Raw genomic sequence first — 69,195 nt, 5'->3', positions numbered from 1 at the left:
ACGACTTTCTTCGCTCTTGCCAAATATCAACTCTCATTTACTCTTCCACTAATTTATTTATATAGGTCACAATATCCTATCTCTATTCTCATTGCCTGGGTTTTTATTGCAAGAGAGACACTAGGAAAAAAAAAAAAATGGCTTACGCATACCTCATATGGTTCCTTTTATGTCAGTTTCTTGTGTTTGTTTCCGAAATTCAAGCAAAACTTCCAGCAGTGATCGTGTTTGGAGACTCATCAGTTGATGCGGGAAACAATAATTTTATTCCTACGGTTGCAAGGAGCAATTTTCAGCCGTATGGTCGTGATTTTAACGGTGGCCGTGCCACCGGAAGGTTCTCTAATGGAAAAATTGCTACTGATTTTATTTCTGAGGCCTTAGGTGTCAAGCCAACGATTCCTGCTTACTTGGATCCTGCATATAATATCTCAGATTTTGCCACTGGTGTTACGTTTGCTTCTGCTGCAACCGGCTATGATAATGCCACTTCTAATGTACTTGTAAGTGTAGAGCCAATATTAATTACACTGTTGCTTCATACAAATATTTAGGTACTGGCCAACTATCATAGCCAATTTGTACACATTGATCTTCATAGTCTTCTATCTTCGTTAGGTTTCTATTTTTCTCTTTTGGGCTTGTTCCATATGTGAAGCTTTTTAATATTCGTTTAAATTTGTTCGCGCAAGGGCTAATTGCTTTTAGATCAAACGTCCAATATTATCAATAACTTTTAAATTTGTTATTAATGATTTGCATTGTGTCTGGTTAATTCACAGCTTTAATACAGAATAGGTGCAATTATTGATCGGCGATATTGCTCACTGAACAATTTTTTATTTTCGGATAATAGCTGTAAATTAAAGTGATTTTCCTGTCTTATTTTTTGGCTTGTAGGCTGTGATACCTTTGTGGAAGGAGCTGGAGTACTACAAGGATTACCAGAAGTTACTGAGAGCTTATCTTGGAGAGACAAAAGCAAACGAAATAATCAGTGAGGCTCTACACGTAATAAGCGCAGGAACAAACGACTTCCTTGAGAACTACTATGCTATGCCGGCGGGTCCCGGCAGCCGTCGAACTCAGTTCACCATTACAGGATACCAAGATTTTCTTTCAGACATTGCCCAGAATTTCGTTAAAAGTCTGTACAATCTCGGAGCTCGAAAGATCTCTCTCGGAGGGCTGCCTCCAATGGGCTGCATGCCATTGGAAAGAACCACAAATCTAATGGGGCAACATGAATGTGTTGAGAGATACAACAATGTGGCTTCGCAGTTTAATGGCAAATTGAGTGGATTAGTTTTGAAGTTAAACAAAGAGCTTCCTGGAATCAAACTTGTGTTTTCGAATCCTTATTTTGCTTTCATGCAGATCATACGAAGACCTGCTCTTTATGGTACGTTAGTTACTTTCATTTATTTCATTTCTTGCTTTTATGACGTGTCACTTTCTTACAAGTTCACGTAATTGTCTTCACTCCTAAATGCTTTATAATTATAAAGACCTTTTTTTCTTTTCCTCCAACCACCTTTTGAAGAATATAAATATTTTTTTGGTTTCGACAATTAAGAACATTCACACTGATCATTAAGTTAGTTGACGCGGTTTTTAATGAGTTCACGGCTTGTAGTAACTAGATTCTTAAAGTCACTTATTATAAATCCTTAATAATCAGCAATGTTATTAGGATTAAAAAAAAAAGATAAAATGTTGAAAAAAACTATAAATTTACCCTCTTTCTCCATTTTTTTAAAGGAATTTTGTAGAAATTTTATTAATGAGAGAAAGAGAGGATACGAATGAATTACAAGTCAATTACATGGTGAACCGATATCTGAAAAACCCCGAGGGTACTCGAGCAAACCCTTTCTAATAGAGGGAGACAGATCATCCCAACAAACACAATATGTGCTAGATAAGCCCAAATTGTTTTGGTTTGAAAATATTATTCGAAATACATGCAAATGAACTCATATATACATATATCAAACTTATTTTATGGTTTTTTTGGGTGACAGGATTCGACGTTACAGAAGTGGCATGCTGCGCAACGGGAATGTTCGAAATGGGCTACGCATGCGCCCGTGACAGTATGTTTTCATGCACAAATGCTGATAAATATGTCTTTTGGGATGCCTTTCATCCGACGCAGAAAACCAATCGCATCATCGCTGATCATGTGGTCAAGTCTGCTCTTGCGAAGTTTCTTTGATAAAACGGCACTGCATGTATGCCTCGCACAGGCCTGTGTTCTCTCTACTGTATGCATAGTGACTTTGGTTACCCAAATATATGAAATTATATTAATTATATATGTAGTATTTATTTAATTTGAGTTTGATATTCAAATAATTTCGGCATTTAATTATCTATGAATATAATAAGTATAGTAAATATTACAAATATATAATCATTCTGAAATGCAGGTGCCCACACCGTAAAATGTTTGTGACAATACAACATTGCACATATATGAATAGATTGTGCTGTCCAAGCATAAAATTTATCATAAATAATGTCGTCCTATTTTGTGTAATCTTTTGGCCATGTTCACAAACCTAAATGATGAGGATATATCAATCATGCGTAACTACGAACTAGGGGTGTTCAGAATCTAATCCGATCTGCTCAATCCAATCCGTATAAATCTAATCCGTGGATTGGTGGATTGGATATGGATTGAAAATTTAAAAATCCGCAGTCGATGGATTGGATATGGATTTACTTCTGTAAATCCGCAGAAATCTGTGAATCCGCAAAAAAAAAAAAAAATATATATATATATATATATAATTAATTAAAAAATTATTATAAATTTAATTAAAAAATTATTATAAATTTAATTAAAAAATTATTATAAATTTAATTAAAAAATTTATAAATGTGATATTACATAGTTACATAAGCACTATGACATATCTTAGCCATTACTCAATAATAATATAAAATGAAAAATAATTAAATAATCAAATATACAAATATAACTTGTAAAAATTATAAAACAAAATAAAAGTAAAGTCACACACACTAGCAAAAGCAAAGTAACATAACGTCAAGTCACCAACAATTTGCAAAGTCACCCAAAAGCAAATTAACATGACGCCAAGTCACCAACAATTTGCAAACAAAAAACCCTAAGCTTCCCCGCCGTCACACACACTAGCAATACTCAATACTGGTTGGATACACTCTCGACACGGATTTGAAGGACATCAGCTGCGCGATTCCGGCGAGAGCAAGCCATCTTCTTTTCCAAGTTCATCGAGCCACTTCACATTCACTAGTTCTAGCTGAATAATTTCACTATCACAACCTTCAAGATCGCCACCCGTACGGCTTCTCCTGGTTCCTATCGTGGACGGCTCCGTAATCACCACTTTTCGACAGGCGCAACAGCCCTGGTGAAGGATCAGACTGTGTTTGGTTTCCGAAACTTCGCAATTTAAATTAATTGTGGCTTTATTTGAACAATTAATTTCGGTGTTATATTAACGTATTATTGTAACTTTATTTGAATAATTAAGCTTGGTGTGTTATATTTTGAAACTTTGAACGTATTATTGTACCTTTATTTGAATAATTAGTCTCGATGTGTTATATTTTGAAACTTTAAATGTATTATTTTAGCTTTATTTAAATAATTTATTTATTTAAATTTTATTCAATTTTAAATTTAATTGGTAGCAAAATTATTTTTATATTAGATTTTTTTTATTTCATTAGTTGGAGAGAACTAAAAATTTTTAATTCGAAAACTAATATGTAAAATTGTGGATTGGATATGGATTGAGTCAAATCCGCATCCGATCCGCAGACGTATAGATTGGATTTGGATTGAATTTTATCAATTCGTGGATTGGATTGAATTGAAAAATTATAATCCGTAAAATCATGGATCAAATATAGATTGATGTCTAATCCATAAAATTCGATCCGCGAACACGCCTACTACGAACCACATGGTCATACAATATTAATTCATTTGTCGCCAATTGAAACGCATTTTTTTTAATTTTTTCAGACTGCATGTAGGCAATTTTCAAACACACACACAGTATGTACTAATAATGTGTAAGAAAGGAAGCAAACAAAACGGTGTCGGCTACCGTCAGGATATTGTCCAAGGAGAACTGGTCAAGACATAATATGCATAATTAATTAATGGCCTCACATTAATTGCTGAATTACAGTGAAAAAGGAACAAGAAGAGACTAGAGAGTGATCTTTGTATGCACCGCGCTGTCCTGGAATTTTCCCGACCTCGACGATCCCACCATCCAACATGGACTATTCATCGCCAGTCATGCCCCACTCTCGTTTGCATCCACCAAAATTCCACGTTCACTACCGGTCATGTATTTTCATTCGAGATTAACATTCGACTCCCTTACCTCTTACATTTTCATAAAATGAGGACATAATTTATACATTAGTATCAAATATGTCCTCAATCTGGAAGTCTCTATTCTTTATTCAAAAGACATAAAAATACCTTTGAATGTCAAGATTATATTGCCATACTCATATTTGAGCTTGTCAAAACTTAATATATGAAGGTTAATTATTTAGGCTTCGTTTGGTACAGTTTTTCAAGTAAAGTTTATTTAAATAGAACTTTTGGTAATAGAGCTTTTAAAATACAATTTTTACCTTAAAAAAATTTTGTTGTTTGATTGGCAACAAGAGATTTTATTAAAAATCTATTAAATTACTTTAATAGACATGTTTTTTTAAAGTTATATTATGAAAATAATAAAATAAAATTGTCAAATAAGTAGAGGATATTTTAACATTTAAAAAAAATTTCAACCTCTACTTCCAAAAGTCCAAAATTTGAGACTTTACTAGTAGAGGCAAAATAGTTTATTTAAGCTCTAGTAAAAAAAGACCAAACAACAATAAAGATTATAATAAGAGCATATGAGATTAAATAAGTACTTATAGCCATTAAATAAGCCATACCAAATAGGCACTTAGTGATCAAAAAGAGGGATCATAGAAGTGGTAGTTTGAGTTGGCATGTTGTGTTAAATTTGAACTGAATATGATTAATAGTGTCAAGGCTGAACCAACCAATTTATTATTCCATCATAATCATGTTATTTGTCAAACATAATTTTACCAATTTTTTTAGAAAAAACCTATTTTAACATATTTTCATACTTTTATTTTAAGAAATTGCCTATTCAGCTCTAACAAATTTTACTTTAAATATAGCTAAATGATTTTAAAGCATGACAAATATATTCAATATAATGTAATTAATTAAATAATAATCATATCATAAACAGGTTTTCGTATTAAAAATTTAAAATCTAAACCCAATAGAATATTAAATATCTGTCTCAAATCCAACTCAATTAATAATTATTACAATTTTAATTAAACTAAATTTATATATTTGTGTCATATTAATGGGTCATGTAAAAAAATTGTCACCTCTACTTCGTCACAGTCCTTTAATAGTATGCGCACTATCTATATATGTTCTTATATAAGAAATAGGACAAAAATAGGAAGCTATATGTTATTATATTCCTTATTCATTAATTATATATTAACATAAGCCATCTGAATTTAGTCAACGTATGGTGTGTTTGGAATTGAGGTTGGACAGCTGTAGCTTAAAAGTTACAGCACTAAAGTGTTTGATAAATATTAATTACTGTAATTTAGAAATTATTTTAATATATTTTTTCGCTTGTATAATAAAAAATCTATTAAATTTTTAATAATTTTATCAAAATTTTATTTATTATATATTATTAATTTTTATTTTAAAATTATAATTTTTTTTATACAATAACTATAATTTAAAAACTATAGCATCTCAATTCCAAATGCATATGTAGTTAGAGACGCTGAAGAGATAAGCGCGTTAGTCAATCACGAACATTGTTCAGAAAATATACACAATTTAAAAAGACGCTGCTGGAATTAATAACTGTGAAAATTTCAAAGACAGAGTTCAAACAGACCAAATTATACTCAAAAAACAAAAGCCAAAACCAGTTTCCAGTTATAATTAACCAAAGACTTTGGAGAATCACTCTGATCCCACAAATAATAGAAGCTCAAGATTATGAAGAAGCTGAGTAATATGAAAGGAAAAGTTCACCCATCACCGGTGCCAGCTTTATCATTTCTTCCACCAACGATCCTAATCCTAGCTGCAGCCCTCTCGCCCGAAGACAAAGAAGTCTTGGCCTATCTCATCTTGTTCTGTGGCAGCACCAGCACCAATAATAATAATAATAATAATAATAATACAACGGCTAATAGTTACAAAACTACCCACAAGAGTACTCGGGGTGGTGGTGGCGGCGGCGATGGTGAGCACGCGCCTTTGTTTAATTGCAACTGTTTTAGGTGTTACAAGAGCTTTTGGGCACGTTGGGACATGTCACCAAAGCGTCAACTGATACATGAGATTATAGAGGCCTATGAAGAAGGGTTGTTTCGAGAGACTAATAAGAGGAGTCTCAAGAAGAAGAAGAAGAGAGGCAATAAGAGAGTTTGCGATGATGATCAGTTTAAAGACGGAGAGTCGGGCTTGCCGGAACTGACCAGTTCAGATGCTGGTGCGGCTGCTGCTAAGGATCTTGGTGAAGGTGATCATGGTGGTGAAGATGACGATGAAGTGGAAGAGGAGAAAGGGTCTGTTGCGAAGGTTGTGAATTTTCTTGGAGAAAGGATTTGGAATTTTTGGGGTAAAAATTAGTTAGATTAATTTTCCCTGTTAGAGGAAGTTTTAATTTTGTTTTTGCCTTATTTAATTCTTTTTCTTGAATTTTTTTTAAAATTTTTTTTTACCAGGTATCAATTGATTAATTTCTGTACTGTAATCACAGAAATTTATCTGGTTTTCCCGCATATGTGATAAATATAAACCCAGTTTCATGTGCAACCAGTTGTACGAAATAGTAAGAGACATGTTAATGTTACTCATATAACAATAAAAGCTATTCCCTTGTACAATTTTGAGCCCTTTTTTTGCGAGTATCGGGCAAGGGCCTAAAGTCTCGAAAAGGAAAGGCAAGGCTCGACGAAGTTGAGAAGCCATCCGTGAGCAAGAGAAGAGAAGAAGCAACAAGGGCAGGTGTGGCATTTTCTTTTTGTTGAAATTCCTAGTAATCAATTTCATTTGTTTTTGAGACTGTATTGAAGAGTCTTGGTTTGAAAGTGTCAATGGTCAATGTAATTCAGCTTTAATTTGATGGACGATAAGTAAGCATAGACTAAAGCTGTCGTATCAGACTTGAGACTCGTCTTTTCTTGATTATTTAACGCTCACTCACCGTCGGTTTCATGAATTCTGCAATCAGTTATGAGGAAGGTTGTAGTTGATATTGAAGAAGTTATGTAACTTAAAGTTATGAAAAAAAAAGTATAATTATTAAATATAAATTAATAATATGTAATAAATATAAATTTTAAATAATAATTTTGATAAAATTATTAAAAATATAATAAATTTTTATCATACAAGTAAAAAATTATATCAATATAATTTATTAGCTACAAGATCTATGTTTACCAATTACTTTAGTACTGTAATTTTTAAGTTACGGTTACTCAATTTCAATCTCAAACCCACCGTGAATCATACTCAACATAAACACACAAATCATATAGGATCATCAGCTTCTGCATGTATTCTCTTATTATTTTAGAAATATTATGTACTACAAAATTGACAAATAATGGGGAAATGCTCTTTACAACCGTTAGTATGTTACAACATTTTTTGTCATTATACTCTCTTTATGTTGTTAGTAGAGATAGTCAATGGACCAGATGGCACATGGCGCAACACATGCACGTACAACACAACACGACACAAGTATGTTTTGGTTGGACACACGGCACGACACAGCACACATGTAGGTTGGCCCAGATTTAAAATTTTAGGCATGTGGCCCTTAAAAGCACAATACGATTAGAGATAGGTTAAGCACAACACGATGAAAAAGTTCGCAATAAGCACGTTTTATTTTTTAATGAAAGCAAACTTAAAATTTTATGATTTTATAAATAATTTGAAATTGAATTTTTTAAATTCATTTAATTCTCTGTCTAAAAAGAATACTATAATTGATTTATATTAATAATTTATTAAATAAATAATTGATATCATGATTTTAATGAAAAATTATAAATATCATGATTTTATAAATATGTATTAATATTATTGTAAACTGTGATTTATGACTCTATATAAGTTCAAGTTAATAATTAAGTTAACTCTTAAAAAAATTTATTGTTATTATTGTTGTTAAGTATTAAAAAAAATCTAATACTATCAGGTCAAATTAAGTAATTAATATTACATTCTTTTACTATTATTAGTTTATTATTATTGAATATGGATTTACGTTTTGAATTTTCGATTCTATTAAATTTGAATAAAGAAATAAACCTAAAAAAAGTATATATACTTGAAAAAAGTAGACCAACGGCTTGACATTATCTCTTAAAAAATTTAAAAAGAAAAAAATTATTGGGGTTTTTTTCTTAGCCACGGCCCATGGCACAACACATGTGGGCACGACATGTGTGCTAGGCTGGGACTAAGCAAAAAAAAATTAGGCATGGCACGGTGGCGACATGAAATATATAGTGGGTACGACACGACACAAGCACAAGCACGCATGAATCTTGCTTTGATGGCGGCACGCCCCATTGGTTATCTCTAGTTGTTAGTAGTAATGCTCAATTGCACATGTACCCATTTGAAAAGTATAATCAACGAATTGAGAAGCGTAATAAAAAAATGGTGAAGGATACTATCGTATCATAGATATACCATAATTGAAGGGGACAAAAAAAAAAGAAAAAGTAAGAGCCAGTTATTTCACAGTTCGTAATAGATAAGGCCTTTTGGTGCTCTTTAACATTTTCTAAAAATTATTTTTTAATTAAATTTTTTTAGATAACCTACCATAAATTAATTTATTTCTTCTCTTCAAGGGAAATTCAATTAAAATTTAAATAATTTTTTTTTCAAAAACATATATACACCTGCCCGTTTCATAATTTATATTTTATATTTGAATTGAAAAATAATTTTTATGATAAAATCGTAAGGTTTTAGAGTTATGAAGATAGAAATTATATAAGAAGAAAAAAAGATATGAGATGAATTTAATTTTTTGGAATTTTTATACAATTTTTAAAAAAAATTTATGTAAAATCTTATGGAAAGATAGTTATTTTTAATATATGAATTTATATTTGATCAATTAAATTGAGGGTATTTTAAAAAATAAATTTAAAAGGGGTGGTGTTAATTTTAATATATGAATTTATATTTTATCAATTAAACTACGGGTAATTTTTAAAAACCTCCCCTGAGGTTTGGGCTTGTTGCAAGTAGATGGCGAGAATTGATTTATTTGTAAAAAACCCCCTACCGTCAGTTAAGTTTAACATTGACCGTTAGTTGACCGTGCAAAGACAATATTACCCTCAACAATAGTTTGTAAACGAAAATAACTAAAAAAAAACCAAAATTATTGGTGCAAAAAGCACAAACCCTATTTTTTGACAATTTTATCCTTGTCAATTCTAAAAATTTACAATATCATAGGTAAAGATTATAACTATTTCATTTTTAAATTTTTAATTTTATCTTTCTTGTAGGAATTTTAAGGAAATATCAATAATTTAAAGAGGATTTTTTAATTTTTTAATTTTAATTTTTTATAAGAACTTTAAGAAAATATCAATAATTTAAAAAGTGTAAAATAGCTAATAATTTTGGTTTTTTTTTTTAGTTATTTTCGTTTATAAACTATTGTTAAGGGTAATATTGTCTTTGCACGGTCAACTAACGGTCAATGTTAAACTTAACTGACGGTAGGGGGTTTTTTACAAATAAATCAATTCTCGCCATCTACTTGCAACAAGCCCAAACCTCAGGGGAGGTTTTTAAAAATTACCCATTAAACTACAGGTATTTTAAAAAGGGTAATTTTTAAAAACCTCCCCTGAGGTTTGTGCTTGTTGCAAGTAGATGGCGAGAATTGATTTATTTGTAAAAAACCCCCTACCGTCAGTTAAGTTTAACATTGACCGTTAGTTGACCGTGCAAAGACAATATTACCCTCAACAATAGTTTGTAAACGAAAATAACTAAAAAAAAACCAAAATTATTGGTGCAAAAAGCACAAACCCTATTTTTTGACAATTTTATCCTTGTCAATTCTAAAAATTTACAATATCATAGGTAAAGATTATAACTATTTCATTTTTAAATTTTTAATTTTATCTTTCTTGTAGGAATTTTAAGGAAATATCAATAATTTAAAGAGGATTTTTTAATTTTTTAATTTTAATTTTTTATAAGAACTTTAAGAAAATATCAATAATTTAAAAAGTGTAAAATAGCTAATAATTTTGATTTTTTTTATAGTTATTTTCGTTTATAAACTATTGTTAAGGGTAATATTGTCTTTGCACGGTCAACTAACGGTCAATGTTAAACTTAACTGACGGTAGGGGGTTTTTTACAAATAAATCAATTCTCGCTATCTACTTACAACAAGCCCAAACGTCAGGGGAGGTTTTTAAAAATTATCCATTTTAAAAAATAAATTAAAAGGGATGTTAAAATTTAAAAGCGCTACTTAAATGAAACCCAAGCCCAGAATGCTTGAAACCCAAGTTAAGCCCAATTAAAACTAAAACGTCACACAAAAGGTGCACAATAGCACTCACCACCGCAAAAACCCACTTGCTGTCCTGTTGCCTCTTCTTCACTAGCAAGCAAAACCTACAAACTCATTCATTTTTGCCATTTCATCATAACTATCTGATCGGATCGATCAGCCAATCACATGGAAGAGCTCTTTGACACGATCAACGTCCGAGACCTCCTCTCAACGCACGACCTCACGGACCAAACGGCACCACTCACCGCACCGGATCTCCGCCTTCTAATCTCGCGCCTCGAGTTTCATTCCCTCCAAATTAAATCCAAAGTGCAATCCTACATTGCATCCCACCACCAAGACTTCGCCTCGCTCTTCTCCCTCTGTAATGACACGGTTTCGAGAACGGATGAAATCTCAACCGACTTGTCGGATATTTTGGGACTGATTTCTTACCGTCCGATTGATAAGGAAGTCAAGGAGATAATTGATGAGGTGAGTGCGAAGATGAAAGAGGCAAGGGTGAAAAAGGAGTTGTTGGAGCTGGTGAGGGCAATTGTGGAAATTGGTGAGAGGTTGAAAGGAGTGAAGGAGGCATTGAGAGATGGACGGCTGAGATTTGCTGCGGAGGAACTGAGGGAGTTGAAGAAAGATTTGAGAGTTGGCGATGAGAATGCTAGTGAGCCGTTAGTGTATGGTTTGTTGAGGAAGGAGTGGCTTGTTTGCTTCGAGGAGGTAATGCGCTTTTTTGGTTTTTTTTTTTTTAATTCTGTCTCTTATTATGGTATTTCTTTGGTTTCTGAGGAAATTGAATGCTTCTTGTTTTTACAACTGTGGTGGATCCATTTTCTTTCTTTCTTTTTTTGAAATAAAAATATGTTTTTAAGTTTTTCGTGTGATAGATAGTTGTTTGTAAGTTCTTAAACGAAAAAATGAAAGTAGGTTTCTGAAGGACTAAGTTTGGTTGCCAAGAAAATTGAGGAAAATGAGAGAAATTTTGAATTGGAATGTACTAGTGAAAATTTAGATTAATTAATTTGCGCATATATGGAGTTTGACAACGGAGAAAGTTTACTTGTATTGGAGAAATGATTTCGTAAGTCTTATTGTTACTGTGATATTTATTTTAGTGTGATGACTATTTTACTTTGTGATTTTTATATTGAGTTTGTCATTGGATTTTAGAGGAACTAGATTTGGGTTTGTAGATTCAAGAGTTGCTTGTGAAGTTCGTGGAAAGTGCTGTGTGCTTCGAGAAGGAATCTAATAGAGTTTTGGTTAAGTATCAGCTGACTGTTGATGGACTTGACGGGATTGAGCTTCGTACGGTTCTGGAAGCAATGGAGGTGAGTTTTGTACCGAATGTTCCATCTACTTCCATTTATGCCAATTGAATTTTTTTTTTTTAATTTTTTGGTTTGCTGGAACTTAATCATTATGTATGTTGCAAAGACATTACAAGTAAAACTCCAGCTCTTTTAGATAACTGTTACAAAAAGTGAAGGCATTTGTCTGCAAATTTTCCAAGGTTTTTTCATTATTAATTGTTACGGGATTTCTGTAGGTGGTTGGAATTTTAGATTATGGGTTAGCAAAAGTTGCAGATTTGACGATCAAATATGTTATCTCTCCTGCTGTAAGTTATGGATCGCCTATTACATTTGTGGAAGAGTTAAATCCAGGTCCAGAAAAAATGAGCGAAGCAATTTTGAGGATGGTACCATCTGTTGATGATAAGGTATTTTGATGTGAAACAGCTGAATGTTGGATTGGTTCTATATCTCTGATTTCTAATAATGGAAGAATGTGTGGTGTGAAGTAAACCTTGTTTATATTACCATTTTCCTGGAAATCTTATACTTTATGTTCCTTTTCCCTGAATCTTTTTCCAGTCATAGTAATTTTGATGGAACAAATGCATCTGCTAGTTTATGTATCCCACAGGGATGTAATGGTCTTGTCTTGACTTTTTGATTTAGTGGATCTTATATGCTATTTAACATTTTTTCTCAAATTTTCAGATTGAAAATGTGGATGGAAAAACTATCTATTCAGGGATTATTCAAGTTGTTAAATTTATCCATAAACGCATATGCCTCCAAAATGGTTCTTGGGTCCGATGTTTTGGAAGATTGACGTGGCCAAGGATATCAGAACTGATCATTTCTAACTTCCTGTCTAAGGTTTGTCTTTCTAACCTTTTGATGTATGTCTTCAATCTTTTGCACTTTCTGTCTCAATATCCGAAATTTGTCACACAAGTGCTTGTTATCTTTTGATTCAGGTTGTCCCTGAAGATGCATCAAAACTTGCTGACTTTCAAAAGATTATCGACCATACTTCAGAATTTGAGGCTGCTTTAAAGGAAATGATGTTCATTTCGGCGTCTGATAACAAGGATGCAAGATTGAGCAATTTTGCTGAAAATGTTGAAGTGCACTTTGCATCTAGGAAAAAGACAGAAATCTTGGCAAAGGCTAGAAACTTGCTTCTGCAATGTGACTTTGCTGTTCCCCAAGTGAGCTTTAGGCATTGGCATGCATGTGTTTCTAGCTGTTTGTAATATGTTAGCAGTGGAGTAAAGGATTTTTTTCCCCCCTCTACAGGAATCTACTGGGAAGGATCCTATATGTCAGAATGATGGGATGGCTGTTGATTCCTCTGAACATGTTGTTGACTTGCTATTTATGTCTGAGAGGTGTGTTGTTACAATAGCAGCTTCTCAACTTATGAAGCTGGTGCATCAGATACTTCAGGTAGTTAATTCAAAATATTTAGTAATAGGATTTTTTCATCTAATGCAGTGGCACCATAAATATGTGAGTTCTTCTATGCCACAAGGGGCACTGCCATTGTGCATCCATTTAGTTGTTTTTGATGCTGTTATAGCAGATTATGGGAAACGTGTATCAATTTCTTTCTGGAACACAAATATGTATCCTTGTGGAGCCAAATTGAGATCCATATTGTGCTCCCCTTTGTGCCATTTCGGGCCTGTTCCCAAAATCTAAAATGTTATTGACTATGTCATGTTACTGCTGTATGATTCATTTTAAGTAATGTTAAATACAAATTTTATTTTGGTTTTTCTCATTTGAATGACTATGAACATGCTTGTGTCTGGAATATTATTCAATGGAGTTATGTGCAGGATATTTGCCTATCATCGACGAGAGTGGCTTTTGAATTCTATCATGCTGCTAGGGATGCTGTCCTGCTTTATGAAGCTATTGTTCCTGTGAAGGTAAGTGCATGGAGAAACTGGTGCAACTTTCAAATTTACCTCAAAAACCATCTTATAATGTAATTGGTATGGATGACTGTTGGGATTACTTCTCTTTCCATTTCTAAAATAAAAATGATCAAATTAGCTTAATTTTACCAAATCTTGTACTTGTGGTTCTCATTCGAGTTATAGTTGATTCTGCTATCTTCACTAGACACTGATGATATCGTGCTTGGGCCTAGCTCTGGGTCTCGCAGAGTCGCTTGTGTTTCAGTTTCAATGTATTTTTTGTTTTCAGTTGCTAAGTTCACAAGTTGTATATTTTGTTCTCTGTCAAAATAACATCCTCTATGAGTTTAAAACTAAACATGGAATCTTAGTGAAGCAAGTTTTCTGAAGATAATTTCAGAGCATTTTGATAACAAAAATTTGTTCTGTGAGTTGAATGGATAGCTGCCTTTCATCGTCTGTATTTGACCCAATAGTATGTTAATAACATTCAGTTTTGATTTATGAAGCTAGAAAGGCAGCTTGAGGGGATCAATCAGGTTGCTGTGCTGATGCATAACGATTGTCTTTATTTATCGCAAGAGATTCTTGGGTTTGCATTTGAGGTATGAAGAAATTTCTGTAGCAATAATTTATTTGCACACACGAAATCTCTTATTTTCTCTGTCCCATGTACCTAATTGCTCATATATATGGTTGCTTGGATATATTCTGGGATATTATTTAACTGTTTTAGCTAAACTGCCTTTTTTTTAAAAAAATAAAATAAAATAATGGAAATGCAACCTTGGATTTTGGGTACTAAAGAATTTGAACCTCATATTTCAGTATCACTCAGACTTCCCAAGTTCCATTAAGGAACATGCTGTGTTTGCGGATATGGCTCCAAGATTTCATCTAATGGCAGAAGAAATACTGCAAAGGCAAATTCAAATAGTTATTTTTAACTTGAGAGAGGTATATTTACAGAATTCAGATTTGGAATTGGCAAGAAGATTTTGAAAGCTATCAGCATTCATGAATTGTTCAAATTGCTGCTTTGTTGACTCTGCATATCATTTTATTGTTAGGCCTTAGATGGTGCTGATGGATTTCAAAATACTCATCAGATACAACAATTTGAATCTGCAAAGTTTAGTATAGAACAGGTAACTTTGCTTTAAATTTTATGTCATGCTGCTGTTCTTCTCATTTTGTCTTTGTGTTTTCTTTCCCGGTGAGCTAAATGTTTCTTCGTCAGGTTGTTTTTATTCTTGAGAAAGTTCATATTATATGGGAACCACTTTTACTGCCTTCAACTTATAATAGAAGCATGTGTACGGTTCTAGAATCAGTGTTTTCTAGAATAACAAGAGATATTCTCCTCCTAGATGATATGGCTGCTGAAGAAACGTTGCAGGTATGATTTTTTGCTCTCCATTCTAGTTTGTAATTTTTTAAATCCTTTTGAGTTTTAGTTCACCATCTTATCTGTTAACTTGTTTTCAGCTTCAAAGACTGATAAATTTGATGCTTGAAAACTTATCGTCTCTATTGGAGTCCCTTGCTGCCGTCAACCAGAAGGGAAAGACAGAAGGGGACTTTTCTCGCCCTCTTGATGATCTCATACCTTCTTTATGCAAAATCAGCAAACTTGCAGGCATGTTTTTTCACTATTGTCAAAATTCTTTCTTGAAATTGGTAGATAAGTAATTATGATTACTAAAATGTAATTCTTTCCTTTTTATCTTTCAAATATTTTACCAGAATTGCTAGATATGCCTTTGAGGTCCATCACAGCAGCATGGGAAAGCGGAGAACTTCTCAGTTGTGGTTTCACATTATCAGAGGTACAATGTAATCTGTTTAGCAGATACTTTTGCTGGTTTTTAAACTCGTGCTATGTTCTTGGACTTTCTGTATTGGAAATTTCTTTTCATTCTACATTCAAAACAGTAGATGAGTTTTGTTTCAGAGACCTCATCCCATATGCAATAATATGTATCTTTTTTTTTTTTTATCAATTAGAATAATAATATGCATCTACACATATACATGCGCATATACATATGGCATCATATGGTTTTATATTAATTCTGCCTGTTTCATTGTGTTAACAATCTCATTGCTGCCGCAGATAGAAGATTTCATCAAAGCGATATTTGCAGATTCAACTTTAAGGAAAGAGTGTTTATGGAGGATAGAAAATGTTCCCTTGTAGAAGTTAACAGATGCCAAAAATTTTTACAACTGAAAAGAGAGAAGAAAATATTAGATCCTGCAGTACCAAAATTGACAACGTTATCATCTTGATCCAACCACACTGGTGAAACAGTTGTTAATTGACGGCGTTATCATCCTGATCCAACCACACCGGTTAAACAGATTGTTTTGGTGTAGATTTATGTAAAGTTCATCGACTGTTTAACTTGATACCCTTGTAGTTCAGATATATGTTTCATGTACATTATTCTTCATTGACAGAGAATGGTTAATGATTTATTTTCCTTGAATAAAGAAACATAGATATTTCGTGTAGATCATAGAAGGCAAGATTCTGGGCAAATACATGAACCATATGAGATACGTTTCAAAGAAGTTAACCCGTTCTAATCTCGCGACTAGTGGACCCAATAATCGATGAATTTTACTTCCCAGTTAACAGAAATAATTTATTATCCGCTAGTGGCAGAAGTTTTCAGATGTCGCATATGAAAAATGGCAAATATGTTCTGGAAAACGCTATCCTATCCACAGAACCACGTTGGCAAATACGTTCTGGGAAACGTTATCCTATCCACAGAACCATGTTGTTTGTTGATAAAGAACGGTAGCAGCAATTCTACTACGACTTTGAATGGTTAAGAATGACTTGAGAACAATCTGGGCGAATTTTTTCACACTAATAAAAAAGTCACTTGTAAATACAATAACATTAGTAAGACACAATGACGTTGATTAATATCAAAATTGTTCTTAGACCAACTTCTCAACCAGTCTCAATCTTTCTTTTACTGTTCAAATGGATTGCAAATCATCCTTGCCTGCTGCCTATTCTGCCATGAGTTCATCAAGAGAGAATTCATCCTCTTCAATGATTTGTCCATCTTTTCCGTCCCATGGTTCAGTTTTCACGATAGAAGGAGTGCCATCTAGAGGCAAATTGCCCTTTCCTCCACGCCCAGATTCCTTGACAAATTCTCTGGAAAAACAAATCAAATACACTCAATGTTTATGTTCATTTCAAAAGTGCATTCCAGATAAGGCAGAAACAGAAGACTTACACAATATGCTCGAGCTCAAATGCACTTTTTAGTGGTGTATAAACTCCTTTCTTCACATTCAAGGCTACCAGAGCTGGATACCCATAGCCACCAACTCCAACGCGATTCTCAAGATCTGGCTGCTTACCCGCAGCTGCCCAAACAAAGCTGAAAAACAGAAGTCTTGTAATTAGAACTCTTTCAACCTTGGTTTCTACACATTTGATAATTATATAGATAATTATCTGCAATAAACAAATCTAAGGAAGTCTCATATGCATGCCTGTAATGACCCCTCTTGAACTTTTCTGCAACTGATAACAACATCTCAAGGTACTTGTTCCTTCCTTCCGCCTTGGAATCCAAAATGTCAGGCAGGAATGAAACAAAGCAGATGGCCGCTGAGCCACACTTCTCTTCCATGACATCCTATATAGAAAGATAGAAATAAAAATAAACATATCGTTGGAATACTAGATGAAATGGAGGATTAATAGCAAAGAGAAAAAGACTTACTTGGCTGGTAAGTTCAGTCACTTCAGGTGGTGCAACATTTGTTTCCAGCTGTTCCAGAGCAAATGATTCAATAGCTCCCGCAGTTCTAGCACCCTCATAAGGAATTGGGCTATCTTTGTCAGCACCAAATACTAAGATGGTGGGGAACCCTTGAACATTGAATTTGCTCATCAAAGACTGGCAAAAGCACTCCATTAGAACCACAAAGTTTTAAAAATATAATCAAGGAAAGCAACAAAAAGAAATCAATTTTGCCTGGTTCATTCTGGCAATTTGTTTCTTTTGATATACAAATCTTCAGTTTTCTATAAATATCTCTATGCTCTAGCATTAGCTATAATATTCAAGGGGGAAATGAATAGTACACAGGATTACTGCATTCCAAGAATGGCAAAGATACCATATTACCTTCTCAGAATCGCAATCAACATGACCCAGTTTCACTTTGCCCTTCAAGTTATTAGCAGCCTTCTTCCACTCAGGAGCCAGCTTTTTACAGTGTCCACACCTTTAGAAAAAGAATTTGGACGAATTTTATCACATCACCATAATAACATTTCCTGTATATAGATTCAGCGCAATCTTCTAAAAAAGTACAAGAAAGACCTAAGATGGCAGCTATCTTAAATATATACTACCATGTTCCTGCATACACATAGATGGAAATGTATAGATACAGATAGCATGTAATGTCAATTAGACCATTATTCACATCCAGCAGTAATATATATCTACCAATCATTGAAAGCTCCTCAATAAACAATAAAGAGCATTTCCATTTATGAGCACTTACCAAGGTGCAAAAAACTCCACAATCCAAAGATCTTTGCTTTTGAGCACCAACTCATCAAAATTGCTAGAATTCAATTCTATAGACTCATTAGAATCAGATTTAGATTTATCACTTGATCCTCCAGTTGCTTTCCCACTTAGACGTTCCTTCAATAGTGCCTTTATCTGTAACAAGATCCATAATACTTAAAAATGTGAAATGACTTTTCAACTCAAGTTCTAAGCATGAACACACAGGTAATCCTCTCTATATAATAACCATTCCCAAGCATTAGAATCATTCAACCATTAGCTGAAAGTATTCAATAAGTTATTGAGTCATTACATATTAACATTCCTTCCCCCTTCTTTTTGTGATATGTTCACATGGAAATCTTCTTCATATTTCATAAGAAACTACAGCAAAAAACTAAATATGGTGGTTAGTATATGACAACCATGCATGAAGCTCCAGATATGGATAGGCCAAACCCACAACCCAGCTCCTCAAATGAGAGTTAAAAGTGTTCTATGTTGCTTCAATGGCTGTTTGGGTTGAGTATGGCTTTCAAACACAAAATTAACTCCTTTAATTAATGATGACAAAAGCAAACAGTCACATTCTTTAGTGATGGCAAGAGAAGTCAATTCTGGAGCATTTCACTGAAGAAACTGTAACAAACCTGTTGAAGTACAAATTCTGCAATAGGTTTGACATCCCTAGCTCCTTGGTAATCTACTGGAGGCTTCCCTGGTACAAACACCTTTATGGTTGGGAATCCTCTGATCCCATATTCCTACAGAGCAATCAAACATCTTTAAGTCATCTCAACCCACAAAAACAATTTAGTAAATACATCAATAATGACAACATAGGAAACCTTTTGTTCAAGAGACAAAAGTCATGTCTGTAAAACCTTAATGTACAGCAGCAACATCCAATATTATTAATTTCAGAAGAATGAATATGTATCAGACTCTAATGGCCCAGAACTGATGGTGGCACCATGTTTGTCCATCATAGAGGTGCATTATTTGGCTTTCACTATATCTTCATAATTGCAGTAAAAATCTATAGTTACCAGTACTTTTAGAACCGAAATATTCTGTCTGTTAAAGCTATCTACTAAGATTTAAATATCAGGTCCAACCCAAACATTGCAGTAATGTTAAAGAGCAACTAACCACAAACACTAACAATAACGAACCAAAAAATGCACCAGATAGAAATGCTTGTACTTTTAGTAATAGTACACAAAAAACAGTGGTACTAAGTCCACGAATGTTTATAGAAAAAAATTATGACTTTACATTAATCGCTAATGATCAAGCTTATCAAAATATAAAGAAACCTGAGCAAGGGACTGGTGTTCATTGGCATCAAGAGCTGCCACAGTAGCGACACCTTTCAAGACAGTAGCTGCTTTCTCCCATATGGGTGTCAAAGCTTGACAATGACCACACCAAGGTGCATAGAACTCAACCAACACAACTCCATTGGCATTCAGGACCTGCCACCATTCCAAAAATTCTCAATTTATAAACATCAAGTCTAAAAATTTTGATAAACTCTTTCTCATTTACAAGAGTAACGCAGTACCTAAAACCAAATGCTGGTAACAATGAGAATATATTTTGCGAAGATAAAACTAGTAATTGATTTAATACAATTTCAGAAATAAGTTTTAAAAAAATCTAAAGTTTTGATCTTTATATAAATTTAGAAATAAAAATGTTAAATGAAACAAATACTACGATAACTCTAATACGACTTGACAGATCTAGTGTAAATACAATGAACAAGCAACTTCAATTACATAATTTCAATTAGTATACAAATTTATACTTGTTTTCTGTTCTCAGCAACAACAACTAAACACAAATTTTATTGAATCGTTTTCTTACCCAACGGAAAATAAGCACAGAAGTAATCAATTTAATTTACCTTGGACTTGAAGTTGTTAGGAGTGAGCTGAACTACTGGTGATGATGAACCATACAATGCATCACTGAGATTGAAGCGCGCAAAGAATGAGAAGATTGTTAAAATGACAAGCAATTGTGATCTGCGCATTTTCCGTCACTTTCTCGAGAAATTTTTAATTTTCTTTTTCTTTCTTCCCAGACTCAGGCGGAAGTCTGTCGACGGTGAAGAGAGAAGAAAAACCCATCCGCTGAGAGAGCTACGTGTGTGCAACGTGTCTGCTCCAATAAGAAGCGTACACGTCAGCATTCTAATGGGACAAACTGTTCCTCCTGAGAAATAATTCCGAGCATGGGATTTCTGTGCTTTTTACTGCTGTTTCTGACACGTGGCCGGATGAATAAATCAAATAATTCTTTTTTAATTTATCTATTTCAAAGATTTTTTTTTATTTTATGATAATGAATTTTGTGTTTTATCATCATGTCAAGCTTTTGACGAATATATTCAAATTGTAATGGATTACTATTAATATTTTTGTTTCTTGGATTTTATTAGATTAGTGAGAAAATGAGTAAGTTAAGATATGCAGAACCGAACCGAATTCAAAAAAATTGGTTGAATTCCTTTTTTTGGGTTCAATTTGGTACTTTTTAACTAAAAAACCAATAACTTTGATTCAAAATAAAACTGAATATTTTGTTAAGTTCTCAGTACAAAATCTCATAACCAAAATCAAATTGAATAATCAAGTGGCATTTTTATAAATTAAAATTTCATCATGTGTCATGATATAAGAGGACATGATACACATTAGAACAAAGGAGAAAAATTAAGGATTGAGATCATCTTCTGATTTGAGCACTCTTTATCTTTTACAGATATTGTGCCACATGTGTTTTACTGTTAGTGGATGATTAAGATTTAACTATTTTTTTTTTAATTTATTAACCACCAATCATATTAACAGAATTTGCCTCATATGAAAATCAGATTAGGAGAGGATCCTAATCCAAAAATTAAACTCTAGTTTCTAAATCTAGCATTGCACATTGCTCGTACCACAACCAAACAAAACATTGGGCATGTTTGGATGCTTAGATTAAGTATGAGATTAGACTAGTTTTGGGATTAAACATTTATATCATATTTGACAAGTTTAGTTGGATTGGAATGGATTAAGGGGGAGTAAATTTAAGTTTAATCCTAAAATCATGGGATTAATAATCCTAATTTATACGTTTAATTGGGATAAGATTAAAGAAAAAAAATTATCCATTTATGACACTTTCATTTATATCATTATTTTTTATTTATACCTAATATTAATTTTTTATTTTTGATTTACTTAAAATTGATTATCTAATTAAATTGGTATTTTACTAACTCTTGAGATTAAACTTTCATTACTTGTATATTTTATAATTTATCAATAAAATTAACAATTTAATAATTTATTTCATTATTCATTGTATTAAATTTAATAATCACTAAAATAATATTATAAATAATCACGAAAATTAATAACACCATTTAATTAATTGATTTTATATAATCTTTTTTAAATATTCGATATAAATTAATTAAATATTTAAATTGGTTAATTTCTTTTTTATTTGTTCATTATATTATGACTACCCAATAACTTATTTACGATGTATTTAGTTTTCTAATTAATTATGTTTAAATTTATTTTAATTATTACTATAAAATTTCATGAATAATTGATATTTATATTTAAATATCAAGTTAAATGTTATTTAATATTATTTAAGTATAGTCCAATGTGATACTATACCAATCATAAGATTATATAATCTAGTTTAATCCAATCAAATCTAATCGTAATAATTAGTTCAATTTAATGCTGCGTGACAAAAATAACCTAAGGTTCCATCGCTACTCTTCATCTTCATTCCCCAACTCATCTATATCTTCAAGTCCAAGTAGCCGCTTGTTTGGCTGTTTCGCAACTCCCTCCTCCTGATACTGTCGGCTGTCGCTACTTCATCTGCCTTCATCTATCACTGGCGACTTGGCTGTGAGATGAGTGATGAAAGGTTGGACTGGAAGGCATGCAAGGCTCTTCTTCCTCTTGGCTTTTTCCAACAACAGGAATTACCCACCCCTCGTTGAACTAGTGATAGATGCTATTGTGCATATTTTTAGAAAGAGAATTATTTAGCGACTAATAAGGATTTGATTCTCACTTTTTTTTCAACTTTCGTGTATATTAACATTCTCCTGAAATGTCCAATTTATTAAAGTTTGTCAAAATTTTGTGTTAAAAACCATTAATGATAGGTGTAAGGGCAAAATTAGTATTTTTCAGTTCCTAAATTAGTGAAGGATGTTATTTTTGGTAGGGGTTGGCATCGTGTGGTTCAGTTCGATTTGGATTTTTGGGTTTGGTTTGTGATTTTTCGGTTTGGTTTTCATTGGGAATTTTAAAAACCTATTTGATTTATTTCTATTTGGTTTGGTTTCAATATTAATCAAAATTTTTTTAACCTTATAAAATACCGAACTAAAGACAAAAAATTAAACTGAATTGGATTTTTGGGTCCCATTCGGTCCATTAAATCGCTAAATGCTACATGACATTACTTTAATTTAAAATTTAACTTTTTGGATTTTTGGTTTGGTTTTCGAATTTAAAATTATGAACCAAAAATTGAACTAGAGTATTCGATTTTATACAAAACCAAAATATTCAGATTTTTCTAATAAAAAAAAATCGAACCAAACTGTTAAAATACTAAATCAGACAAAAAAATTTTTATGTCTGGTTCGGTTTTACACACCCCTAATTTTTTGTTTCTTGAGGATCGAAAATCTTACCATAGATGATGACTGGGTTTAAATCAAAGACATAATTGAAGATAGGTTTAGATTAAAGATTAGAATTTAGTGTAGTACACTTCTCAGTTATATAAACATATTACATAACACATACATCTTTATCTGAAAAATGAAGAAAACGATGATGTATACGTTCTTTTTTATTGGTTGCACAAGCATTATCATTAGTTTTATAACCTATTAATGATTTTCCCGATGTTTGTAATTATAAAATTAATGATTTATCGGTTTTTGTGATTAATTGCTAATAAACTTTCAGTTTTCGTAATAAATTTTGATTGATCAAATATTTAACTTCGTTTATGAAATTTTATTATTTTAAGCATGATCAGTACTAAAACAAAAATCAATAAATGTTTTTGAAGAAAAAAAAACACATTTATTTATAATTCAGCTAATTGCAATGAATATATTTTAAAAATATTTATATCGCTTTCCTTTTTTCAATGAGTAAGCCTTTTGAGTTTTGATGTCCCTCAAAATTTCTAACTCATTTTAATTGAAATTATGTAAATAACTAAAGACAAATTAATTCATTTCTTATTTTAAATGGAAATTTAATTAAGCACTTACACAAAGTTTTATTTTAAAAATTTATACACCAACCTCCATTCCATGATTTATATTTATATTATAACTTTTAATTGATTTTTTTTAGAAACTTATAAGAATTTTAAATGATGGAGATAGATAAACTATATAGAAAGAAGAAAATAATTTAAGATCTTAGGACTTTTATGTCTTCTATAAATAAAGACCTAAAAGAAATATTTTTAGACAAGTGAAATTTTATGGCACATTAGTTTATTTTCATAAGAGTGATAATAGAGTTACAAACTCTTATACATATTTATTTTTATATAAATTGATGTGACATAATTCAATTAGTTGGATTAAATATCTATTGCCCCCAATGATTTATTTTCACTATTTTTTTATTTTTATCCAATGAATACATTTATACTCTATCAATATGTACAAAATAAAATTATTAGTTTGCAACTCTATTCTTACTCATTTAATATGTGGATTAGTATTTTATAAATTAAAGTGAGGTATTTTATGAAATAAAATTCAATTAGTCTGTCATAAGAATTTTAGAGGGTTTGTTAAAAGGCATGTTCTCTCTCAGTGGATTAGAGGATATATGCTAAATGGACTAACCCAAAAGATATGGAAAGTTAAACAATAGTGGTTTTATTTTCCAAACGGTGATATTTCCACCCCATCTCTTGCCTAATTATTCCACGTATTAATATGGTAATTTATAGTAGAATCGTCCTTATTTGAATAAATTTAAATAAAGTAATAATTTTCACAATCAATCAATTTTCCTTTCTACAAAATTATCACGAAGTCTTTCTTCACAAGTTCTCTCTTTCAGAGTGAGAACCCAGAATGAAAGGATAGTAGCCCATAGGGCTGCAAGAAGTCACCCACAAGTTGGGTGTCCTGTTAGCTCAGTTTAGATTATTTTCGTTATCTTTGTAGAGTTGTTGAAGCCTTAATTGCAGAGAAAGTGGTAGATATCCAAGAGTAACTATCTCATGGAAAAAGAGGAACTAATTTGTAAGTGCAAAACTATTACATTGGAAGAGAGAAAAGCAAATAAAGTAGTTGTGGGTAATGTCATGACAGGAAAAGGGAGAAAGCTAATAGAGGGATGCTTACTGGGTAAAGTCTTACACCTAAGAGGAGTCAGTAGAGAGGGCCTCAGGTCAGCTTTACGACAGATGTGGAGGACAACAGACGAGGTGAAAATCGAAAAACTGGGAAGTAAGATTTTTATGTTCAAATTTGCCTCTGAAGTTGATAAGAGAAGAGTTTTATCAGGTGGCATGTGGCATTTTAAACGAGCTTTGATAAGTTTAAAGGAGCCAAGTGGAATTGGGGAAATAATGAAACAATCATTTACTCATGCTACATTTTGGGTACAACTCTATAATGTCCCGGAGGGGTGCATGGATTAGGAGATAATATGAGTGCTGGGGAAGGAGATTGGGATAATTGAAGAAGTTGATGCGGACGAGGAAAGATAGTGCATTGGTCAATATGCTAGATTAAGAATTTCAATCGATATTACACAACCGCTGAAGAAATTATCTCTTTGGAACAAGATGGTGCATAGGATGTTCCAATTCCAGTAGTAAATGAGAGATTACCAGAGTTTTGTTTCTGTTGTGGCCTCATTAGGCATCAGTATAAAGAGTGTGAAAAGTATAAAGGTCAGCCAAAGGACAAACTTGCCTATGGAGTATAAATGCAAGCAGCCCCCTTATTCGGCAAATCCAGAACCAGTAGATTCAGTGAAAGAAGGCCAAAGGCGAATGACAAAATTATTAGCCAGGCAACTAAGAGTAACCAAAAATATTCTAGAGGCAATCCAGATTCCTAGCAACAGTAATCTAGTCCATCACACAAGGGTAATGCAACCGAGCCAGGAACAGACTTGGACCAAGAAGACACACACGTGGCAGCTAACCGAGGGAGCAACGTAGAGGAAGTAGGTGATATGTAATTAATGCCTAGCTGGCATAAGTCAAGAGAGCAGATGATAGACTGCAACAAGTAACCATTGGCCTTTGACAATGAGAAAACCCCTAGGAAGATAAGCAATAAAGCGGGAAAAACTCATGAAAAAGAGAGAGAATGTGAAAAATTTACCATTAAGGAAACATCAATTGATGTAGGATTTGACCAACAAGCTAAGGCCAAAGGTAGTGGAGAAGAAGAAGAAGAAGGTGTAGATGATGGCTCAAACTCAACCCAATTAAAGCGCAATAAAAAGAATTGGAAACATCTGGCCCGATAACAAAATGAGAAGGAGAAAGTAAACAGAGAACATATCTAACCAAAAGGTCGCACTGTGCATCAATGGGAATGAGCCCAAACCATAAAAGAAGCAAAGTTGTTAGCCCCGTTAAACAAATACAAAGACAAGATCAGCACCACCCACCTTCAGCAAAACTCCTGCTAACATGAGAATTAATGGCTGCAGAAGATATGGAGGTGTCAATGCCTGTTATCACATATATATTGGCAGAGGCTGGTGGCCAGCCCCGTCAACAGTCATGAAATTTCTCAACTGAAATGTCCGAGGTTTGGGGAATTCCCGAACATTCCTAACCTTGCAAAGAATTCTCCAGCAACATAGGTCGCAAATTGTGTTTCTATGCGAAACAAAGCTAACACATATGCAAATGTCAAATGTGAGTAGAAATCTAAGAATAGAAAGTTGTTTGGCAGTGAACAAAAATGGGATGGGAAGTGGATTGGCTTTGGTTTGGAACAATAATGTTAACGTGAGCATTACTTCATATAGCAACCATCACATTAATGCCAGGGTTCAAAATGGCAATGGGAGCTGGATGAGATGCACAGGAATTTATGGGCATCTAAAAATGGGGCAAAAGAAACACATTGACAATGTTGAGAAGATTAGCAGGTTTGTTTGATACTCCATGGATTTGTTTTGGTGATTTTAATGAAATTCTACACCCTAGAGAGAAGACATGTGGTAAGGATAGAAACCCAAATATGATTAGTGATTTCAGAGAGGCATTGTAAGATTGTAATTTGATTTATTTGGGATGTAAAGGCTATCCATTTACTTGGGGCAAAGGTAGGTTTGGTCCCGACTTTGTCGAAGAAAGATTAGACAGATTTTTGTGTAACAAAGAGTGAAGAGAGGTTTATGATGACTGTGCTGCTCTTAATTTGGAAACATGGACCTCAAACCACTGCCTTGTGCTAATGGAGGTAATTGAACAAGGCAGTGGCCTAAGGTATACTAAACAAAGTGCTTCACGAGTGCACTACGAAGATATGTGGAGCACTTATCAGGCATGTAAAGACATAATTCAAAGAGAGTGGATGGCTGAATTGAAAGGCTGGAGCAGAGTGGAATTTGAAGGGAGGAAAAAGAAGATTGATGAGTTAGTGGATAGACTCAAGGAGCTGAGATTCAGTGGGGAACACTACAGCAGTGGAGAGGAGATAAAGAGAGTGAAAAGACAAATTCAGAACATTTTGACAGATGAAGAAATTTATTGGAAGTAGAGATCCCGTGCAGATTGGCTAAAAGAATGGGATAAGAACACGAAATATTTTCACACAAAAGCCTCATTTCGGAAGAGGAAGAACAAGATTTGAGGCATTGAAAACAGCAAAGGGAACTGGACAGAAAAGGATGAGGAGGTAGAAAGAGAATTCTGTGAGTACTTTGCCAACTTGTTCTTAACAACCAGGCCATATCAGAAGCAGTTGGATACAACCCTAGAAAATGTAACTCTAAGAGTCACTGATGAGATGAACAATCAGCTGTAGCAACCTTTTACAGAAGAGGAGATCTTTAAAGCTTTATCACAAATGTGTGGTACCAAAGCTCCAGAACCTGATGGCTTTCTAGCTGTTTTTTACCAAAAGCACTGGAAAATGGTAAAGGCTGGATTGGTGGCTACATGTCTTCACATTCTAAATGAGTAAGGTACAATAACTCCTCTTAATTACACATACATTGCTCTAATTCCGAAGATCATGAAGCCTAGAAAGATGATTGATTTTAGGCCTATAAGTTTGTTTAATGTAATTTATCAAATTGTAGCTAAAGCTATTGCAAATAGGCTTAAGCATATACTTCACTAAGTTATCTCTCTAACTCAAATCGTCTTTATCCCAAATAGACTCATAATTAATAGTATCAATGTAGGTTATGAATGTTTACATAAGATTAAGCACAGTAAAAGGAAGAGAAATGGTCTTGTAGCTCTAAAGTTTGATATAAGTAAGGCCTATAATAGAGTGGAGTGGTTGTTTTTTAAGCAAACTATGCTTAAACTAGGATTTGCTCAATCGTGGGTAGATCTAATTATGTGGTGTATCACAACAACCTTTTTTTTTCAGTCATCATCAATGGCACAACAAAAGGCTTAATCTATCCTCTGAGAGGCCTAAGACAAGGCTGTCCCCTCTCCCATTATTTGTTCATTATGTGTGCAGAGGTATTCTCTGTTATGCTGCAACGAGCAGAAGGAAAATGATTGATTCATGGTTTAAAGTTCGGCAACAATATCAACATCTCCCACCTCTTGTTCACTGATGATAGTCTTGTTTTCACAAGAGCCTCAGTTAAAGATTGCCAACATCTTAAGTAGATTTTTTACTGTTATATAGCTGCATCAGACCAGTTATTCAACTACAACAAATTCTCAATGTTTTTTAGTAGCAGCACGGGCAGATGAAGTATCGTAACACTATAAAACATCTTCCATTTAAATGTAGTCTCCAGACATGAGAAGTACTTGAAGCTTGCATCAATGGTGAGGAGGAAAAAGATAAGATTCTTCAATGATATAAAGCTGAGAGTGATAAGCAAAATCTCAGGTTGGTAATATAAATTCTTCTCCAGTGGGGGAAATGAGGTGCTAATTAAGGCAGTAGCGCAGGCTGTTCCAGCCTATCCTATGAGTGTGTTTAAGCTTCCTCTTAGTATTTGTGAGGATACCCAAAGAATTATAGCTAGGTTTTGGTGGAGTAGTAACACAGACAAGAGGAGTATTCGTTGGGCAAAATGGGAGAGCATGAGCCATGCAAAACAAAGATGAGGTTTAGGATTTCGAGACTTTGCAAGTTTTAACCAGGCCTTTGTGGCAAAGCAAAGCTGGAAAATCTTGCAGTTCCCTAACTCTTTAGTGGCCAAGGGGTTACAAGCGAGTTATTTTCGGAAGAGTCACTTTCTTAATGCAAAACTAGGATCCAAACCGCCATTCATCTGGAGAAGCATTTTATAGGGGAGATAAGTAATCAATAAGTGGATTAGATGAAGGATTGGTATGGGTGATCAGGTGCAAATTTACAAAGGAAACTGGATGCCGAGGCCAACGTCCTTTAAACCAATTTCCCTTCCATCTTTGCCAATTGAAGCTACTATCTCAGAGCTTATAGATGATGATAATCAGTGGAAGGTGGCGTTGGTATACCAACACTTTATGAAAGAAGATGCGGACATGATCACAAGAATTTCACTTTTTAGCAAACCAATAGAAGATCAAGTTTTATGGCACTATGATAAAAAAAAAGGACTATAATGTCAAAAGTGGGTACCAAATAGCCTTGAAGGTGAAGCTAGAAGACTCCCCAGGCTGCTTAAACCAAAGAGTAAGTCCATGGTCTCTCATCTGGACTCTGTCGTTGCCAGAGAAAATCAAAATTTTTACTTGGTGAGCAGCAAAAAATCTCCTCCCGATAACTGAGAATTTATGGAAAAGGAAAGTTTTAACCCATCCTCTCCATCAAATATGTGGAAGTTTCATGGAGAACACTTTCCATGCATTGGTAGAGTGCAAGTCAGCCTGCAAAATCTGGAAAATCTCTCGAGTGGCAGCAGAAATTCGAAGCACTGTAGCTCAAGACATTTTTGAGGTGATTCAAGAACTGAAGAGAAGAATAGGCAAGGCTGAAACTGAGTTGGTTGTGGCTCTTTTTTGGTAGCTTAGAGTGCTCGAAATCAAGTGTTATTCAAGGGAAAGAGAGAAGGCCCCCGTGTTCTAATGGCAAAAGCTGAAGCAATAGTGGAGGAGTTTAGAAGAATCAGGGAGCCAACAAATAAGGATAAGGCTAGTCAGAAAGAGAAGGTTCAAATGTGCTGGAGCCCCCCCTCTAATTGATTAGTGCAAAATTAATGTGGTTGCAGCCATAAATTTTGAAGGTCAGTGTGCAGGCATGGGAGCTGTTATAAGAGATAACAATAGTAACTTTGTGGCAGCAGCCATAAAGGCCACAAAGCTTCATGGTGATGTAGCCTTTGCAGAAGCAAAAGCCGTGAGTTGGGGTCTAGATGTAGCTAAGCATGCAGGATTGTCAAACATTCTAGTTGAATCAGACTCTCAAGATGTAATTGATTTGGTTAACAACATAAAGAGTAGCAGAATAGAGATCCAGTGGATGATTGCAGAAGTGCAAAGCAAAAGGAAGGATTTTCATGCAGTTAAAGTCCAGCATACTTCAAGATCTTGTAATGTTATTGCTCATTCTTTAGCTAAACTAGAATTAGAAAGAAGTGAATCTATTGTTTGGGTAGGATCGTACCCTTCAGAAATCATGTATTTGCTTAACTTGTTGGTTGAATGAATTTGCTTCTTCTCCCCAAAAAAAAAAAAAATCAATTATCTTTTGTAATTTTCTTTGTGACTTAAATCTCTTCGTCTCTTAACTATTAAAGCTATTTTCAGTTTGTTTTGGATTTTTTTTAGAGGTTCAAGAGTAATTTTAAAAAATTAAAAGTTAAATTTAGAGTTTGATAATTTTTTTTAACAAATCGTTTTTGTCAAATAGTGCGACTATTGTCACCCCTATAAATATCTCTTAACACCTATTTTCTTAATTAACCCCATTAAAGTATTTTAAAAAATTATAAAATTCTTTTAACACCTCCATCAATAACAAAAATACCTTAATTAAAACATATTAGTGTAAACCTCATTAATTTTTGTTTGTTTTTATTATTTAACCTCATTTCAACAATAGGATTTCTTCCATTCAAAAGAAAAAACAAACGATTTTCTTCTCTCCATTGCAATCACCAATGGTAAATTCTTCACCCAAAAATTAGAGGAAAAAACAACTTTTTTAATTTCTATAATGTTAGATTTTTTAAGGAATAAATTATTTGAATTTTGAGTAGGGTTTTAATTAGAATTGTCCTATCATGTAATTTTAATAAAGGTTAAAATTGTAAAATAATTAAAGGTGTTTTAAGAGGTATTTGGAGGGGTGCCAATAGTCCCACTCTTTATCAAAATCAACTCATTTCACATAAAATTTTAAAAAGTACGAGAGGAGTAACTTTTCAAACTGGCTTTTTAAAATTAAATTTGGAGAATTAATTTTATATCTAATATAATTCCACATATATCCTCAAATTTATTATAAAAATCTAAAATTATCCTTATTCAATTAGAAAATAAAATTATTAAAATTAAAGAGATTATTATTATTATTATTATTATTATTATTATTATTATTATTATTATTATTACAACATAAAAAGTAAGAAAATAAAATTATAAAAAATAAGAAAATAAAATTAGTAAATTAGAAAATTTTATTTTAGTTATCAATTTTAGTATATACACAATAAAAAAATTATATATACAAGTTTATAAATGTGTAAATAAAATTTATTCAACATTATATTCATTTTATTATTTTATATTCTTACAACAATTCAACATTAAGACTTATTAAACATATACGATTGTTTTTAAAATTTATAACACTTTTACAGGTAAATTTTACCAAATGTTTAATTAATTCTCTTTACAATTAATTATTTCTATAACATAGTTAACAACAATTATTTAAAAAGTTATAACATTACCAAATTGGCGCTTAACAAATTTTGTAAGAGCCTACTAGAGTGTTTTTCAAGTAGATTTACCTGACTTGACGCCTGAATTCGAATTTAGGAGGAGTTAGGAAGTTAAAAATTTAATTTTGTGCTTTGCCCACCTTACTACCTTTTAAAATAATAATTGCATAAAAAAACTGTCTGAATATAAGATTAATTTATCTATGTTATCCTTACCAAATTACCCACAAAATATACGTTATTGTGTCATAATATTTTAGCTTATACAATATATTGTTTCCTAATGAAACCAATCATTTATAAAAGTATATTTTTCATGAGATGCTTCCGTAATTAAACCCATTATTTTAAGTTTAATATCCATAATAAGAATCGTATGGATAAATTGGTAGGCTAATTCATTTTCTTCATTTGGTGGTTTCTAATAATCATTCTTGAGACAATTTCAACCAACGTGAGAGAAGACATGATATTGTGGACAATTCTTGAATCCATCAAAAGCCATGGGAAAAATTAGCCACAGATGTTCACTCAACTTGCTCGGTTCTCATTTGATCCATGTTTCAAGTGTACTTGCAAATTTTGGGCGCTGATTTTAATTTTACTAACAAATCTCACCCAGTATTTCTGAACCATTTACGAAATGCAAATTAATATTTTACTGCAAGTTTGGTACCATTCTAGTCTCGACATGTATTAATATTTCAATGAAGAAACAGAGACTAGTTTCTTGCATTTGGTGTCTTGAGTTATCCAAAGCTTCGTGCCTCAGTTTCTGCTTCTCAATGATAATATATATACGACCAAAAATGTCGCTCACCTTTCCTCTAACAAACTCATGCGCAACATCATCTTAAACTAACTCATGCGCAACATCATCTTAAACTAAGGCTGCGTAAAGGCAATAAAATGACAAGAGCCATGACACATGATGGCTTCTCCCATTCGTTTTGGTTTTGCTAGCTGAAAATTCAAAACAAGCTCCATGAAATAAGCCAAAACCCACCAAAATGTTCACATTCAATTCGTGTGCAAGCCAGCTCTTCTTTTTGTAACTGCATCACATTCTTATTATCTTGCGTGTGGGTATGATATCAGAACAACATCATAATAAATGAAAGCAAAATGGAGAGGCTAGTAATGAGATACGGTAAGAAGTTGAAGAAGCTGTTGAAGAAGATGTTGAAGTTTTCGAGTTCGGATAAAGCAAGCCCTGTATCTCCTACTCCTTGTGCTGTTCATTGTGAGGATCTCTTCCTGCAATCAGCAGGGAGAAAAGAAAAAGATCGCCGACGCAGAGACTATGATGATGATCCATTCACGGCAGGTTACATTGCAGCTCAGAATTACTTCACCCTAAGGCCAAACATTTATATGTAAGTGAGATAATTAGATGTTGATCATGATGGAATTTTTACGTTTTTATAACTTGCTGACGAACAGCAAAACTCATCAATTTCACTAGAGTTTGCCCAGATCAAGATCATTTGTAGTTGCTCAGTTATCATATATTAAACTTTTGAGTGGCATTTGAATTGCATGCTCAACCTACACGATTACCCTTGTGGCCCGTCACATTTAAGTCTTAACTGTCTTGTGTGTCAAGCAAAGAATATGTAATTCTCATAGCAGAGAAAAGATGGGAATATGTTTTTGAGTCAGACAAGAAAAAGGATCATTTGCCAATTTTTCTGTAGGTCAAAAACAGATAGTTATCTTTGGTGAAGCCTGAAAAAGGCCATCATAGGATCATATACATCTCGATTAGCTTGAATGCCAAAAACAAAATCTGCATGAGCGTAGTCCTTTATGTTTTGAACCACCAATTTGTCACTGTCATGATCTTTGAGGTTACCTAGCAAATGCTTCACATCTTTTACATCAGAAAGCAAGTCCTTTCCTCCATAGCTGAGGAAAAGAGGTAGGTCTTTTGGAATTTTTGTCATGTTGTACACAGGAGGTGTAGGCTGTCCGTAATGATTCATGTTGTCATCTTCATTGCCATAATCATACATTGCTATGGTGCCCTTTCTAGCCACTGTCCAAAAACCAAAACCAGTGAAATTAATTGTAGTCAAGTCTTGTTAGTTTGAGATTTGTTATTGGCTCAGCAATTAGAGAAACGCATACTTTGAGCCAGATGGATCATGTTCTTTGTCGCCGTAGATTGAGGTTCATGTTCAAGAAAAATATCAGTCCTTGACGAATTTAAGCAGCAATTCTGGCCTGGAAATAGAAACAATTTTGTTCTCAATTTAGGAAATATACAAGATTCTAATGAGCAAGCCTACGACGTCAAGATTGAATACCTGTGAAAGAACTCATCAAGTTAGAGCAGTTATTGCCTGGCTTTTGGCAAATATCTTCCAGAAGTTTGGCTACAGCACCCCTGTTCTCTCATTAAAGAAAATATATTAATGATAGCATGTCCATGATGATAATTAAGTTCTTTAGTTGTTTTCTTACCCTCTAGGAGCAAATTCATGGAGACCTAACCAGTAAATGTCCTGTTGAACACAATGAGGAACCAAGAAAATATAGAGAATATTGTCAGCTAATTTTGCATTAATGAAATTTAGGAGTCACAATTGAACAATTGAGACCAATAAATCAGTCTTACTTCAGCTAGAAATGCATCAACAGCACTTCTTGCAAGCTGTGACGGCATCTGACCCAGATAAGCAATCGGGCTGAGCAAAGCAGCTGATCTTATCATACTTACCAGTTTATCTTGTGAAAAAGCAGCAAAAGCAACTAAAGTTCCCTACAAAAGCAGTTTCGGATTTACAATTGCCCAGATGCTAGTTCACGAAAAGATAGCCAAAGCAACAGAGCAGAAATATTCACCAAGGAATGCCCAACATAGTGTAGTTTCTGCTGCCCTGTCTGATCATGCACAAATTTGACCGAAGCTGTTACATCATAGGCCATTAATTCATCCCATGTCCATTCCCAGTAAGCCTGCAAAAAGTTTACAAAGGCAAAAATTTTAGTGGAATACATTTTAAGGATCAGCTAATAGAGTATGACAGTAAATCATATGGAAAAAGCATATTGAGAACCGGATCATTAGGACTAAGTGATGTGTGTCCGAGACTGTATTTAGTGCCACGAGTGTTGGCAATCCACACGTCATAGCCCTTTTCTGCCAAGATGAATGCCAAAGATTCATTTGGTGAATTTAAAAGCCATGTTATCCCATCCTGCCACCACAAATAGATTTAATATCGTTTCATCTGATGTGCAGATATTCGCAGGTTATAAAATATGAATTTTTTAATTTGTTACTACTAACCATCAAAAGTCCATGTTGTAGCAAAACTGGGGGCATGTCAGCTGGCTTGCCAGACCGTGCTTTTGGCATCCTCTGCATGCTAAGAATGTAACCATCTTGTGTTGTTACCTACAAACCCATCAGAGGTTTTTACTCATATCACTATTAATCTCAGAAACTTGATTGAATTGAACAAAATATTGAAACACTGATCCGAGTGTGGTACCGTATGTTCATGGCAGATGTAGCCTTGTGATTGCACCATTGATCTGCAAATACCATCAGCAGCAGGTGGGGAAGATACAAACTTTCCCTCATGACCATTGATTGAATATATCTTTGTTCTTGATGCTGCAGCTGCTGATACACAGAATAGAGTCACAAAACATAAAGAGATTAAAGAGTTTAACATTTTTTAAGTTATTAACGGCTGCAACAACTCAAAATCTTCCCTCATTTTTATAGTTGACATATTTCACAATCAACTATGGCACTATAACATTTCGTTTCTGCCACGATTTTTCAGTTCTTTAAGAATTCCCTGGAGGCAAATTTGATGCATTGAAGAGAAACGTAAACGTATGAAGTTAGATAATTAATAACGAAATGTTGGTGCAGACGACAAGAAAGGCTAATGCAGATAAAGCTAATAGAAAGGTCGTGTCATGTTTTAAAACAAAGTGCGAGTAAATTGCATTGAAATTTGAAAATAAACCGGTTTGATAAGGACTTGTGATAGGGATGCTTGGTCAACTAGAAACAAAGAAGTGAATTGAGGCATGTTCATGAGGCAACATCTTCGTTACCTGCATTAAATAATTTGATTATAATCTCATGATATCTGCTTAACTAAAATTATTTTAATATGGAATAAAGGGACTCTAAACAATGTTGGTTCTGCTATAATCAAATGAGATTAATGATGTTCAATAACCAAATAGAATGTGAAATATACAATTAAGTGATATTTGCATTAACATAAAAGTCATTTAATAAAAAAAGGGTACATCTTTAGAGAACCAACGCAAATGATTCGAGCAGACTCTCTCTCTTTGTCTTTCTGTGAGTTGTCTCATTTACATTTTCATTGTAGCTTAAAGAAAGCCATGAGAGGCTCATACAGAACTTGCCCAGCATTTTCACCCATAACATAGTCTGCATGAGCATAATCCTGTCTGTACTGAACTACAAGCTTATCTCCCTCATGATCGTTGAGGCTCTCCAGCAGCAGTTTCACATCATTGACATCCGAAAGAGCGTCGGCTCCTCCGTAACTGAGAAAGAGAGGAAGATCATGCGGAATGCTTGTCATGTTGTATAGAGGCGGATTCGGCTGCCCATAGTGTTTCTTGTTCTCTTCTTTATTGTTGTAATCGTACATTGCAATGGTTCCTTCTCTAATCACTATCCAAAATTGTCAGTCTTGAAAGTAGAATACTTATGCTCCTTCAATTCATAGCTTCTAATCATAATATTAAGACTTACTTTGAGCTACGTGGATCATGTTCTTAGTTGAAGTTGCCTGAGGCTCGTGTTCTAGAAATACATCTACTATCGAAGAGTTTAGGCAGCAGTTTTGGCCTATAAGTAGTTACAAAACATTTCAACTAAGTAATTAAAGAATAATCCTTCAAGATTTGGGGGATTATTAACAGATTAGGGCACATATATACTACCTGTGAAAGAGTTCAATAAGTTGGTACAATCAACTCCAGGTTTTTGGCAAATGTTTTTAAGAAGTTTGACTACAGCCTCCCTGTTGAAGCAGAGGAAGAAATTCAAAAAATTAAGAGAAGTGAGATAATGTTGATCTCAGAAAATTTAGATAAAGTCATGCTTGATACGGGAAAAAACAAGGAGAATTAATTATATACCCTCTTGGATCAAATTCATCAAGGCCTAACCAATATAATGCCTGTGAAAAGAAGATATACAGATTATCAGGAATTTCTGTTGAATTAATGTAGATTTAAAAAAAAAAGATTAGTATTCACCTCAGCTAGAAAGTTATCGGCAGCATTTTTGGCAAGTGGTGAGGTCATTTGTCCAACATAGGCAATTGGACTAAGCAAGGCAGCTGACCTTAACTTGTTCACCGGCTGATCCTTAGAAAATGAAGCCAAAGCAATCAGAGTTCCCTACAAAACGATTTCAGAAATTAGCTTTGTCTCTATTGTTTGTTAACAGAATTCAAAAACAAGTGAAACTACAAAATTGTGAAAATCACCAGTGAATGCCCAACATAGTGTGGTTTCTGTCCGGTTTGATCATGCACATGTTGTAATGTAGCAGGAAGATCGTAGGCTACTAATTCATCCCACGTCCAATCCCAGAAAGCCTAAAACACGTCAAAACTTATAGAAATAAAAATCACAAAGATGGAAATTAAGACACAGTTCAAGCCAAGCAGCATACTGAGTCATCAGGACTGAGTGACACGTGGCCACGGCTATATTTGGTTCCACGCGTGTTGGCAAGCCACACATCATATCCATTATCAGCCAACAAGAATGCCAATGATTGCTCTGGAGGTAATAGCAGCCATGTTACTGCATCCTGCCATGGATCAATAGCTTGTTACATCCATGATATTATCAAAAAATTTCAACTACTTGTAATATATAAAGCCAGCGACAATGCAGAAAAGAATTATTAACCATTAAGAGCCCATGTTGTAAGAAAACCGGTAGCCTATTTCCTGGTTCACCGCCTGATCGTCCCACTGGAATTCTCTGCATGCTGAGGATATAACCATCTTTTGTAGTAACCTGTTATAATTTCATTACCCTTGATAATTAGTGGTATGCCTTAACCTTAAGAACTTTGTAATTGTGATGAATTTTGGGTATGTTACCTTATGTTCTTCACAAACATAATTTTGTGCCTCTACCACTGATGCACAAATACCATCATCACTGGCTGCTGGGGCTAAAGCAGCCTTGTGACCTTTGGCTGAAAACAACTTTGGTCTCAATCCAACGGCTGACCCACAGAAAAGAACCAACACAATTATAGACATTAAACCGTTGGCCGTCTTCAATTTTTTTGTTTTCATGTTTCCTGCTGTCTCTACAACTTCCAATGATACAGCAAATTTTTTTTTTTTAATAATAGCAAAATGCCAAATAAAAACAAAAATGAGTATTCACATGAAAATGTATTGAACATTCTTCGCCATCAGGTTTAAATAAGGTATCTAGTGGGACCTAGATGATTTAATTTATATTTCATCGCTAGCCAGGATTCCACAGTTGTACAAAATTTTCCTAGGTTTGCTTTTCATTGCAAAGAGTGATCAAGTAAAATGTGGCAAATATCTAAGCCAAAACATGGGCAGTAAGAAATTGCCATGCTTCGACAAATCTCTTTTGTCTCATCACTAAGAGCTGCACATATAGCTCCAATAGAGGCGTGTGAAAAACTAAGAACCCATGTCCTTTTCTGTTCATAAATTGACTAATTTAAAATCATTTTTTCTTCTCTTACCATGAGAGCAGCAATTTATGGGGCTTACAAGAATTCAATCTACTCACCTTTGGAATTACCTACTGAGAATTGTTGGTTTCTGTTCATTTGTAACACCATTTATAGAATGGGTTCACTTTGATACATTAATTAGAGAAAGGTAAGCTGAAGCACAGCAGTTACAAACAATATGCAGCACAAGGACATGCTTATCATATAAGCGGCGATGTTATGCATGCATGGAAACCAATTTATTAACTAACCACAGTACAATTATAGGACAGTAACATGAAGTAGTGGACACAAGCTCATTATTTGCACAAGTCCACTTTCACTGACGCTTAAAGAAAGCAATGAGAGGATCATATACAACTTTCTTTGCATTTACACCTAGGATAAAATCTACGTGAGCATATTTATCAATGAAATGAAGCTCAAGCCTGTCCCGAACGTGATTTTTCAGGCTATTGATCAAGAGCTTCACGTCTTTAACATCAGAAAGAGAGTCAGCCCCTCCGTGGCATAGGAAGAGAGGAAAGTCCTTTGGAATGCTAGTCATGTTGTATACTGGAGGAGTAGGCTGCCCGTAGTGTTTCTTGTTCTCATTTTCATCTTTGTAGTCATACATTGCTAGGGTTCCTTCTTTGATCACTGTTAAAAACACAGGGTTAATGGGCCCGCAAAATATTTTTTTATTTTTCATCAGTTTAGAGAATCATTCGAGCCACTTGTTTACTTAGAATAGGTTTCTGCATTGCACAAATAGAGGAACCCTTACTCTGAGCAAAATGGATCAAATTCTTTGTGGCTGAAGACTGAGGCTTGTGGCTCGACAGAACACTTGCTCCAGAAGAGTTTAAGCAGCAGTCCTTCCCTGCAAATAGGAAAATGTTTGGTGCAAGATGTACATTTCCAAGTCTAAGTGCCACAATAGCAAATCAGGAACATGTATGCTACCTGAGAAAGCAGACATCAAGTCCCTGCAATCGATTCCTTGTTTTACGCAAATTTCCGCAATAAGTGTGATCGCAGGTGCCCTGCTAGTTTGGGGAAGCAGATTAAAATGAACTTTCTACCAGTCTAATTAACCAAAACTGATTGGCACAATAAATCTGGAGAGAGATACACAATTTATGCATGGAAAGTAAGATGTTATCCTTTTCGTAGTGCAAGGATAAAAGCTAAAAAATTTACCCCAATGGATCAAATTTGGCAAGATCCAACCAGTAGGAAACCTGTCAAAAGATACAACAGCAATATATAGATTATCTGATAGATCCTTGTAGACAACTGACAAAATCAACTTGGGTAGAAAGCTGTAGTATTCACATTGGCAATCATGTTGTCGGCAGCAAGTCTGACAAGGTTGGAGCTTATTTGATTCAGATAGGATACTGGGGCAAGTAAGGCAGCTGATTTCCACATATTTAGAGGTTGTTGGTTGGATAAAGCACCAAGAGCAATCAAAGATCCCTATGAATTAATTTTAGAGTTAGGCTCCTCATATTTTGCTTAAAAAAAAAAAAAAAACCTTGAACCGGCAGTACAGTGTCTTTATTCACCTGTGAATGCCCAACATAGTGCAGTTTCTGTCCTGTCTCATTGTACACGTACTGGAACATAGCTGGAAGTTCATCCGAAACCAATTCATCCCACGACCAATTCCAATAAACCTGAGAAAACCAAGTAAAAATCTTGAATATTGAACAACCAAAAGGATCAACTCAAAAGGAAAATAACCTTGTCTTGGGGACTGAGAGATGAATGTCCAAGGCTATATGTGGTTCCGCGTGTGTTGGCAAGCCATACATCAAACTCATTGTCTGCCAAGACAAATGCCAAAGCTTGATCTGGAGGTAATAGCACCCATGATGATCCATCCTATCACAACACAACTACAATTTATTATCCTCGTCACTTGCTTCATCAACTGGGATTCCCATAAAAATTATCAAACACTTGCATAAAAATTACTTAACCCCTAGTAGTCCATGCTGTAACAAAACAGGAGGCCTGTCTCCCGGTGCTCCCCCTGATCGTCCAACTGGAATTCTCTGCACGCTGATAATATAGCCATCTTTTGTCATGACCTAATTAAAGCAGATTAAAATAGACTAGCTGAGATTACCGTTGTCAGTAGTCAATATGCCTTTAACTTCATCAAAAGAAACAGTAAAGTACTTAGGCAGGCATATTACTTGATGTTCTTCACAAGCATAGCCTTGTGGCTTCACCATTGTCTCACAGAGACCATCAGTGGGTGAGGCAGCCATGCCATTCCGACCCTCAGCTTGAAACAACTCTATTCTAGTTCCAAACGCTGATCCACATAAAAGAATCACGACACATGTTGAGGTTAAAACAACTTTCATCTTGGAATATGTCTTCTTTCTAACAGACCTCAGAGCTGTGAGGAATTTATAGTCTTACAAAAATAAATAAAAATTGTGAGATAATAACCACATCAAATCTTGAGAATCTTTGTCAACAGATTGAACTAACGATGTAAACAAGGCGTCTGGCAAACCAGATATCCTAATGCTGTAAACGAAGATAAACTGTGATCTCATCAATGCCGAGGATTCCTTATTACAACAAGAAATTCGAGGTATCTTTTCACACGACAGCTAACAACGATAATTATGTAAGGCGGAACATATGCATTAAGCAAATATAAGCCTCTTTAACTTGAGAAGAATTTATTTGATGAATTACTGATTGCCTGTAATATTGTAATCCGCTGACTTTACTTCATGCTGTTTCACTTCTTAGTTTCTTAAAAGTTCGGCAACTTGTTCAATTGTCAACTTCACTGAGAATGTAATCACTATCAATCACATCGAGATTATCTACCAGAAGAAAACAAAAAACTAATTTTATGCGGCAAATTTTGTGCTTGCTTTGCGGGGATTCTGAGTTTACACTTCGTTCCATGTTCACCCTTTACCAATAGAATTTTTTTACATGTTTTTGTTGAATTCAATTTGCATGCACTTAAAACTTGCTTGTCTACGTCGGAGGAAAGCTTGTCCTTAGCATTTAGATACTATCTATTCATACAACCAAAGAAGTTTCGAAATTATTAAAATGGACACCAATTTATTAACCATAGTACAAATTGAAGGCCAGATCATTGGATGAAGTAGTGAACACATGCTCACTCTTTAGTAGTGAACACAAGCTCATTATTTTGCACAAGTAGATCCTTAGTGACGCTTTAAGAAAGCTTTGAGAGGATCATATAAGACTTTCTTAGCATTTGTACCCTCAAAAAAAAATAAAAAATCTACATGAGTGTTTGGTCAATAAAATAGGGCAACTATGATCGGACTTTACCCAAAGCCTCTTTATGCTCCTCTTATTAATATGTGGTAAAATAGGGCGACCACAATAAGGCTTCACTTAAAGTCTTAATTATGCTCACCTTGCTTTAAAGCACGAGATAGAAGAAAACAAGCAAGCAAGATTTAGGCAAGGAGACTGTTGAAATGAGGATAGACCCAGTCAAAACTACCTTCTCATTCCCTTTGAAATTTTAGGAATTGAATCTTATCCTTAAAACCCATTCTTCCGTAATCCAAAGGGGAGAGGGGGATGGGACTCTATCCTTAAAACCCACAATACTGCAATCCTGGAAAGGGATTTCCTTAAAAACTCCAAAGAGTGCCAATAGTGTGGGACTTTAAAAAAAAAAAAAACCCCATTTTAGCTCTCTTTCTTTACATTATCCCTGGGGATTGAATCTTGAACATATTTTCTTTCTTATCCATCTTTATTCCTTCTTATCTTTATTTTTTCTTATTTAAAGGGAGAGTTTCTTTTTTTTTTTTAACACAAAAATCGTACACGTTGTTTTTCTTACGAAAACTAGTAACACTGACTTGACTTGAGGGTTGGAGGGTTATGTCGAAAAAGCTTTTAGCGACTTTGACCATTTTTGTGTTTGCAAGGACTTGCCAGAGTTGGATTAATGGTCATCATTTTTTGATCGGGCTGCTAGGTTAGGGCAAAAATCATCTCTCCATATAAAAAAATTCAAATGTTGGCATTAATATCTAGTTGGTAGCTCACATACGACCAGATTTTACCATAACATTTTGGTGTCGTATGTGAAAAATGTACAAGAAGCCAATTTACCTAAGTAGTAACACCTGTGTGTGATCAAAAGGAAAAAGCAAGCATAAAAAGGGTGAATTAAGGATGAATATCAGTGACGATGAAATGGAGAGGGAGAAACACAGGTTCGATGAGAATGTCACCTTAAGGAAAATCAGCCACGAAGCTAGAGATAGGGTAATGATAACTTTATGAAATAAGAGTTATCATGACACTTTTAAATTTAAATTAATAATACTTAGAGAGTAAATAATGTATTTTTATTGAATTTTTGTTATATTTTGTATAAACATTCATCTTAGTTTATTCATAATAAATTTTGTTTGATTTAAAATAATTAATGTGCTAAATCATATGCATAATTGTAGGTGTCCGGAAGCCCAAATTTCAAAGAAGGAATGTGTTTGTGTTTTCATTGAATTTTTGTTATATTTTGCATAAACATTCATCTTAGTTTATTCATAATAAATTTTGTTTGATTTAGAATAATTTATGTGCTAAATCATATACATAATTGTAGGTGTCCGGAAGCCCAAATTTCAAAGAATGAATGCTGATGTAATAGGCTTGTAAAATATGGAAAAGAGCTTGGTTACAAAAGAATTGAAACAAATTTGAAACAGTGCAGTTGCTGTAGCAACCATTGCTGTAGCAATATTGGAACAACGACAGAGAAAATTATGTGTGTTATAATTGCAAAATTGCGATCTGCAGTTTCTTAATCTGACTTTTGCGCGACCTAGGCTTCCACTTATCCTAATTTTCAACTATAAAAGAAGCACACATCATAAGGAAAAGGGAGAGCCGTAACCCAAAGAGAAAAACCATAAAGAAACAAACGAAAAACATGATTCAAGTGAGAGATTGAGGGCTGCACAAGAGGAGAATTTGCATAAATAAATCAAGAACTCAATCCTTCTTATTCTTCTCTTGTTTTCTTGTTTACTTTTTTAGTCTTGAAAATGTGTTTGATGGCTGAAACTTTGTTCTTTATTTTTCTTTTACAAACCATGAACTAAATTTATTTGTAATTGAGTGATAAACAATCTTGATGGTTTATTGACTGAAAATATGAGTTGTTGCATGTTTGCTGTAGCATTTTATTTTCAAAGTATTTATTTTTATTCATTATTTCGGCTGATCACCTATTTAATGATACTAGCTAAGGAAGTGCCACAAAATGGTCTATCTTAGTAGAACATATCAGAGCAATTCTTGGTTTTAGACTGGGTTTCCTGGATTAAGTTTTACTTTATTCCAAAAGGGTCGTGTTTGATCTAAAATTAGTGATGAATTAGATATAGGGATTCACCTTGTAGAGTAATTAGAACCTAAGTGTGTAATGTTATATCTTATGTTGGCATAACAACTGATCATTATTAGGTTACATATAGATATAAGATATTCAACATGCGACAGCTGATGATATGTAAGGATTCTGCCCAGTGTTGTAGCAGATGCTGCAGCAACCGAACCAAGCATTAGAAACCAATCAAAATCATTAAAAGAGTTTATTCACTCAACTACTCTATATTCCCATTGGTTTTATCTTTAAGTTTGATGTGATAATTTACTTTGTTGCATTTTATTTATTGTGTTTTTATTTTAATTAGTACATTAGTTTCATTAATTGTTTATTTTAATTTAGAACAAAATCTGCACTGTTAGGATTGTTGTAGCAAGTCTGATAACATCAATCCATGTGGAGACAATCTTGAATACTCATCATTATATTACTTGTTGTGTACACTTACACATTGACACCAATAGCATTTGAATTTATACCCAACAGGTAGTAAATGAAAGAATGAAGCAGATGAATAGCCTGACAATGTTATTGTAAGAATTACGGGAAAGGCAAATGAGACTCATTGAAAGGAATTCTGCTGGGAATGCAGTACGTAAATCAAACCACAGAAGGCATGCATTAGAAAAACTAGGAAATATTGTATCAATACCACAGGAATGGATTATCCCTTTCAAAACAACTTAAAACTTGGAATAGAGGTTTGAAGTAAGGAGAATATTGAACAAAGAGAGTTGATACAACGTCTGTCAGATACAGAGCATGAACACAAGCAAATAAGTAACGAGAAAAGTAACCCATTGACAGAAGTGTAATGCTTAACATCATTGCAGAGATACAGGGCCTTCCCTTTAACATTAGAAAGGCGAGCACATGATTGGTATAGAAAACTACTATAAAGAAATATCATAATTGTCAATCAATTGTGTAGGGATTTTATTGAACAATTTAAGGGTGTTATGACCCTTAAGATGATAAAATAGAGCTTACAAGTCTTAAATAAGGTGAAGAGGAAACTCTTAGAGATTTTGTGAAAAAGTATCATAGAATTTTCCTAGAATATAGTGCTGTTAATCATCAGTAAGCTTTAAGGGGATTAAAAGGAGATCGTAGTACAACCTTATGACCAAGTAAAGATATATATACAGATTGAAAAAGTATAAGCAGCTAGAGTCAGATGCGAGCAGTTGTAGGAGATAAGGAGATAGGAAAGGAGAACTCAAAGAGGAAACATGCTGGCTAGGTATCATGATAGAGCATATGTAAGCAGGACAATGTTGTAAGGTCAACACCTTACTCATGGCAAAATGTTTAGGTCAGATCTCTTCATTTCACCCAATGAAAATTAGTTGAGATCCAATCATCAACAGAACGTTCTATCAAATCTTAAATTAATCATACTTGCTCGTCCATTGCGTAGTAAGCAGAAGAAACAAAATGAATTGTTTAAGATACGTAAAGGTTTCAAGTCTCAAAACCTACTTGGGAGAGACAAGGAGCCTAAACTTGCTAATTCATCTCATCTATTAGTAGGTGAGCATAAAGATATAAGCATGAAATCTTTTTTTTAAAATCTTTTTAAAGCAAGTAAAGGTTTCAAGTCTCAAAACATGCTCAAGGTAAGACAAGAAGCCTAAACTTGCTAATTCAATTCGGTCATGAGTAGGCGAGCAAAAAGATAAAAGTGCAAAATCATTTTAAGGGCAAGTGAATGTTCAAGTCTCAAAATCTACTTGAGGTGAGACTAGGAATCGAAACTTTCTAAGATAACTCGTCATGAGTAGGTGAGAACTTATAAAACTCATCAAGAGTATAGGACAACCTATAAAACTCGTTAGAAGTAGAGAAAACTTATAAAATTCATAAGGAATAGGTGAGAACTTATAAATTTTGTAAGGAGTAGGAGGGAGCCTATGAAACTCTTCATGAGTACGCAAAGTCGCTATAAGTAGACGAAAATTTATTAAACTCACTATGAGTAGGCGATAACTTATTAAACTCGCCATGAGTATGTGAGAGCTTATTAAAATTGTATTAAAGATGCGAGAACTTCTTAAACTCGTCTTATGTAGGCGAGAACTTATTGAACTCGCCATGAGTATGCGAGAACTTATTAAACTCAACATGAATATGTAAGAACTTATTAAACTCTTCCATGAATAGGAGAGAATTTAATAAGCTTTGTATAAGTATGCAAGAACTTATTAAATTCTATTATGGGTAAGAGAGAGCTTAATAAGCTTTACCATGAATAGGCACATAGAAAAATGAGAAACGCAAAGTGTCTTTAAGGCAAGTAAAGGTCTCAGATCTTAAAACCTGATCAAGATAAAATAAAGGGCCTAAACTTGCTAACTAAACTCGACCACAAATAGGTGAGCAGAAGAAGGGGTATCTTCAACCTGATCATTACCAGCAGCTGTTTTCTAAGATTAAAATTCAAGAGACTTCATCCTCTGTTCAAACAAAGACTTCTGGTTGCCAAGTTGAGTCCTCAGGTTTTTTAATTCCTCCTTAAACTTGATAGTTTTAACCTTAAGCTTAGATTCAGCAGTCCCAATCCTTTTCTTCCAACACTTGATTTTAGTCTTTGTATTGTTGTCATACCTCGCAATCCACTCCTTATAGTTGGTCGCCATGCAGCCCAGCTAATAGGAGCGAAACTTGAAGGCATTTATTAGTTCACCAAGGGTGTTGTTAGTCTAAAAGGGTACACATATTATAATTTTGATGATAACAAACATGTGTCTGAAGTAAATTGAAAAATATTTATTTCACAGTTCACTACTTCTTGAAGGATATTATTTACTAAGTAAATCACGTGAAATCAAGTTCAAGACACTCAACAGATAACGGCGCGATCAAGAATAAAGTTTAGAGCTCAACGGACTCATTATTGCGACAATTTATATAAAGCTGGTATGATTTAATATATGCATGATTTAGCATTTGAGAATTAAGATTATATTTAATAAATCATCATTTTTCATAAAACAAAGGTTTTACAAGTATAAGCTAAGTATTTTATGAAGTTAATTATTTTTCAAGATTTGGACTAAAATGAAAAATTTTTGTAATCTTTGATTTTAATAAGTATTATTTTGAATTATGAAGTTGGACCTATGTATAAATATTTAAAACTTTTTGGGCCATACTATAATTTATGAAAATTTAAGGACCCGAATGTAAACATCCGAAATTGGATAGAGGTGAGCGACTAACCGCCTAATGGCTAGCGACTAGCTGCCTGAGGAAAATCTCATATTTTCAAATTTTGGACTAAATTGAAAGGATTTGAGAACTTTGAAATTTAGGGGTATTATGTTTAATTTTGAAAAGGACTTCTTTGAAAAATATTATTATATTTTAGACCATGGCATAATTTCAAAAAGTTTTGGAAATAACAAACATTATTTAAAAATTCTGAGATTGGACCTTTTTACAAAGTTTTATGACATTTTGGGTCATAATATAATTATAAAAGGTATTTGCACAAATGTAATTCAAATTTAACGGTAACATCACTGTTTTAGAGCGGCAAACCGGATAAATCAAGCGGCTTGAGCGCTGGAATTTACCTATAACGGCTAGTTTTCGGGCTTTAACTATAAAACCTCAACTCCAACTTCAATTTAAGGACTTTTGCAAACATAAACAAGTGCATAAAACATATATTGAGCTTCCGTTTCGCAAATCATCTTATATTGAATCATCTTTGTGCTATTATTTGTAGATTCACTCTAAAAGAGAGTTGTTTGTCGTATTCTTCATTTTTCATATCAAATTTGAGAGTGCAAAAGTGTGAGAAACACTTGTATGAAGAGATTGAGAGATAATCTCTTGGTTGTAAAGGTTTATTGACACCTTAGAAGTCAATTGTAACGAATTTGAAGCCTTGGGTGGCTTGGATAGTGAAATCCTCGAGCTTGGTTGGCATTGAGGCGTGGACGTAGGTGGAGATTGCCGAACCACGTAAAAATTATTGTATTTGTTTTCTCTTCACTTGCTCTTTTATTATTGTATTATACTGAATTTATTGTTTTCAATTCCATTAAGGCATTAGATTGAATTGTTGTGCGAATTGTTTAGCACAAAATTTAAAATCCTAATTCACCCCCTTCTTGGGTTGCATAACTTGCATTTCAGGTGTGACCTTCCACGTCTTCAATATCCTTCTTCTTAACCATTCTAGTAGCAGAACTCGAACTTTGACAAGGAGGACATATGAAGATAACACACAAAGAGTTAGGGAATGGTAAGGAGGCTTGGTGAGTAATACTAGCGAAAAAGGGATTTTTTACACATGCATTATAGTTTCCAACTTGTTTTGTTATACTCTCAATACTAGAAATTGAGAGACTAGTGTTTAGGTGATAAAATAAGACGAATATAAAAAGGCTTTACTCAAAGCCTCATTATGCTCGCCTTGTTATTATATGGTAAAATAGGGCGACCACAATAAATCTTCACTCAAAGTCTTATTGTGCTCACCTCGCATAAAGCACGAGACAAAAGAAAACATGCGAGTAGAATTTAGGCTAGGAGACGGTTAAACTAAGGACAGACCTAGTCAGAACCACTTTCTCATCCTCTCCGAAAAGTTAGGAATTAAACCTTATCCTTAAAACTCATTATTCTATAATCCAAGGGGTAGAGGGAGATGGGACTTTATCATTAAAACCACAATGCCACAATCTATAGGGAGAGATTTTGATTCCTGTAAAATCCCAAGAGTGCCAACAACATGGGACTTTTGGAAAAAGCTCCATCCTAACTCTATTTCTCTACCTTATTTTTGGGGATTGAATTTTGAACTGACTTTCTTCCTTATCTTTATTTTTTTTTTATTTAAAGGGAGAGTTTCTTCTTACATTTTTCTTTTTGGTTCACTTTTTACACAAAAATCGGCTACCCTGTTTTTCCTACGAAACCCGTGATACTTACTTAAACATCTGAGGGTTAATGCTGGAAATTTGACAGCTTCTATGTTTGTAGGTGCTCACTAAGTTTGGATTCGTGGTTGCCATTTTCTGCTCAGGCTGCTAAGTTAGGGAAAAAACCATCTCTCCGCATAAATAAATTCAAATGCTGGCATTAGGATTTGATTGATAGCCCACATACCGACACAACCAAATTTTGGCATCAACAATGAGCATACTTATCGATGTACTTAACCTCAGGCTTATTTTGAATATGGCTTCTCAAGTTATCCAACGAGAGCTTCACATCCTTAACATCGGAAAGAACATCTTTCCCACCATGGTATATATGAAGAGAGGAAAGTATTTGGAACGCTTGCCATGTTGTACACCAGAGGAGCAGGCTGCCGGTAGTGTTTCTTGTTTTCATTTTCATCTTTGTAATCATACATTGCAACGGTTCCTTCTTCGATCACTGTTAAAAAAAAAAAGGAGAATTAAATTGACAAACAACTACCAAATGAGCAGTTATCACATTACTACGTTCGCTGCAGTCAGATATTCATCTAATTGTGGCCAAAACCTTTTTTCTTTTTTTCTTTTTTTTTTGTATTGGATGAATTTATTTACGAACACTTACTCTGAGCCAGATGGATCATGATCTTAGTGGATGAAAACTGAAGTCCATGGACTTCAAATCACCTAATGTGGCAAAGTCTAGGCAGCAGTTGGGGCCTGCAATTATGAAAATATTCTAAAGTCAAGCAACAGAAGATGAACATCTCCGAGTCGAGGTGTCAACTGGCAAAATCGGTAACATGTACACTTCCTCCAAAAGCAGACAGCAAGTCGATGCAATCCATTCCTACTTTTGGGCAAATGCCCATAACAAGCTCAACTGCACACTGCCTGATAGATTGAGGGAGCAGATTAAAGTGAAATTCTTAAGCCTAAGTCGTCAAAACTGAGTGCCAGTACTACAGATCTGCTGATAAGATATACGTGTCACCCTTCTTTTGGCTGAAATGAGGTGTGCAAGAAGCCCAGCTAGAACTGTGACACATAAGTGTGCGTATATTCAATTCATGCATGAAATATAATAGTTTTATTCATGCTTTGTACATCAGTCTTGGTGCAAAAAGGTTTAACAGTTGAATTTTTACCCCAGTGGATCAAATTCGCCAATACATAACCAGTAGCGAACCTGTCAAAAGATATATAACCTGTCTATATATATATAGTTATATACATATAAAACAGAATAAAATCACTGATGTAGAAGGCAGTCGTATTCACATCGGAAGTCAAGTTGGCAGCAGCAGCAAGTCTAGCAAGCTTGGAGGTTATATGACTCAAAAAAGGATACTGGGGAAAGTAAAGAAGCTGATTTCCACATATCTAACAGTTGGTGGCGCTCGGATAAAGCAGGAAGTTCAGAAGAAGCTAATTCATCCCTTGACCAATTCCAATACGCCTGAAAAACCGAAATAAAATCTTTAACATCGTACACAAAGCAAAAAGATAAGCCCAAAAGGAAAACAACATCAGAAAAAGGACGGAGAGATGAATGTCCAAGGCTGTATGTGGTTCAGCGTGTGTTGGCAATCCACACAAAAAGCCCATCATCTACCAATGCGACTGCCAAAGCTTGATCTGCAGGCAATAGAAGCCATGATGATCCATCCTACCCTCACACGGTAATACAACTTAATATCCACCTTTCTTACTCCTACACGGTAACAAAACCGGAGGCCTCTTTCCCGGCGCCCCAGCTGATCGTCCCACTGAAATTCTCTGTATGCTGAGAATGTAACCATCTTGTGTTGTTACCTAAAACAGATGAAAATTGCCTCACATTAAAGTTATCACTAATCATAAGCCTCTAAACTTCATTAACAGAAACACTGAGGGAAGTAGGCTTATAAATTTATCTTCTTCACGTGCATAGCCTTGTGGCTTCACCATTGTCTTGCACACACCATCAGCGGCCGCTGCTGCAAATGCAGCCATGCCATTCTGACCTTTGGCTTGAAACAACTCTTTTCTAGTTCCAGAAGTTGATCAACATAAAAGAATCACCAGACGTATCAAAGTTAAAACAACTTGATGTGCTCGTATTTATCTATTATTTTAATGCTTCCATAACTTAATTTTATGTTAAATTATATTTTATTATGATAATTTTATCTTAATTTTTATATTTTCTTATTTTAGGTACAATATGGGATTAAAGAAGAATAAAATCAGAATATTCAGGAGGAAATCCACTTAAAGGAATCAAAAAGGGAAAGAAATAAAGAGAATTAATTAGAACAAATCACAAAGGATTTAATTTAATTAATCATTAAGCATGCACGCACGTGAGGAAGCATTGAAGAATTCATTTACAAAGAGAATATGGCAAGTCACGTGGATGGGCTTTGGTTTCAATTCTGATTGGCTTAGGAATGAAACAGGCAGCTGTGCTTTTGCTTTTAATTCTTTTCATAAGAGGATTTTACAAGCCACAACATTAAAAAAGGGGAAAGCCAAGCAGAAGCAAAAGAAGACAAGAAGGCAGCCGCACAACAACTGAAAATTGGAGAGAAAACCGAGAGCAAGAAAAGAACAAGAGAAGCCGCTGTAAATCCGGGAGCAACAATTTGGAGAAGCCAATTGCAGAGATTGGAGAGAGATAGCTTCTTGAGCTTTTCTTTCTCTCTTCTCTATTATTTTACTTGAATGTTTCCCATTAAATTCATGGATTCTTTTTATATTCTCATGAACTAATTTATTTTACTAGGGCTACGATGTAGCCTAACTATGAAGATTTAATTTTATAAATTTATGTTATTTTTAATTTATTATTCCATGGTTGAGTGTTCATTATTGTGCTTAATGCTTTTAAATATCTTGCCAATATTTGAATTTTGAGGATATAATATATATAATGAGACCGAGAGGATATTTATGTATTTTTACTCTGTGTACTGGATGCCATAAATTGAACGAAAGACAGAGATGTGCCAACGTGATTCGTGCAGTTTTTCTAAGAATTTCCATGGAACTTAATGAATCTTTGCATATTTAAATTAGATTGGTTATGATGAAATCGGATTGGTTATGGTGAAATCGGATTGGTTATAGTGAAATCGGATGTCCTAGTGTTTTAATCTCTTGGTATTTTCTATTACTGTCTGCATCTTTATTTAATTTTTAATTATTTTATTTTATTTTATTTTAATCTAAATTCGCTTATTCGATTGTTCAAATAAATTAGAGTTAGAATAATTTCGGTAACTAATAGGATATACAATCTCTGTGGGACGATACTCTACTTTTCATTATATTACTTGTGCCGACTAGTACACTTGCTAATTTACGCAACAAGTTTTTGGCGCCGTTGTCGGGGATTGTTTGGATTAGTATCGATACCAACTAACCTTAGTTTAATTTGAATTTTATTGTTTTTATTTTATTTTATTTTTTTTGTTTAATTTTATGAGACGTTCAAGAAGTTTTGATTTATTGCCTTTTGATCCAGAGATTGAACGTACGTGTAGAAGGCTTAATAAAGAAAGAAGAGAAGTTTTACAGGAGCAACAATTAATCATGGCTGACGAAGCAATATATGGAAATGAGGATGCAAGACCTTTAAGAGATTATGTTGTGCCTACAGTTAATGGTGCTCGCTCAAGCATTGAACGCCCTACCGTTCAAGCCAATAATTTTGAAATTAAGTCAGCCATAATCCAGATGATTCAGACGTCAGTACAGTTTGCTGGGATGCCAAATGATGATCCAAATGCTTATATTGCAAATTTCTTGGAAATTTGTGACACATTTAAGCAAAATGGTGTTTCAGACAATGCTATCAGGCTAAGGCTTTTTCCATTTTCATTGAGGGATAAAGCAAAAGAGTGGTTGAACTCACTCCCTGCTGGAGCAATCACTACTTGTGATGGTTTAGCACAGAAGTTTTAGCAAAGTACTTTCCTCCATAAAAAACAGCCAAGTTGAGGAATGACATCACAACCTTTGCTCAGTTCGAGATGGAATCATTATATAAAGCGTGGGAAAGATACAAAGACCTACTAAGAACCACATCATGGTCTACCAGTTTGGCTTCAGGTGCAGACATTTTACAATGGTTTGGGATCCAATACCATAACAATGATTGATGCTGCAGCAGGAGGAACGTTAATGGGAAAAACATCAGAAGCAGCTTATGAATTATTGGAGGAGATGGCATCCAACAATTACCAGTGGACTTCAGAGCGATCAATGCCAAGGAAAATTGTAAGAGCTTATAATGTTGACGTTGTCACTGCTTTATCTGCACAGATGACTGCTTTATCTAATAAGCTGGAGCACCTAAATGTCAGTGCTATTCAAACTCAAGTTTGTGAATTATGCGGAGGGAACCATACCAATGTCAACTGCCAAGTTGGAAGTCTTTTTGCGTCGTCATCTGCTGAACAAGCTCATTATGTGGCAAACTTCCAGAGGCCACAAAATAACTCATATTCTAATACCTACAATCCTGGTTGGAGAAACCACCTGAATTTGTCATGGAACAACACTCAAAATACATTGAAGCCACCTCCAGGGTTCCAATCACAAGAGAAGAAGTCAAATTTGGAAGATGTTCTTACTCAGCTTACAACAAATATGTCTCAATTCATGACCAAAACATAGACAACATTTCATAATCAAGTTGCATCAATTCGGAACCTTGAGGTGCAAATGGGTCAGATTGCAAACTTGTTATCTAGCATACCACAAGGCTCTTTGCCGAGCAACACAGAGACAAATCCAAAGGAGCAAGTTAATGCAATTATACTTCAAAGTGGTAAACAACTTGAAGATCTGCCAAAAGAAGAAAAGAAAGTTGATGAAAAACAAGTTGAAGACACCACCAAAGTTTCTAAGGCAACAAGTTCAGAAATACCACAACCTAAACCAGCAGCACCAATCAAGGCATATGCTCCTCCAATCCCTTTTCCTCAGCGTCTCCGGAAAAATAACATAGATAAGCAATTTTTAAAATTTCTTGATGTGTTTAAGAAATTGCATATTAACATTCCTTTTGCAGATGCTTTGGAACAAATGCCGCTTTATGCCAAATTTATAAAAGAAATGTTGTCCAACAAGAGGAAACTTGAGGAGTATGAAATTGTAATGCTGACTGAGGACTGCACTGCCATCTTACAAAATAAATTGTCATCAAAGCTAAAAGATCCAGGGAGTTTTAATATTCCATGCACTATTGGAAATACTTATTTTGATAAAGCTTTGTGTGATTTAGGTGCGAGCATTAATTTGATGCCTTTTCTGTTTTTAAGAAATTAGGTTTAGGTGAACCTAAGGCAACAACTATTACCCTCTAATTGGCAGATAGATCTATAAAGTATCCTAGGGGCATAGTTGAGGACGTGCTTGTGAAGGTTGACAAGTTTATATTCTCTGTAGATTTTATTGTCTTGGATATGGCTGAAGATATAGAGTTACCTCTCATTCGAGGCCGACCATTCTTAGCTACAGGAAGAGCTTTGATTGATGTTCATGAAGGAAAATTAATTTTAAGAGTTCAAAATGAGCAAGCCATTTTCAATGTGTACACACCTATCAAGTATCCAACTGAACTCAAAGAATGTTTCCAAGAAGACACCATGGATATAAAAATGGCCAAACCATTTAAGGATGAGCATCTATCTGATCCTCCTGACATTTATATAATACATAAGCAGTCTATTAATGAAGATGCATCACCTCATTTTCGTGGGAAGAGACCTAATTGCAAGAAACTTGGGCAAGGTCCATCCAGATCATCTTTTTCGATCCACGAGCCTCCTTGAACCATCTCTTCAAAGACAGTCAAGCTAATGACTATAAATTAAGTGCTTCTTGGGAGGCAACCCAAGCTTTCTAAACTTTATTATTGTCATTTTTATCTTTCCTTATTTCTTTTTTTTTCTTGTCTTTTACTTATTTTGTTTTGTTTTAGGATTTTGCACAAGTTTGGGGTCGCTAAACATCAACTTTCCAGATGCCTTTCAACGACTCAGCTACAACTTTACACCTTCAAGTACAAAACCGAATAAGTTTCTCTTTTCCTTTTCTTTTTCTTTATATTGAGGACAATGTTTATTTTAAGTTTGGGGGTGGGAATATTTGCTTTCATTTAAAAAAAATAAAAAAAAAGAAGAAAAAATTCAAAAAAGAGATTTTAATGCTTATGATGAGTTTATGGTTGAAAATGAATATGGTTCTTAGAAAGGGATGAATATTGTCTTAGTTTATACTTGATTCTTGTGTTAGTTTCGTCTTGATTGTGATTCTTTAAATATTTTGTGCACTTATATTGATTTTTCAGAATTTTGACTTGAGATTTGAGATTGATATAGCCTGAGTTGAGAATTTTAGATTGAGTAAATGATTGTTTACCTTGATTCTACATTACTTAAGTTTACCCAGGCACCATAGTCAGAAATAACTACCTATAACCCTTAAGAGTGAAGTTATCCTTAAGTAATTTAGGCCTATGTACCACCAGTAAGTAGAGGATAATCTACCACGAGAAGAAGGCTATCTTAAGGGATAGAGTGAAAGCTCCTGACTATGATAAAAAAAAAAAAAATCGCATGTGCTTTAAGAAAAATCAAAAGAAAATGCAAAATTATGCTTGTGAAAAAAAAAAAAAAAAAGATCAAGATGATGAGGTTAGTTTGACCTACTCTGTTTATTATTCGAGACAAGGGATGTTGATATTGAAAATTTTGAAAATGAGTTTTGATTGAATTGATTCACACGCAACACCGGAATCCAATATGAGATGAGGCTGACTATTCAATTAAAGTTAGAATTTTGCCAATATTTTAAATTTTCTTTGAGCTATATACTTTATGCAATCTTTGAGGCATTTTTGATGATATTTGTGGGTATCATCGTTGGAAACCCTCACGAGACGATAACTCGTCCACTAGGGCAGCCTAGTGGCACTACAAGAATTATATTCTTTCGCGACCATATTTTCTATGACGATATAATTTTTGTCACAGAATGTCACTTTTTACGACCATAGGCAATCTCGTCGCTAAATGTCTTGTTTTTCTATAACCAAAATTAAGTTCATCACAAAAACTCACTTTTTGCGACCAAACACAATTTTCGTCGCAAAAGCATTTGCCAATTATATTTACTTTTAATTTATTTGCGACCAAAAACATTGTCGTCACAAATTCTATACTTTCAGCGACCACTTCAAGATTTCGTCGCAAAAAAGAAAGTGATAAAAATAATGTACGACTTCCTTTTTGTGACAAAACTAAATTTTCGTCTCAAAATATCTACTTTTTGCGACCCCTTTCAAGTTGTCGGAAAAAGTCGAAAGATTTTGGCGGGTAATCTACAGCCAACCAAATAATAAAAAGATATTTATAATACTTTTTGCGACAAATCATTATTTGGTCGCTAAAAATGAAATATTTTGGTGGAAATTGAACCGCCTTATACAATTAAACTCAATTTGAACAAGTTTTTGCGATCAAATTTAAACGTGGTCGCAAAAGACAAGCATGTTATATGTATTTGTATTATTCTTCTCCCTTTCATTTTTATCTCTAAGTTCTCTCACTCTTATAATTCTCATTCCCTTGTTCTCACTCTATCTTCCTAGCTTATTTTCCTTACAAACTTTTTTTTTGGTTACATAATTTAATTTAATTATCATGTGTAGAAGTTAACTAACCTTTGTGCTTTTTTTTGTAGAAATTAAATATTGAAGATCATATACAAAGAGGTGAAGAAAATCAAGATGCAAGGAGGTGAAGAAAATCAAGAAATTTATGAATAAATATAGTTGTTCCAAATATTACAATGTTATTTGAAGATCATTATGTAATTGTTCCAAGTGTTACAATTATGTAATTGTTCTAAATAATGTAATTTCATTTGCAAAAATTTTTGTGTATTTTTTTTATCAATAATAACTTTTAATTTAATTTTTCTACTTTCATGAAGTTGGTTATAATTGTCTTAATTATTAAAGAAAAATTAAATAAATTATAATTTTATAAAATTATAATTAAAACATAATATTATATTTAAATTTTTTGCAACCAATTTGAGTATGGTCGCAAAAAATTTTAAATCCGTGACGAAATAATTGGTTGCAAAAAAGTAACGGAGGCAAAGTGAAATTATATTTTGCGACCATTTTTTTCATCGCGAAAAGTTATTTTCTGTGACCAACTTATGAAGTGGTCGCGGATACTTTTCCTCGACAGACCTAATGTGACCAACTTGCGACCATAATTTTTTGGTTGCAAATTATTTTTTGTGACGAATTTGATATTTTCTGCGACGAATTTATTGGTCGCAGATGACCATAATTCTAGTAGTGTGGTTTAAATGTTTGTTGCATACGCTAAATGCAATCGCGATCACCTGCGAAAGTGGTTTCATTAGGATTTTCTTTTTGTAGTTTTTATTTTAATTTTTGCTCGAGGACTAGCAAAATGTTAAGTTTGGGGGTATTTGATGTGCTCATATTTATCTATTATTTTAATGCTTCCATAACTTAATTTTATGTTAAATTTTATTTTATTATGATAATTTTATTTTAATTTTTATATTTTCTTATTTTAGGTACAATATGGGATTAAAGAAGAATAAAATCGGAACATTCAGGAGGAAATCCACTTAAAGGAATAAAAAAGAAAAAGAAATAAAGAGAATTAATTGGAACAAATCACAAAGGATTTAATTTAATTAATCATTAATCATGCATGCACGTGAGGAAGCATTGAAGAATTCATTTACAAAGAGAATATGGCAAGTCACGTGGATGGGCTTTGGTTTCAATTCTGATTGGCTTAGGATTGAAACATGCGGCTGGGCTTTTGCTTTTAATTCTTTTCATAAGAGGATTTTACAAGCCACAACATTAAAAAAGGGGAAAGCCAAGCGGAAGCAAAAGGAGACAAGAAGGCTGCCGCACAACAACTGAAAATTGGAGAGAAAACCGAGAGCAAGAAAAGAATAAGAGAAGCCGCTGTAAATTCGGGAGCAACAATTTGGAGAAGTCAATTGCAGAGATTGGTGAGAGATAGCTTTTTGAGTTTTTCTTTCTCTCTTCTCTATTATCTTACTTGAATGTTTCCCATTAAATTCATGGATTCTTTTTATATTCCCATGAACTAATTTATTTTACTAGGGCTACGATGTAGCATAACTATGAAGATTTAATTTTTATAAATTTATGTTATTTTTAATTTATTATTCCATAGTTGAGTGTTCATTATTGTGTTAAATACTTTTAAATATCTGGGCAATATTTGAATGATTTGAGGATATATAATGAGATCGAGAGGAGATTTATGTATTTTTGCTCTGTGTAATGGATGCCATTAATTGAACGAAAGACAGAGATGTGCCAACGTGATTCGTGCAGTTTTTCTAAGAATTTCCATGGAGCTTAATGAATCTTTGCATATTTAAATTCACATAGAGATATAGTGGGTTAATGTGTGAATGTATTTTTAATATTACTCGAGAGAAGATATTGAATGGATTAAGGAAATTCATTGTCAATATGGGTAATAAACTTTAATAGCATAGATGGAGGATTAAATTAGATTGGTTATGGTGAAATCGGATGTCCTAGTGTTTTAATCTCTTGGTATTTTCTATTACTGTCTGCATCTTTATTTAATTTTTAATTATTTTATTTTAATCTAAATTCGTTTATTGAATGGATTAAGGAAATTCATTGTCAATATGGGTAATAAACTTTAATAGCATAGATGGAGGATTAAATTAGATTGGTTATGGTGAAATCGGATGTCCTAGTGTTTTAATCTCTTGGTATTTTCTATTACTGTCTGCATCTTTATTTAATTTTTAATTATTTTATTTTAATCTAAATTCGTTTATTTGATTGTTCAAATAAATTAGGGTTAGAATAATTTCGATAACTAATAGGATATACAATCTCTGTGGGACGATATTCTATTTTTCATTATATTACTTGTGTCGACTAATACTTTCACCTTCTAATATTTTTATGTCATAACAACTCAATCGCTGAGGGGAATTTATATTAGTTAAACCAAATAAATAAATAAGTGTAACTATTAATAGTCACTTTGAATCTTGAGCATCTTTGTCAGCAGATTGAATTGATGATGTAGACGAGGAGTCTGGGGATTCCATATTGAAACAAGAAATTCAAGCTATCTTTTCATAAGACGGCTAAGAAACCAATCAGGCAAATATGCAAAGCCAAAATACATGCATTAAGCAAAATCTAAAAGCTTCTTTAACTTTAGAAGATTTATATAATACGCTGACCTTGCTCATGCTGTTTCACTTGCCTTAAAGTTTGGCAGCTGGTTCAATTGTCAGCTTTATTCAAGAATTTAATGAACTACAATTAATTTCTAGATATCTACTAGAGGATAATTATTTAAAGGAAAATTATCATTGTACCACTTTTATTTTATCTTATGTTCATTCAATCACTATAAAATTTTAATATGTATTTTGCACCCCCTTTCTTTTTATATTTGTATCAACTAGCCACTTTTACATTAATACTATTAAATAATTTTAATAAAATAACAATTTTACCCCCAAATAAATTAAAAAACTATTTTATCTTATAAAAACTTTTAAAATTAAAAATATAATCATAAAAATATCCCTAAATTTAATAAAAATAAATCCCAAAATTAAAATTTTTATTTTTAATAAAAATTATTTTAATATAAAATTATAATTATAAAAATAATTGTAAAATTTTAGGATTTAATAAAAATTTCCTAAATTATTAAAATTTTAAGATTTATTCTTTTAAGAAATAAATTCAGTTATTTTAATAAAATTTTGCAAAATTATATTTTTTTAATAAATAAATTCATTTATTTTTATTAAAATTTTATAAAATTATAATTTTTAATAAAAATAATTATTAAAATTTTGTAAAATCTAAATTTAGTAAAAATCAGTTGAGCACCTCTATTTGGGATTTATTTTTTATTAAATTTAGGAATATTTTTATGATTATAATTTTTAATTTTAAAAATTTTTATAAGATACAATAGTCTTTTAATTTATTTGAGGGTAAAATTGTCATTTTATTAAAATTATTTAATAGTGTTAATGCAAAGTTGGCTAGTTGATACAAATGTGGAAAGAAATGTGATACAAAGTATATGTTAAATTTTTGTAGTGATTGGATGAAAATAAGACAAAATAAAAGTGATACAATGATAATTTCCCTTATTTAAACAGTACCTTCCTGCTGACCTTTGAACTATATCTGACGCTCATATTGATGATAAACTTTGACAAACAATACATGATACTTAATTTGCACCGAAAAGAGTAAAAAATTAGCACAAAATATTAAGAGAAAAAAAATTGCCCTGTGGTGAAATTTTTTCTTTTGTTAAGTAGACTTTTTTTTTTTCCCCAGAAGTGATGGCGTACAATTTTTTGTACTAACTTTTGTGGTGTCACTGCGATTTTCTCCTCTAAAATACAATGCGCACAGAGCACAGACAACCATCGGAAGATATTAAAACAGGAGAAATTATCGAATTACATCCATTCTCATGAAAACCAAATGAAAAACACAAACTAAAACAGATTAGGGAAAAAACTATGGTTTATCCAATTCACAGAGCCTTTTTTTTTTTTTGGGCTTATTTTGTTTTTCTTTCCTTAAAAGAGCATTATCTAATCACAATTGCTGTCACATTTATAAATGCTAACAAGACTGATGAATTTCTGCAGAATTATGTGTTGTGGGAGCATCCTTCAGAATCTTTTCAGATGTTCTGGCTGAAGTTTCTGACCCTCTGAATCTAGTTAGCGGTCTTTTAAGGAAGTGGAATTGGATCGCTCTAGGTTTTATTTGCCCTAGCAACTGCCACCTTCTAGGCTTTATCTGTCCTAACAACTTCATCTGCTCCCTTCTGAACTTCCTAGTTGCATACCATCTTCCACCTCTCCAGCCCAAGCCATACCTGCAATTCAGCAAGATATGTAAAGGAGCAATTCAAAGGGCAGAGTTTGAGATCTTTCTGCGGAAAAACCTCATTTTAGCTTCAATTCCAGATGAAATGTAACAGCTCATAACTCCCGGTACTAAGATTATCAAAGAAGAAATCAAGGGCATCTTGTCTAGAAACCCAAATAATGGCTCTAACATATATACTTATTCAGGACATCTTGCAATTTAAAAAACCACTAATGTAGCGCACTATTTACTAAGATCTGAATATGTTCTAATAATGTTAAAGATAGCTTAAAACCCCAAACTTGAAGCATAAATAATGCTATTTCCCAGATCTATAGTTGCAATTATCAACCCAAGAGCATAAGTACATAATCGTTATTGGTCCCCTGAACTTCTCCTACATTTTACATTGCTTTTAATTATCAATTAACCAAATGACTCCTTCATCAAGCAATGCTAATAAAAACCCATGAACTCAATTTTGAATGTTTGAGAAAACAGCAAATTATGTGCTGAATACAAGATATTTAACAGTTAGGAACTCACCCAATAATTAAAGTGGTTCCAGCAGTGGCCATTGTAGTGGCAGCACTTGATCCTGGATCAACAAGCTTTTTAAATTCTGCATGTCCAACCTGATAATTTTCTTTCAACTGCCACAAAAAAAAAAGAAAGAGCACATTTAACCATAATATCAGATGACAAAAGAGAGAAAGAGTTTGGTGGGAGGAGAGACAGAATTAACTATATCATTTATAAAACCATAAGCAAAGCAATTGCAGGTTCCAAGCAGTAAGAATAGATCAATATAATCCAACAAAACAGCACTAGGGAGTTTTGTTTGTAAGTCTGCTTATAAAGCATCAAGCAGCAGCAAATTTTAAGTGCAAAACACAGTTGAAGCATTTCAATCACCCAAGATAAACACACTTAAACAGAGTAGCTCAAACAAAAGTAAAGAGAAGGGAACCAAGTAATATTGAGCAGCCAAGACTCACAGTACTTTCAATTGATTCAAGCCTTTGATCAACCTTTGATTGATGGAGATGGCGTATAGAATATCCTGCACCGCCAAATCAATGAAGCAATTGTTATAAAGATGACCAAAAAGGGGCTCCAAAATTCCAGTCAAGATTGTTTAGAAACGATAACAATCACTAACATCAAAGGATTGTAGAGAGATAAAGATCCCATATTTATTTTGAATTAAGTATAAAGAAAAATTAACTCTCAAAGAGGGCAAAGAATATATATATATAAGAAGAGAATGTAAACATCAATTGGAAGGAAGCTCACCAATCCATGCAGTGGCAATTGATGCTAGTGAAGTTCCAATTGTAAATACCACTCTATGCCTCTCGAATGTATCCTAAAACATCAATCATCAATAAAGAAACAATCAGAAGTTTAAATAATAATACTGATTACAACAAAACAAAACCCTATACGCCCACCGACAATCATTGAAGCAAAACCAATTAAAATTGATTGATACCCATTACATTAAACTCCATATTAAACACAATTAAAGGAACAAAAGAGTACCTTAGTTGAAAAGTAGTTATCTTGAACAGCACTCCATGAATTGAGGGCTTTTTTCTTAATTTCTGGTGCAGCGAATGAACTCAGAAGCGAAGTCCCTCTGCTTCTCAGTCGCTGCATGAGGTATCTAACTCGATACTCAGTTTGAGTTAACTCAAACGAGTTGTCGAGTTCAGAACAAAAGTTGAGAACCGGGGAAGAAGTTTCTGGGAGGGAAACGGTTTCCAGACTCTTGAAGGACGGGGTTATAATAACATTTAGATCCCTAAGCTTGACCTTTTATCAAAAATAAAGATATTTGTTCTACTTCTGCAAAATGATGCCCTACAAACCTTAAAAAGTTAAAACGACCAAAGTACCCCATAAAAGATTATGATCTAGTAAGTGACACGGTGATCGCGTGAGCACTTTTTAATCTATAAATATTGAATTTTGATCATATGATAGGGTGGATAAAACTCTACTCAACACACACAATTTATGATGAGTTGGGTTGGATAATTAAATTAATTTTTCATAACTTATATTATTTTTAATATAATTTTGATTATCAGTGATTTATTTATATAATTTTGATTATCAATGATTTATTTATATACTAAGTGCTATATTTTAGATTTTAAATCATGAGGTTTGATGAATAAACATCCTTTTTATTTTTTTAATTGGTAGTAATATTAAAAAATACTAAAAATTAGAATTTTTTTTAGATAAATTCAATCCACACAATCCAACTCAACTGGTGCTTATTCAGACTTGTTTCAATTTTTTCAATATGCAATCCACATGGATTGGGATGGGTTAAGTGCCAATTCAACCCGTATAGATGGACATTGTATGTCCTTGCTTGAGAATTTTTAAAAAATTAGGGACTCGTCATTTTGTTATAGTTATAAGTGAGCTACTAGGTCGGTTCAGAACCAGAATCCAGATTATAATTTATCTGATTAACAAACATTATTAAGAGGTTAATAGCTTGGCCAATAAGCTAATCCTGTTCTTGATTTTGGACCGTCTATTTCTTTTTTGAAAAGAAAGAAATGATTTTGGCTCGTCAGATTTTGCTGTTAGTCTGATTTATAACCCCATTTTCCCTTCTTTTCTGTATTTTCAAAATACTTGAATTAGCCGGAGTTCTTTTGACTGTGGGCCTCCGGTTGGAACTTGGGCTGAAGCCTAATCTATGAAGAACTTGAACTTCTTAGGCCCTTATTTTTTTTGTTTTTAATTTTGCTTTTATTTAAAAAAAAAATTCTTTAGAATTTTATTTATTTAGTTGAAGCTTTGCTCATTGCTTGGTCACGGCTGGCACAAAATATTGATTTATAAATTTATTACACAATGTTGCATTAAAATTTCTTGTAATATAGGTTGGTACATATTATTGCACTTGTACGATATAGTTCAAAGAACTAAATATGCATTGAAATGTGTGAAGTGGATCTCCTTTTTTTTCCCCTTCATTTTGAGTATCAAAATAGAAAACATCTTTGAGTCCTTTCTTCCGTATTTTGCACTCACAAGAAAAGAAAAATGAGAGATGGAGAACAAAGGAAGGGCAAATCAATTGTAAGGTGGGAGACAATATGTTATTTTAAAGCCAAACATATTTCAAACTTTTTTGAAATGATAATTACCAAATCTTCACATCTCTTCATATATATTTATCTCTAAAAATAACCACAACATTAATAATATATGGGTGAAGTCATAAAGATGAGAGAAGAGAGGACACTTTTTGCTATAGCAAAAGCAAAACGAGGAAGGATAAAGAATGAAAGTGTGAAGTGAATATTACACTTGAGGACAAATTACCATCTAGCTTTTCTTCTTCTTTAAGAAAAAAGCATGGCATGTTGTAACACATTAACACAATGCTTTTACCCAAATCAATAAATAAATAAATAAATAGAAGTTGGTTGGTTCCCACTCAAAGCTTGATAATTTTGAATTTTAATCACTTGAATGTTATAATGGGGACAGTTTATTAATCAGATTAGAGTTATGTTTTTTTACAAATAGAAAAGTGGTAAAAGAACCCAGCAACTCGCAATTGATGAAAGAACAGCAACAACGGCAAAAGAGTTTGTGAGCCTAGCACTTGGTCTTTCAGGGTCAGCAGACTCGAGAGCCTACAAATTCAGAACTTACGCCTTGAGAGTTGGAACAGCCAGTGTCTAGTAGCTGAACAAAGTAGTCAAACCTCTTTTCAGAAGCAGCACTCCATTAAAGTGAGATAAAGATGAAGATAACATTGACATTCCGCTCTTTAGAAGTTAGAACACATCGCTAGAAAGCATCAGAATTTGGTGCATTTTCCTCTCTCTTTCCCTCTCTCTCTTTTTTTTTTTTTTGGCCCCCCACCTTTTCTTTATTTGTCTGAAAAAACAAACAGTCAGATATATTTGGGTTGCAATTACGGTTTTGGTAATAATCAGCGAAAGATCAAGCTGCTAGTATGCAACACATCATGTGCCAGGTTGAGTGAAGTGTTAATCTTGAATGATGGTGCAAGGGCGCTGCACTTAGCAAAGGAATCCAAGAAACATACAAAATCTTTGTATTAAAAGCTTCATTGTTTACAAGAGCAATCACCCATGACCCAACAATCAAACATACAAATTCTCACCAGAAAAGGAAATGAAATGTTAAATGCATGTACATGCAAATGCAATGCATGTGGAATATTAATCATACATGAATGAAGCATGTATGAAGTATGAACACACACACACACACACACAATGGAGAGATGGCTAAAGAGTGCAGGCCTTTGGTTTTGGCAGATTATGAATATGATACTCAAAAAATGAGTAAAATGGTCACCCCTACTGTGTACAAGAATCTACTTCACATGTGCAATAAATGGCCCTTATCAATAAACCCTTCAGCATATGCAAGCCATATAAACAAACAAATAACACCATCACCCCCTTCCCCACTCTCTTCTTCCTTCTTCCTCCATTAACATCCTCACATTTCCAATGGTCACAACATTTAATAACTCCACAACCTAAAGCTATTATGTTCTTATCCCAGAACATCCACACGGCACACTCACCGTCATTTTATATCTTAAATGCATACCAGTAGTCATCCAAAAAATAAACCCCCTTTTTAAATAAACCACCAACTCCCGATCACGAATTTGAAGCTCTTAACTTTTCCACAACTAGATATTCAATCTGAGCCTTCTTCTGCCAACTGACATTCTAACCCTAAACCTCCTTAGCACCTCCAAAGGCTGAATCGACCAACACCCACATATTATACCAGTAACCCTTTCATATCAAAACCTAAGCATAAACATAACGAATCAAAACAAGAAAAATCATATAATGGATCACTAACAACCATAAAAGACCCAATATCAAGAAATTAGCAAAGATATAAAATTGCAAGCAGAAAATTCGCGTAGAAACTGAAATTATTGTTTTGGTTTAAATAAGAAAATGTCTTTTGTACAAATTAAAAGAGAGAGAGAGAGAGAGAGAGAAGGATGAGATCAAGACAAGTATACTAAAAGATCAAATCCCACATCTTCTACAACGTGATCCAATAACTTGAGCGATTTAAAATACATAATGTTTCAACAGCTAATCATCAGTTGAAGCAACCAGATGGCATATTCAACACTAAAAATCTACAATATAATCTAACGAAGCAGATAACTTCATAATATTTTTTTTCGCTTTTTTTTTCTCGTCATCGTCGTGATTTTTCCCGATAAAAAGTAATCGACTTTAAAAGAAAGAAAAAGAAAAATAAACATTGAGAAACATACAATCAAACGATTCTAAGTCGTTTATATTCAGAGGCACAATCGAAGATCATCACCGCCGTCCATCAGCGTCATCATCGGCGGAGGGGGGGGTGGCGGTAGATTCAGATCAAATGGCAGGACTTTCCTGAACAACGACGAAGAGAAAACGCAATCGTCACCATCATCAATAACCGACGATGAAGAATCGCAATCGCTCCGACAGTCATCCCCTGCCGCCGGTTGCACGACGATCTTCTTCTGCTGCTGCTGCTGCAGACGTGGTGGCGCCAACTGATTGGCCGGCCGGGGCCCACTGAAGGACTCGACGGTGCTGCTCATGCTGCTCGTCGTGGGCCGGTTGACCTGAACAACCGAGTCAAACTTACAAAACCCTCCATTTTCCTCCCGTATCGGAGCGTTAAAAGAGTCCGAAATATTGAGGGGAAAATTGGTCTTGGCCTTGGGGCCACGGAGGGAACGCGCGGCGGCGTCGTACGCACGCGCGGCGTCTTCGGCTGAGTCGAAGGTGCCGAGCCAGACACGCGTCTTCTTCCAGGGATCTCGGATCTCGGCGGCGAATCTGCCCCATGGACGCTTCCTCACGCCTCTGTATCGGATGTCGGGCGATGCTTCGGGTCCGGTGCGTTTCTCTATCGGCTTACTGGGCGCTGCTGCCGTGCTCCTGCCTCGCCGCATGGGGAAATAATGGAAAAGGAAAATCGGAAAGGAAAGGGTGGGAAGCTGAGGGAAAGTATGGGAAAATTTTTGTTAATAACAGAGGCTACCACCGCGTTTCCATTTTTTTTTTTTTTTTTTTATGGTGGGGGGGTTTGTGAAAGATTTGTTGATTGACTGCTTTGATTTTTTCTTTTTTCTTTTTTCTTTTTTTTTTGGGGATTTTGATGAATGATGGGCTCCGGAAACGCACGATTCCGGGTTCATTGTTTGACATGGTGTTCGGGATTTTTATTTAGGCGGAGTGGAAGCGCTGTAAAATGACGAACTTGCCCATGTAATTTTTTTTTTCTTTATTTGGGTGCAATTTTTTAATTGGTGCGGCTTTTGGATTGCATTTCGGCGGCCAGTATTCAATTTTATTTGGGAAAATATCCACCGTCCACCTATTTTTTACACCTTTTTTTAAAAATACACAATTCTTTCATTTTTTGGCTGGAATCCACCCAAAGTTATATTTTTTTTCACTTTTCCACTTCCGTTTGGAATCCGTTAAGAAAACTAACGGAAACTTTAAAAAATGACCATTTTACCTCCAAAACGAAAATTACAATTTCACCTTAAAAATTACAAAAAATAATTAGATTAAATCTAATTATTTTCCCCATCGGTCAATAAATAAATTAATTCCATAACCATCAAATGCATGTTTTTTTTATAAATATATCTGTAATTAGAATGTTAAATTATAACAATAGTATTAAAAATAGCCCAATCTCACAAATCATCAATTGAATTTAAGATAAGTAGAGTTTTATTATTAATTGAGTTATAATCTCTAGTAGTTAAGATTTTTTTGTACTTCATTAAAGTACCAATAATGATATTCATCATTAAATCTTATTATTTTTGGTATTTTTTAAGGTGAAATTGTAATTTTCGTTTTGGGGGTAAAATGGTCATTTTATTAAGTTTCCGTTAGTTTTCTTAACGGATTCCAAACGGAAGTGGAAAAGTGAAAAAAAATGTAACTTTAGGTGGATTCTAGTTAAAAAATGAAGGAATTGTGTATTTTTGAAAAAGATGTAAAAAATAGGTGAACGGTGGATATTTTCCCATTTTATTTTTACGAGGTGTTTATTGCTTTTTCATGCAGAATAAGTATTGGGAAATTTTTTAATTATGAATAATAATGTGTTTGAAAATTCAGTGAATTTTTTGTATCATATTAAGCCACCGTGCAACCTAAATTAGTATTTTTTGCAATTATTTTATATTTGTATCCACTAACTTTTTTAGTGAATATTAGTCGGGAAGTACAAGTTTTATTAAGTGATTTCGGGCCATTTACTTCTCTAAATTTAACAACACAATGAATCCAGTGCATTTTCTTTTGGATCTGTATAATCAAGAGATGGCGGTATATTTAATTAAATTATTTTTTAACAGAATGCATGCAAATCTACTCATGGAGTTAATAAAAGTTTTCTACATGTGTTTTGACAAAGCTGAAAGACAAATCACTTCTTTTTATTTTTTATTTTTTCCAATTGAAGAAAATTACTATTTTACCAAATAAAATACGTGTTTACTAACATAAAATTGTAGTCCTATTGAAAAATTTAAAACTAATGAAAATAGCAAATAGGGCAAAACTTCTTACTGACATGAAAACTCAAATCCTCAATCTGAACGATGATGCGAAGAGGAATCTAGCCAGCCAAATTAAAAATGTCAATGAAAAAGATAGTTGCAAATGAGATTGTGAGTCATCAAATATAGAGCAATCAAAACGCCAAACGTGAGCCACTTGGGGGATCATTTTTCTTCCAAACATTTTGACAATTTTGATATTTTTCTAATATCAATTAGTAGGAGTAGATTTTCAATAATATAGTACTAGACAATATCCAGAGATTGCAACAATTAAAAAAAAAAAAAAAAAAGTGTCCCTCGTGCAAATTGGATCAATTTGGCGAAGCCACTGCATTTTGACCTACAAATTCATTAATTTGGAAATTTGGGTATTTTGCTCCGTTGCTTATAGTAGTTTTTTTAAGTCAATAGACTCGATACAGATGCATTGAAAGCATTATTCTTTAATTATTGATGAATGTGAATCCACAAATAAGAAAAAAAAATATCAACGAGACATTACGTGATTAAAAAAAAAATCATTATATAATGCTGTCATTCAAAATACGGTACCAATACCGTAACTAAAGATAAATTGTGTAAATGAAACATTAGAGATTTAAATTTAATATGGAACTTGTAAATCAACATTTAGAGTGAAACAAAACATAAATTATAGGACTTGTAAATGAAAGGTAAAATAAGTAAATTAATATAGAAGTGATAAAATTGATACATCATTGGTAAATAAAATAAAAACTTATCAACATTAAGCATAAAATAAAATATAAATTAAATAAATTAAAACATAAGACTTGTAAATAAAAGGTAAAATAAGTAAATTAACATAGGATTGGTAAAATAATTTATTAGTAAACAAAACATAAAACAAGTAAATATTATAATAGTTATTGAAAAAA

At 33.6% G+C, this 69,195-nt stretch overlaps 10 protein-coding genes across 11 annotated transcripts; 4 read left to right on the top strand and 6 right to left on the bottom strand.

Annotated features, from left to right (window-relative positions):
* Window positions 1-74: 74 nt before the first annotated feature.
* LOC102607907 (GDSL esterase/lipase At2g04570-like) lies at window positions 75-2,318 on the top strand. The gene is made up of 3 exons (XM_006469527.4): window positions 75-503; window positions 901-1,402; window positions 2,025-2,318. Exons 1-3 carry the CDS (start codon window positions 138-140, stop codon window positions 2,216-2,218), a joined length of 1,062 nt encoding a protein of 353 aa, XP_006469590.1. The 5' UTR covers window positions 75-137; the 3' UTR covers window positions 2,219-2,318.
* Window positions 2,319-5,874: 3,556 nt separating this feature from the next.
* On the top strand, window positions 5,875-7,272 carry LOC102608195 (uncharacterized). Its single transcript, XM_006469528.4, has 2 exons — window positions 5,875-6,716; window positions 6,823-7,272. The coding sequence occupies exons 1-2, from the start codon at window positions 6,089-6,091 to the stop codon at window positions 6,831-6,833; spliced, it is 639 nt and encodes a 212-aa protein (XP_006469591.1). The 5' UTR covers window positions 5,875-6,088; the 3' UTR covers window positions 6,834-7,272.
* A 3,433-nt stretch (window positions 7,273-10,705) lies between these two features.
* Window positions 10,706-16,410, top strand: LOC102608682 (centromere/kinetochore protein zw10 homolog). The gene is made up of 14 exons (XM_006469530.3): window positions 10,706-11,393; window positions 11,867-12,004; window positions 12,223-12,396; window positions 12,680-12,841; window positions 12,943-13,176; window positions 13,265-13,414; window positions 13,810-13,902; window positions 14,403-14,498; window positions 14,722-14,850; window positions 14,964-15,041; window positions 15,134-15,292; window positions 15,382-15,532; window positions 15,640-15,722; window positions 16,010-16,410. The coding sequence occupies exons 1-14, from the start codon at window positions 10,845-10,847 to the stop codon at window positions 16,091-16,093; spliced, it is 2,280 nt and encodes a 759-aa protein (XP_006469593.1). The 5' UTR covers window positions 10,706-10,844; the 3' UTR covers window positions 16,094-16,410.
* A 334-nt stretch (window positions 16,411-16,744) lies between these two features.
* LOC102609257 (protein disulfide isomerase-like 2-3) lies at window positions 16,745-20,593 on the bottom strand. The gene is made up of 9 exons (XM_006469532.3): window positions 20,368-20,593; window positions 19,775-19,933; window positions 19,106-19,219; window positions 18,445-18,608; window positions 18,060-18,159; window positions 17,652-17,828; window positions 17,419-17,564; window positions 17,157-17,303; window positions 16,745-17,074 (listed from the first exon to the last, which is right to left on the bottom strand). The coding sequence occupies exons 1-9, from the start codon at window positions 20,494-20,496 to the stop codon at window positions 16,924-16,926; spliced, it is 1,287 nt and encodes a 428-aa protein (XP_006469595.2). The 5' UTR covers window positions 20,497-20,593; the 3' UTR covers window positions 16,745-16,923.
* An 11,886-nt stretch (window positions 20,594-32,479) lies between these two features.
* On the bottom strand, window positions 32,480-35,305 carry LOC102607692 (triacylglycerol lipase 2-like). Its single transcript, XM_006469690.3, has 9 exons — window positions 35,077-35,305; window positions 34,872-34,979; window positions 34,639-34,779; window positions 34,424-34,537; window positions 34,197-34,340; window positions 34,043-34,083; window positions 33,886-33,965; window positions 33,707-33,802; window positions 32,480-33,614 (listed from the first exon to the last, which is right to left on the bottom strand). Exons 1-9 carry the CDS (start codon window positions 35,260-35,262, stop codon window positions 33,289-33,291), a joined length of 1,236 nt encoding a protein of 411 aa, XP_006469753.1. The 5' UTR covers window positions 35,263-35,305; the 3' UTR covers window positions 32,480-33,288.
* On the bottom strand, window positions 35,265-37,986 carry LOC102607995 (triacylglycerol lipase 2-like). Of its 2 annotated transcripts, XR_008051659.1 has the most exons (11): window positions 37,705-37,986; window positions 37,508-37,618; window positions 37,266-37,406; window positions 37,078-37,188; window positions 36,845-36,988; window positions 36,725-36,765; window positions 36,527-36,606; window positions 36,336-36,431; window positions 35,858-36,254; window positions 35,566-35,656; window positions 35,265-35,391 (listed from the first exon to the last, which is right to left on the bottom strand). XR_008051659.1 is itself a non-coding variant. In XM_006469691.3 (9 exons), exons 1-9 carry the CDS (start codon window positions 37,903-37,905, stop codon window positions 35,935-35,937), a joined length of 1,245 nt encoding a protein of 414 aa, XP_006469754.2. In that variant the 5' UTR covers window positions 37,906-37,986; the 3' UTR covers window positions 35,794-35,934. The 2 variants fall into 2 exon arrangements, 1 of the variants encoding a protein (XP_006469754.2); XM_006469691.3 differs by lacking the exons at window positions 35,265-35,391; window positions 35,566-35,656 and having other exon boundaries at window positions 35,794-36,254.
* Window positions 37,987-38,545: 559 nt separating this feature from the next.
* Window positions 38,546-40,672, bottom strand: LOC102608280 (triacylglycerol lipase 2-like). Its single transcript, XM_052435560.1, has 9 exons — window positions 40,514-40,672; window positions 40,295-40,405; window positions 40,056-40,196; window positions 39,878-39,988; window positions 39,645-39,788; window positions 39,510-39,550; window positions 39,273-39,352; window positions 39,094-39,189; window positions 38,546-38,966 (listed from the first exon to the last, which is right to left on the bottom strand). The coding sequence occupies exons 1-9, from the start codon at window positions 40,586-40,588 to the stop codon at window positions 38,647-38,649; spliced, it is 1,119 nt and encodes a 372-aa protein (XP_052291520.1). The 5' UTR covers window positions 40,589-40,672; the 3' UTR covers window positions 38,546-38,646.
* A 12,709-nt stretch (window positions 40,673-53,381) lies between these two features.
* Window positions 53,382-54,493, top strand: LOC107175740 (uncharacterized). Its single transcript, XM_052434948.1, has 2 exons — window positions 53,382-53,943; window positions 54,033-54,493. The coding sequence occupies exons 1-2, from the start codon at window positions 53,382-53,384 to the stop codon at window positions 54,491-54,493; spliced, it is 1,023 nt and encodes a 340-aa protein (XP_052290908.1).
* A 5,723-nt stretch (window positions 54,494-60,216) lies between these two features.
* Window positions 60,217-62,451, bottom strand: LOC107175719 (uncharacterized). Its single transcript, XM_052435561.1, has 5 exons — window positions 62,206-62,451; window positions 61,957-62,029; window positions 61,659-61,723; window positions 61,207-61,313; window positions 60,217-60,667 (listed from the first exon to the last, which is right to left on the bottom strand). The coding sequence occupies exons 1-5, from the start codon at window positions 62,320-62,322 to the stop codon at window positions 60,409-60,411; spliced, it is 621 nt and encodes a 206-aa protein (XP_052291521.1). The 5' UTR covers window positions 62,323-62,451; the 3' UTR covers window positions 60,217-60,408.
* A 3,271-nt stretch (window positions 62,452-65,722) lies between these two features.
* On the bottom strand, window positions 65,723-66,909 carry LOC102609712 (ethylene-responsive transcription factor 3-like). Its single transcript, XM_006469533.4, has one exon. The coding sequence runs from the start codon at window positions 66,659-66,661 to the stop codon at window positions 66,014-66,016; it is 648 nt and encodes a 215-aa protein (XP_006469596.1). The 5' UTR covers window positions 66,662-66,909; the 3' UTR covers window positions 65,723-66,013.
* Window positions 66,910-69,195: the final 2,286 nt, after the last annotated feature.

The sequence above is a fragment of the Citrus sinensis genome, chromosome 2 (assembly GCF_022201045.2).
Source record: "Citrus sinensis cultivar Valencia sweet orange chromosome 2, DVS_A1.0, whole genome shotgun sequence".
NCBI classification, from domain to species: Eukaryota; Viridiplantae; Streptophyta; class Magnoliopsida; order Sapindales; family Rutaceae; genus Citrus; species Citrus sinensis.
Note: the sequence above shows the minus strand (reverse complement) of the source record. Positions and strands in the feature narration are given on the sequence as shown.

Excerpts from the sequence above, each read along its gene's own strand:
- LOC107175719 (XM_052435561.1), bottom strand. The coding sequence starts at position 62,322 with ATGCAGCGACTGAGAAGCAGAGGGACTTCGCTTCTGAGTTCATTCGCT. Across the intron at positions 62,030-62,205 it reads ATAACTACTTTTCAACTAAG|GATACATTCGAGAGGCATAG; the intron begins GTACTCTTTTGT and ends TTGATGTTTTAG. Across the intron at positions 60,668-61,206 it reads GGAACCACTTTAATTATTGG|GTATGGCTTGGGCTGGAGAG; the intron begins GTGAGTTCCTAA and ends GCTGAATTGCAG.
- LOC107175740 (XM_052434948.1), top strand. The coding sequence starts at position 53,382 with ATGGGTCAGATTGCAAACTTGTTATCTAGCATACCACAAGGCTCTTTG. Across the intron at positions 53,944-54,032 it reads TAAAGCTTTGTGTGATTTAG|ATAGATCTATAAAGTATCCT; the intron begins GTGCGAGCATTA and ends TCTAATTGGCAG.
- LOC102608280 (XM_052435560.1), bottom strand. The coding sequence starts at position 40,588 with ATGGCTGCCTCACCCACTGATGGTCTCTGTGAGACAATGGTGAAGCCA. Across the intron at positions 40,406-40,513 it reads ATGCTTGTGAAGAACATCAA|GTCATGACAAAAGATGGCTA; the intron begins GTAATATGCCTG and ends TGCTTTAATTAG. Across the intron at positions 39,190-39,272 it reads CTTGATGTCTGCTTTCTCAG|GGAAGGACTGCTGCTTAAAC; the intron begins GTAGCATACATG and ends TCCTATTTGCAG.
- LOC102609712 (XM_006469533.4), bottom strand. The coding sequence starts at position 66,661 with ATGCGGCGAGGCAGGAGCACGGCAGCAGCGCCCAGTAAGCCGATAGAG.
- LOC102607995 (XM_006469691.3), bottom strand. The coding sequence starts at position 37,905 with ATGAAAACAAAAAAATTGAAGACGGCCAACGGTTTAATGTCTATAATT. Across the intron at positions 36,766-36,844 it reads CCGATAACTTTCTAGCTGAG|GCATTATATTGGTTAGGCCT; the intron begins GTGAATACTAAT and ends TTCTTTTCACAG. Across the intron at positions 36,607-36,724 it reads GATGAATTTGATCCAAGAGG|GGAGGCTGTAGTCAAACTTC; the intron begins GTATATAATTAA and ends CTGCTTCAACAG.
- LOC102607907 (XM_006469527.4), top strand. The coding sequence starts at position 138 with ATGGCTTACGCATACCTCATATGGTTCCTTTTATGTCAGTTTCTTGTG. Across the intron at positions 504-900 it reads ATGCCACTTCTAATGTACTT|GCTGTGATACCTTTGTGGAA; the intron begins GTAAGTGTAGAG and ends TTTGGCTTGTAG. Across the intron at positions 1,403-2,024 it reads ACGAAGACCTGCTCTTTATG|GATTCGACGTTACAGAAGTG; the intron begins GTACGTTAGTTA and ends TTTGGGTGACAG.
- LOC102608682 (XM_006469530.3), top strand. The coding sequence starts at position 10,845 with ATGGAAGAGCTCTTTGACACGATCAACGTCCGAGACCTCCTCTCAACG. Across the intron at positions 12,842-12,942 it reads TTTCTAACTTCCTGTCTAAG|GTTGTCCCTGAAGATGCATC; the intron begins GTTTGTCTTTCT and ends CTTTTGATTCAG. Across the intron at positions 15,533-15,639 it reads CAAAATCAGCAAACTTGCAG|AATTGCTAGATATGCCTTTG; the intron begins GCATGTTTTTTC and ends ATATTTTACCAG.
- LOC102607692 (XM_006469690.3), bottom strand. The coding sequence starts at position 35,262 with ATGTTAAACTCTTTAATCTCTTTATGTTTTGTGACTCTATTCTGTGTA. Across the intron at positions 34,084-34,196 it reads TTGATGCATTTCTAGCTGAA|GACATTTACTGGTTAGGTCT; the intron begins GTAAGACTGATT and ends TGTGTTCAACAG. Across the intron at positions 33,615-33,706 it reads CATGATCCATCTGGCTCAAA|TGGCTAGAAAGGGCACCATA; the intron begins GTATGCGTTTCT and ends GTTTTTGGACAG.
- LOC102609257 (XM_006469532.3), bottom strand. The coding sequence starts at position 20,496 with ATGCGCAGATCACAATTGCTTGTCATTTTAACAATCTTCTCATTCTTT. Across the intron at positions 19,934-20,367 it reads CTAACAACTTCAAGTCCAAG|GTCCTGAATGCCAATGGAGT; the intron begins GTAAATTAAATT and ends GAATGGTGGCAG. Across the intron at positions 19,220-19,774 it reads AACACCAGTCCCTTGCTCAG|GAATATGGGATCAGAGGATT; the intron begins GTTTCTTTATAT and ends ATTGCTCTGTAG.
- LOC102608195 (XM_006469528.4), top strand. The coding sequence starts at position 6,089 with ATGAAGAAGCTGAGTAATATGAAAGGAAAAGTTCACCCATCACCGGTG.